Here is a 72089-nt window from a genome sequence, read left to right on the forward strand (position 1 = left end):
AACCAGAGAGTAGAGAAAAGAACAAGTAGAAATTCTATTATTAAGCAAAATTATGAAGAAAGTTCCTTAAGTTTCTTTTTAATTAAAAAACTGGAAAACTTTGAAAATTATTCTTTCAATCTCTTTAAAGTCCCATTTAAAAATAGTTTACATATTATACTAATATATCCATCAGATAATTGCCTCTATATTTCAAAAAGGAGCCCTACGTATATATCATACTAACAAAATTACTGTAAACTACAGTCTGGTTTCCATTAAATTCCCTGAGTTTCCACTAAATTCCCTGAGTTTTCACTTTTTCTTTCCTCCATAGTCTATTGCCAAGTTGTTTATATTTATATCCTCCAAAGTCTATGGCTGAAATAGAAAATAGTCTTTTTTTTTTCAGGTTTGGTCTTGCAAGCATCTTTTACCTAGATTATTGTTATAGTTTCCTAAAAGACTTCCCCAACTTCAGTCTACATGCTTCTATCAACCTCTTTTAAGCCTCTCCATAATTTGATCTCTACTTGATACCCCCCTCCTTTTTTTTTTTTTTCTGGTGGTGAAACTGAGGCGCAGGGAAATTTAAGGAGTTGAGCAGAGTCATGCTATATTTAGGCTTTCCACATGGCGCTACTGTAAAGAACCTCCCTGCAGTGCAGATGTAAGAGACACAGGTTCGATCCCTGGGTCAAGAAGATCTCCTGAAGGAGGAAATGGCAATCCACTCCTGTATCCTTGCCTGGAGAATCCCATGGACAGCGGAGCCTGGTCGGCTACAGTTTATAGGGTTTCAAAGAGTCGGACACTAATGAGCAACTTAGTATATGTGACTTTGTGACTTCAAAGTCCAAGATCTTATCACTAAACCATGCTACTTTTCCCCAAACAAGACCTATAATTTCCCAGACTTTCCTAGAATGAAATTTCCCTACCAGATATGCCTATTAAATTCTTTTTATCCTCCTACTTCCCTTTTTTTTTCAAGGCCAGTGTATATCCTATCTCTACCAAGAAACTGTCCTGAAATTTCAATCTGATTTCACTGCTTCCTACTTACTGCAATCATAACACTTTATTCTGTTTTTGAAATAGCACTCATTGTTGTCTGCTTTATATGTTAGGGTTATTTATATCTGTCTGTCTCTCCAACAAGATTTTAGATTTTTGAGTGGCAGGGACCATGTTCTTATCTTTCTCATTTAATCGTCCTTCCCTTTCATCCTAAAATAGTCAATGTCTCCCATGGTGCCTTGTATCTAGTAGAAATTAAATCAATATTGAATAAATTGCATTAAATCTTCATTTTAAAAATGTAAGAAAGTAGGTTCCTGTATTTTTGAAAGAATTGTAAGGGTTTTTTTTTTTTTCTAATAGCATTTTTAATGAAAAATGCCTGTGATTAACTAAGTATTCTTGTATAGAAAAAATTTTCTCAACAAGAAGTTATTCTATATAGGTAAGGAAAAGTTTATGCTACATTAACTCATTTTTCATCATGTAATTATTGACTGAATGTCCAGTATATAGGACAAGAGAGCAGGCAGACATTCAGTTCAGTTCAGTTCAGTTGCTCAGTCTTGTCCGACTCTTTGTGACCCCATGAATCGCAGCACGCTAGGCCTCCCTGTCCATCACCAACTCCCGGAGTTTACCCAAACTCATGTCATTGAGTCGGTGATGCCATCCAGCCATCTCATCCTCTGTCATCCCCTTCTCCTCCTGCCCCCAATCCCTCCCAGCATCAGGGTCTTTTCCAATGAGTCAACTCTTCGCATGAGGTGGCCAAAGTATTGGAGTTTCAGCTTCAGCATCAGTCCTTCCAATAAACACCCAGGACTGATCTCCTTTAGGATGGACTGGTTGGATCTCCTTGAAGTCCAAGGGACTCTCAAGAGTCTTCTCCAACACCACAGTTCAAAAGCATCAATTCTTCAGCGCTCAGCTTTCTTCACAGTCCAACTCTCACATCCATACATGACCACAGGAAAAACCATAGCCTTGACTAGACGGACCTTTGTTGGCAAAGTAATGTCTTTACTTTTGAATATGCTATCTAGGTTGGTCATAACTTTCCTTCCAAGGAGTAAGTGTCTTTTAATTTCATGGCTGCAGTCACCAACTGCAGTGATTTTGGAGTGGTGCTTAATATAAAAAGTAGTAAAGTGAAAGTGCTAGTCGCTCAGTCGTGTCCAACTCTTTGTGACCCAGTGAACTGTGGCCCACCAGGCTCCTCTATCCATGGAATTCTCCAGGCAAGAATACTGGAGTGGGTAGCCATTCCCTTCTCCAGGGAATCTTTCCGATTCAGGTTATCAAACTTGAGTCTCCTGCATTGCAGGTGGATTCTTTACCGTCTGAGTCACCAGGGAAGCCCCCAAATCTTTATCTTAAAAACTGTAACCAAAAATGAATAAACTCTAACAACAACAAACAGCAATAAGATTCCATGAAAAACATAAGAGTGTTTAAGAAGATACACACCCATCTGAATTAGAAATGCTTGCATTTCCAGTCATGGCCAAGTAAGCTCCTCTGTGGCCCACCATTCTACTGATGGCAACTCCAGACTCTGGAAGAAGCAAAATTATTTCTTGAAGACATTGGAGAGTGAAAGAAAGCAGTCAGACACTGGAAAGTTCAGATACCCAGAAGAAGCGGACTCAAAAGGATGAGTTTATCATTGTTTTCCAGTTAGCCTGAGAGAAGGTCATAGCTAGCTTTATGCTTAAAGGCTAGAAATAGATTGGAAATATAATCTTACTAGGAAAAGAGTTTGGATCAATCACAGCTGCTAAAAAGTAAAAAGGTGTCTCGAAAAGAAGAGAGAGAGGGTAAGCCCTCTTTATTCTATTTATAAACTATGCCTTAATCTTTGGACAGGGCTTCACTGGTGGCTCAGTGGCAAAGAACTTGCCTGCCAATGCAGGAGACACGGGATGGATCCCTGGATTGGGAAGATCCCTCAGAGAAGAAAATGGCAACCCACGCCAGTATTCTTGCCTGGGAAATCCCATGGACAGAGGAGCCTGGTGGCTGCAGTCCATGGGTTGCAAAAAAGAGTCAGACGTGACTTAGCAACTAAGCAGCAACAACAACAACAAGACTCTTTGGATGATCCTTGAACTATGCAAGTTAAGGACAGAGTCCTAGCAGCCCAGCTAACACTAAAATAACTGAATTTAGATTTTAACTGCCACCTGTCACAGGGAGACAGAGCTTGTGCTTTGAGCTTAGCCAGTTAACTGCCTGCTTGGAAACAAAGCAAAAGCAGCAACAACAAGAACAAAACAATGTTCTTTAGAGAAACATAAGAGAATCTAGTGTTTCTACAATGTGTCCTTCACAGTTTCCAGGATGAAATCCAAAATTTTTCATTGTCTATAGATACGGGAAAATATGAAACATTAAAAAAAAAAAGAAAGTCAATGGAGACTAACCTGGAATGCCCCCAATGTTGGAATTGAAAAATAAAAAATTTTAAATAGTTATGCTAAGACTTGAAAGGAGAATACTATACTATAATGAGTGAGGAGACTAGGAAATCTCAGTCAAGATATATAAATTACATAAAAAGAACTGAATAGAAATGATGGAACTGAGAAATAAAATACATATAATGAAAAATTTACTATGTAGCTTAATAACAGTATAAGTATGACAAAAAAAAAAGAGATTCAGAGAACTTGAAGATACATCATTATAAGTCATACAATCTGAAGAACAGAGGAAAACATTTGTAATAAATGATCAGAGCCTCAGGGTGTTGTAGATCAATATCAGAACGTCAAATATTTGAGAAATGGAATGACAGAGGGGAATATAAAAAGTGTTTGAAGAAATAATGGCTGAAAATTATCCAAATTTGTTTAAAGACATAAATTTTCTAGTTCAAGAAGTTCAGTGAGCACTTAGCAAAACATATAAAATCTAAAATGTGCATCTAGAAACATTATAATCCAACTGCTGAAAACCAAAGGTAAAGAGGCAATCTTAGAAGCATGTGAGGAAATTTCTGTGCTTCAAAAGACACTTAAGAAAATAAAGACACAACCACAGACCTCATTAGTCATTAGGGAAATTAAAATTAATATCACAAAGAGATAACACTAGACATTTATTTGAGTGGCTAAAATTCTTTTTTGTGTCTCTGGCAAGAATTTGGAGCAACTGAAGCTTTCACCCATGGCTGATGAGAATAAACAGTGGTACAACCACTTTGGAAAACAGTTGGTGCTACTTATATAGTTAAACACAAATTCCATATAACCCAGCAATCCCGCTCCTAAGCATTGACTCAAGGGGAATGGAAACTTTATTCACACAAAACCTACATCAGTGCTTTCAGTATTCTTTGCTCATAATTCAGAATTGGTAAAGATGAAAACCATTTTAAATATCCTTCATCTGGTGAATGGATAAATAAACTGTGTTTTAGCTACGTAACTGAATACTACCCAGCAATAAAAACGAACAAACTGCTGATGGATTCAACATGAATGATCCTCAAATGCATTACATTACATGAGAAAGGCCAGACTCAAAAGACTACACACAACTAGATTTTACTTGTATAACTTAATTCTGGGAAGGGCAAAACCATGAGGACAGAAAGCATCTCAGTGGTGTCCAGGAGCTGTGGGTGGAGGAAATAACTTACTTCAGAGAGGCATGAGGGAACTTGAGTCGATGGCAAAATTTCATGTATCGGTTGCAGTAGTGGTTACATGAGTATATGCATTTGTCAGATTTCATAGAATGTACACTATCAGGGGTAATAGAAATAGAAATCTTTTTTCCTTTCTTTTTTTATTTTTTTAAATTATGACAGTATGATAACACATTTACAGGAGACTTGGAAAATACAGAACAAAATTACATATACTGGTAGCTCCACTGTATATTGCAATTATTTTTAAGTAGATAAAGTATGGTTTTTAGTTGCAGTTTCAATATCAAACTCTCAAAAATTAATAGAATGAATAGACAAAAAGAGGAAGGATATACTAGGCCGGAAAAGTACTATGATCCAATTCTACGTAATTAAGATTTATACAATTTTCACACAACAGTCGGACACAAATTCAAGTTCCCATAGACATAAACCAGGAGACAGTGGAACACATCCAGGAACATAAACAAGATGCAAAAACATCACGGTCTAAAGATATTGAAACCATACAGCATCTGTTCTCTCCTCACTATAGAGTTATGTTTAAAATCAATATCAAAAGATATTTGAAAATAACCCACATATTTTCAAGTGCAATGGGACATTTACCAAGAGAGATCTTTGACAAAGCCATTGAAAGCCTCAGTAAAGTTAAAAGACTGAAAAAACTCAGAGGGTGATTGCAGAGAAGAAAGCATTCAAATGAATAATAAAAGAAATTAATATCAAAATGAGAAATTAATATCAAAGATACTTTAAAAACCTACAGTAAGGAGTAAATTTGATTGTACTTAAACTCTACCTCAATGAACTTGACTTAGAAAAAGAATGATATTTTCAGGTAAAAGAAAATTAAGAAAATCCATTGCTAGCAAATGTACGCTAACAAAACATGGTAAGGGAAATTCTTCAGAATGAAAGTAAATAAAAGCAGATATAAATTCACATCCATAAGATGGAGTGAAGAGCATCAGAAATACTAAATGTGTAGGTAGATGTAAAAAACAAATTCCACCTCTTTATTCCTTTAAAATACATTTATGGTTTAAAGCAAACACTGGATTGTGGGATTCACAATGTGTGTAGCTCTAGCATCTGTGACAATATCAAGGTTGTGTCCAGAACAGCAGATGTACCTGTACAGCTCCAAGGTTTCTACATTTTTCATGAACTGTTAAAATACGAAATTTAAGTCATCTGTGAATAGTTAAGGATGAATACTGTAACCCCTAGAGTGACCACCAAAATATAAGATGAAGAGGTAAAAATAAAAAGCCAATATATAAGTTTAAATGAAATTCTAGAAAGGACCTAGGAAATGCACTTGGAAAGAGGGAAGACACTGCTCTGGGGATGGTCAGGCTCAGAGCTGGGAAGCAGGATGGCAGAGTCTGTGTGACTCAGTTACTGATTTGGTTGGATGGGCTGAGAACATAACCATGGAGTAAAATGTGCTTTCCTTTCTTTTCGATTCGAGTATAGTTGATTTATAGTGTTCTGTCAGTTTCAGGTATACAGCACAGTGATTCAGAGATTACATCTATCTCCATCTGTTTCGGGACCCGGGTTTGATCCCTGGATTGGGAAGATCCCCTGGAGAAGGAAATGGCAACCCACTCTGGTATTCTTGCCTGGAGAATCCCATGGACAGAGGAGCCTGGTGGGCTACAGTCCACGGGGTCACAAAGAGTCGGACACGACTGAGCGACTTCTCTCTCTCTCTCTTTCTCTATCTCTTTCAATGTATTCTTTTTTCTGATTTTCTTCCCTTACAGGTTATTACAAAATATTTTTTTAATGTGTTTATTTTTGGCTGTGCTGGGCCTTCATTGCTCTGCACCTGCTTTCTCTAGCTGCAGGGAGCAGGGGTTACTCTTCATTGCAGTGCTCGGGCTTCTCATTGTGGTGGCTTCTTTTGTTGCAGGGCACGGGCTCTAGGCACACAAGCTTCAGGAACTGCAGCACTTGGGGTCAGTAGTTGCGGTGTGCAGGCTGTAGAGTGCTGGCTCAGTGGTTGTGGCACATGGGCTTTAGTTGCTCTGTGGCATGTGGAGTCTTCTTGGTCCAGGGATTGAACCCGTGTCCCCTGCATTGGCAGGCGGATTTCTATCCACCGTGCCACCAGAGAAGTCCACCAAATATTCCGAGTAGAGTTCTCTGTGCTATACGGTAGGTCCTTGTTGAAAATGAGCTTTTCTTAACTGGAATTAAATAAGTAAATTTACCCACAGTTTAATGGTAGAAAGCAATTCAAAAAAATGTCCAGGTTAAAACCTAACAAGGGTAAAGTTGTATGAGACAGATCACTCAGGATGGCCTCAATTTAGCAAATACATGGTTTCAAGTGTCTGTTTCCAAATAGTTACAAGAAATTCAGAAAAGCCATTTTACTAGAGACAGACAATATCCTAAATGCCAATGCAGTTCCCAGGCCATAGAAAATAATGCCACATGGCAATAAAAACCAAACAAAATAAATTATAATACTGAATAAGAAATGACTCTTGCTTACTCTGCATGATGGAAGCTCTGGAAAGCTTTCTGAAAGGCTCTGTTCGACACATTCAAGGTGAGATGCTAGTTCCGTAATTAGTTACTTCACTTTAAACTTTCAGCTTTCTTTTTTCTCACCAGCACATCATCACTTTGTGCTTGGCAGTCAGGATGAGTGTGGTGGGTCGTGCTGTTTTATGCATCACAAAAAATATGATGGAGAATAAGACACCAATATGGCTGGGTTAAAACTGGAAAAGAAGTTTCCAAATGAGGTACCTGTGTCTATGAGTAAGAGATTAACTGGAATTTCCATCTTGTGAACAGAGCATCCTTTTCCATTCTCTGCACCAGAGGATATGTGTTGGCCAGCCTCCAAGCAGGCCACCTACATGACCACTGCTTACCTGGAACAGTTTTGCTATTTCTTGGAATAAATTGAGGATGTGGTACTGAAGATGGAAGGGAGGTGAGAAGTGGCATACAACAAGTATGTTTGCTTGAGCAGGTTATTTCAAAGTCAGATTTGACTAAGGGAGTTCCTTAATGAAAGGGATCCTCGAAGACTGTGTTGAATTCATAAAACTGAATGCAGAATACGAATGGGTAGAAAGGAGGGAGCAGTTAAAGAGCAAAAGCATAAAAGTGAGAATGAAAGGGAATAAATGAATGAGGAAAATATTACCCTTGACGATCAGATTTCTTTATCCTCATTACCATTACTTTTATCCAGATGCTTATCATTTATCCCACGATGGTCTTCTAGCTAGACATCTTTCATGTTGGCTCACCTACTTCCAAATCCATATTTCTTATTCACAAGACTATAATATTAATCTCATTGGAGTACCTGCTTCTTCTAATTATTCCCTTGATCAGAATCCATTGTATCGAGGTAGAAATTGTGTGTTTGCCTTAAGGAAGTGCCCTAAGACGCTGACCCAAGTTGGTTTCTTATGTCTGACCTAAACCACAGCATTCTTGCCACTCTACATTGGTTCCTAAACACCTTCCCTGTTTCTCTTCATCTCATGCCTTGACATCTCCACTTCCATCATTCATCTGTCTTCTCCACAAACACTTACTGGATATCGGGTGCCAGGACAAGTGCTTTGCCTTCAAAGGAGCGCACAGTCCACCAAGGTTGGACTCAGCTATGACCACTGGTTGCATTTCAGTGTGATGAAGCCCTAGCTGTGCTGTGCATCAGCTATTATAAAGGCACAGAGAAGAAAGCCATGAACTGTGTGTCAGAAAAGATTTAACTGAGGAGATAATATTTTGATCTAGATTCTGAGCTCAACAACTATAAAGAGACAAGCATTCCAGGAAAAAGAGATAGCACATGCCAAATTCCATTCTGGGGGTCTTCCCTATGGTCCTATGGTTCAAACTCTGTGCTTCCACTCCAGGGGTCCCGGGTTTGATCCCTGGCCAAGGAACTAGGATCCCACACATTGTACAGAGCAGTCAAAAAAATTCTTCTTTGGGACTTGTGTAATTTCTACTTGTATCATGGACCTCATAATTTTAGTAATTATGGTACAAAATGTGTCATTTAAAACTACATTACATTTCTTGCACTAAAGACTTCTTGACAGGACAGTTTACATACTTCATTTGTATTCTCTTCAAGCCTTAGCAAAATGCTAAGCATTAGGTCCAAAGTAAGGACCACAAAGATGCTGACAGCTTAATCTGGCAAATACGTCAACATTTATGTACTTGGTTCTCTCGTGTATGTGTCCCCGTGGAACTTTATGGACACTAAAATTTGGATTTCATGTAGTTTTCACAAGTAATATTATTCTCCGATGATTTTTAAACAGTATTTTCAGAGCAGTTTTAAGTTCACAGCAAAACTGAAGCAAGGTACAGAGATTCTTCTATATGTGAATCGCCCTCCCCCAACGTCATGACAGATACTCCCCACCAGCGTGTTGCATCTGTTACCACTGATGAGCCCACAGTGATACATCATAATCACCGAAGTCCATGCTTTACATTACCGTTTGCTGTTGGTGTGATACACTCTACGAGTTTGGACAAATGCTTATGGTATCATTATGGCATCATATAGAGTGTTTTCTCTGCCCTAAAAATCCTCTGTGCTCTGCCTATTCACTTCCCCTCCCCTCAAACATGCACACACACACTCCCTAGTTTTTACCTGTAAAAACTTTACATGTAAAGGGAGGAAACTGGTGTTTACTGACTATTAACTACATTCCAAGATGAATGTTAAAAGCTTTACATGTGTTTCTTCCTTTAGAGAGATTAAGCAGACAATGGGCTGTTTTGGAAGATGAAAGTGTTAGGAAAAGGGAGAGTAACACATATTTCAATGCAGCAATCAATGAATTGTTGAATAGGATGGGATTTGATAATAGGATGGGATTTGATTACTCACTACATACTGAGAAAGATGTAGAGAGAAGACACATTTTGCTCCTGAAGCCTCTCTTTCCATGAGTTCCCCCCCACACTGGGTAGTGATGATGTCTACACTTTATTGACTGCACTGTGTTGGGATTTACCAGGAACTTCACTGTAAAAGGGGCAGTGTATGACAGTGGAAAGAGCAGAAACTTCAGAGTCCAGTGAAACTTTCTGATATTAGTTTTGCATGTTATTATTGTGCCTCTTGAGAAACCTGTATGCAGGTCAGGAAGCAACAGTTAGAACTGGACATGGAACAACCGACTGGTTCCAAATAGGAAAAGGAGTACGTCAAGGCTCTATATTGTCACCCTACTTACTTAACTTATATGCAGAGTACATCATGAGAAACGGTGGACTGGAAGAAACACAAGCTGGAATCAAGATTGCTGGGAGAAATATTAAAACCTCAGATATGCAGATGACACCACCCTTATGGCAGAAAGCAAAGAAGAACTAAAGAGCCTCTTGATGAAAGTGGAAAAGGAGAGTGAAAAAGTTGACTTAAAGCTCAACATTTAGAAAACTAAGATCATGGCATCTAGTCCCATCACTTCATGGCAAATAGATGGGGAAACAGTGGAAACAGTGGCTGACTTTATTTTTTGGGGCTCCAAAATCACTGCAGATGGTGACTGCAGCCATGAAATTAAAAGACACTTACTCCTTGGAAGGAAAGTTATGACCAACCTAGACAGCATATTAAAAAGCAGAGACGTTATTTGTCAACAAAAGTCCATCTAGTCATGGTACGTAGTGAGTGATTAAATCCCATATCCAGTATGGGATCAAATCCCAAATCCAGTAGTCATGTATGGATGTGAGAGTTGGACTATAAAGAAAGCTGAGTGCTGAAGAATTGATGCTTTTGAACTGTGGTGTTGGAGAAGACTCCTGAGAGTCCCTTGGACTGCAAAGAGAACCAACTAGTCCATTCTAAAGCAGATCAGTCCTGGGTGTTCATTGGAAGGACTGATGCTGAAGCTGAAACTCCAATACTTTGGCCACCTGATGCGAAGAGCTGACTCATTTGAAAAGACCGTGATGCTGGGAAAGATTGAGGGCAGGTGGAGAAGGGGACGACAGAGGATGGGATGGTTGGATGGCATCACCGACTCAATGGACATGGGTTTGGGTAGACTCCAGGAGTTGGTAATGGACAGGGAAGCCTGGCGTGCTGTAATTCATGGGGTTGCAAAGGGTCGGACTTTCTAAGCAACTGAAATGAACTGAACTGAACTGATTGTGACCTTTGACTATATTTGTGACATTAGATCAGTTTCTTAAACTCTTGGAGAAGGAAATGGCAGCCCACTCCAGTATCCTTGCCTGAAAAATCTCATGGACAGAGGAGCCTGGTGGGCTGCAGTCTCTGGGGTCGCACAGAGTCAGACAGGACTGAAGTGACTTAGCAGTTAGCAAACTCTTGAAGCCTTAATTTCTTTTGTCTGTCAAATGGATACAATAATAACCACCTCTTGGGTTTATATGACATTAGTTACATAATAGCAAGCACCTCTCCTATCTTCCTATGTACAACCCAGTTGGACCAGAAAAATCTAAAAGTAAGGCAGGATGAATAAAGAAACAGTACTTTTCTTTGGCAACATCCTATATTACAGAAATTTCCTTTCCTCAAATGTCAACTGTTGCTAATGTCATAGTGTTAGTTGTTTGATATATTCTTGGAAGATTAACATTACCTAGAGATGCTTCAATTTGCAAGTTTAAAAAATCCAGACAGAGAAATTGTCATGCAATATCGAAGTTCAGAACTCCCTTGATTCTATTTTTTTGCATAAGTCATTAGCCTAATTTTTCTTCAATGCAGAAAGTAAGGCATTTTATACAAATGGAAAGAACTGTTCTCTTTCTCAGTTTCAGCAAGAAGTACATTTATCATGTGTTCAACAAAGTTGCATTTACTTTTTCCAACTGAGACATATTTAAGGGACTTCAATATATTTGGGGAAATTTTCATCAGAGATTTAGCAGCGACCAAAAAAAGACCTCCACAATTAATCTTTTATAACATGAGTGTGACTTGTAATCTCTACGCTTAGGATAAGTAAGTAAGTGTTAGTTGCTCAGTTGTGCCCGACTCTTTGCGACCCCATGGACTGCAGCCCACCAGGCCCTTCTGTCCATGAGATTTTTCAGGCAAGGATACTGGAGTGGGTTGCCATTTCCTTCTCCAAATATTACTAAATATAAGGAAAAACAATTCATAAACTATAATATTTCTTAGCAAAGAAAAACTGCTTTATGATTTTTAAGATGTTTGAAAATTTAAATGAAACTTACATGTTTGAAATTAGTGCCAGATGTAACACAATTCAAGCACAATTGTCTAGCTGAATCACATTTAATATGATTTAGTAAAAGGAATTCAATAATTCTGTATTTCATAGAAATCTCACAAAAACAAGTATTTCATTCACAAAATGCATGATTTGGCAGGTTTCCAAAGCAGGAATTTGCTGGAGGGAAGGTAAATTTATTGATTAAAATAAATCAAATGACTGACATCTCCTTTAGAAAACTGGCAAAATAATAATATTCAGAGACTGAAAGTCTTACCACCAAAACCAGAAGAAAAGTCTGACCTATTTACGTGTATTATAGAAATCCAATTATGTCACAAGAGTAAGTTAATCAGATATTTGAGCATTCTCAAATTAACACTGAGAACATTTTAAACTATGTATTTTGGGAGTAGGACTTTCCAAAAATCTTTGGTATGAAATCTGGTGGTTGTAAGTCTTTGGAGTACTTATATTCCCCATTTATCCATTGCAGATTTATATGCAGTAAATAATGAGTATTCTATGATAGAATTTATATAGAAACAATCTAGACAGTTCTTAAATAGGCCGACAATACTTCCTTCCTATCCTTTGTCTCAGTTCTTCCCTCTCAGCATTTGTTATGGACTGAAAATTTAAACACTAAAATTCTAAACCCAGGGTGGCTGTATTTGGAGATGGGGTGGTTAAAGAACTGATTAAGGTCAAATGCGGTCATAAGGGTAGGGCCCTGATCCAATAGGATTAGTGTCTTCTTAAGAAGAAACACCAGAGAGCTTTTTCTCTCCCTTTTCCTCTCCTTACATAGCGCACAGAGATTTTATGAGCACTTAGCAAGATGACTGCTGCCTCCAAGCCAAGAGAAGAGGTCTCAGAATGAAATCTACTTTGCTAGCCCCTTGATCTTAGATGGTCCAACGTCCAGAACTATGAGATATAAATTTTTGTTGTGTAAGCTGTATAGGCTTCCCTGGTGTTCAGTTGTAAAGAATCCACCTGCCGATGCAGGAGATGAGGGTTCCATCTCTGGGTCAGGAAGATCCCCTGGAGAAGGAAATGGCAATCCACTCCAGTATTCTTGCCTGGAACATCCCATGGACAGAGGAGTCTGGCAGGCTACAATCCATGGGGTCACAAAAGAGTCAGACAGTGACTAAATAACAACAACAAAATTACTTAATCTGTGATATTTTATTATGGCAACCCCAGCAGACTAAGATAGCAGTTAGGAAGCTTAATGTAACAGCCACAACAGAATTTTCCGACACACTCTCTCTTTAACTGCTTAACTTGTTTACGTATCTGGACGCAGGGAAAACATTATTGAGAGGCTGGACACACTTGCCCCAGAGAGTTTCATACAGATGCTTAAATCATTCAGCCCTGCTTCTGTTTTAGAATCAGAGAATGTGAATGTAAGAAAGGGTCTTTGTGACCCAAGCTTGTCAATTCAGATTTTGCTATCATTCTGGGGGCATAGAAAACTACTTCATACACCTAGCACATCTTCTGGAAAACAAAGGGGGTTAGGTAGTGTATACTTAAGTATTAAACACCTGTTTATACTAAATTATGACATGTTATTGAGTGCCATATGCAATTTTTACACATTTTTGGAATGCTTCAAAGGCATTATTGATAAGGTTAGTGACAATAACAACAAATAGCTGAAAGACTGGAAATGAATGGGGGCCAGGTAATGCCTTAAGGGGTTTATACGTATTTTGTTACATGATCGTTACAACACTAGAAAACAGAAATTTTTTTTTATTATTACAGAACATTATTTCAGAGTATGAAAGCATTTCTAAAATAGTCCCACTCCCATCATGGTCATATCCTGTTTTATTTTCCTCATAGTTTTTTTGGTTATTTCTTTCCCCCTTGCTTATTTTTTATGTTCCTCCCAACCCCCTTCGCAGAGCCTAAGTCAGTGGCTGCCAGGGAAAAGGAACTCAATGAGCTTTTGGCCAAGGCCACACAGCCAGTCTGTAGCAGCTGCCACCATCAGCAGCAGCTGCCACCATCAGCAGATGCTAAGCGCCACGAGAGTAGGGGTAGAGACCATTTTGCTCTCAACAGAGGCTGGCACGGTTCCTGCTCAAAAAAATATGTACGGGGAGGGGGTGGGAAAGTAAGGAAGCGAGCTGGGGGGCGGGGGGGTGGGGGGAGTTTGAATGAATGGAAACGTTCCCAGAAGGGTCTAAGAGCTTCTGCAGCGAGTCCCGGTCTTTGGGGAATGAACTCAGTGCCAGGCACTTTCCTCACCACAGAGCACTAGAGTACGGCAGGGGATGGAAAAAGAAAAAAGTCTTTAAGACGTCTAGAAGAAAGGAGAAAATGGCGAGAGAAAAGCAGAGGGAAAAAAAGAAGTAGAAAGAAACGAATCGCCCTTTTTCGTTTATTTAAAAGGCGAGCCAAGCGCGACCGGTTACCATGGCGACCCCAGACCAGAACGGCCCCAGCCCATTGGTCGAGATGTCGGAGCCAATGAGAAGGCGCGATGTTGGCAGGCCTTAAGATGGCTGCCGGGCGGCACCGTCCGGACTGGTGAGTACGGCTGATTGCTAGGCTGGTTCTTGTGCTTCAGGGAGACGGACCCAGGGAAGACAGGGTGCCTGGAACAAGGGAGCAAGCGCGGGAGGCCTCACAGCCTCTCGGCCGAGCCGTAAAACCTTTGGTCAGGCCTGCAAAGCCTTTGACCGGGCTCGTGGGAGCGTCGGCTGAACCGGCCTCCGCCTTGCTCTGACGCGGCGTCGCGGCGGAGTCCCCGTCCTGTTGGTGGGAGAGGAGTTCTCCGTCCCACCCCGGCCGGAGTGAGACGGGATTAGGCTTTCGACCCGGGAAATGGGCTCTTGTTTACAGTTGCCGTACCCGGAAACGAGCTGCAGTTGATGGGAGAGTCAGCAAGGTAAACATCCTACATCAGAATCTGTGGCGCTTAGTTCTGTGCCGGGATGGGATTCTTCCCATTTGGGCATCGGAGTGTGGCCCAGCTGCAGGAGAGCCTGCAGAGTTCCGGGTGGTTCAGCCCTGCAGCGAAAGGTGTACGTTTCTAGAGCCACCCCTCTTGCATTCTTGCACCCTGTAAATATTCTTACGGAGACATCCAATTTTAAAATGGGCCTCGAAATATTATTGGCTACCTGTAAATCTTTCTTGCAGGGTCTTGAATCTCGGGGAGTGTTTTCTAGCCCTAGGCTGAACAAGACACTCACTTTGACATATGCATACGGGCAAAATCCTGCTAAATAGTTTATCTGGTTAATCGGATTGGTAACTTAAATCCGAAGTCAGGCCTGAGATTCAGTTGTACTCTCTGTACCTTTTTGAGAAAACGGAGCACATTTATTTCATAAACGTAAACAGGGCATTAATGATGATAACATGCTTAGAAGTATTTCAGTTAAGTAATTAACGTCCAGTCACAAAAACTGATTATTGTGTAAGTTATTTAACAGGATCTTCAGATTGGTAGGTGGTGGTTCACGATTTCTGTAAGATTTAAGTTCAGATCAGACAAGATTTTCAGTTTTCCGTGATTATTTTTATTTATTTATTTTTTTGTCTTCCTTCTTTTTTTTTTAATTTAATTTTATTTTTAAACTTTACAATATTGTATTAGTTTTGCCAAATATTGAATACAAAATTTGGGAAATAAGGCAACTTCATTCAGTAAAAATGGAATTGAGAGTCTAGAATATGAGCATCAGGGGACATTTACCTATAAAGTGCTTAGATTGAGTTTTGATTATAAGCAGTTACCTGGACTTTAGAGAATGTGGTATTATTACCCAGGCCTGTATTCAATTTGGTATAACATTTTTATATAGCTTTCTTCCCTTAAAAAGTGAGAAAAAAATTTCTTCTTGATCAAATTTTAACATTATTACAGGCTGGGGACATTCTTCAGACCCACTCTCAAATCTCTGTCACCAAGAATATAACATTACTAAACGATGCACTCTGTAGAGTTTTGAGTTACAGAGTTCTATTTTTCTAAGATTAGTGGATCACCAACCATTGGATGAGTCTGTTACCGCATCTGTAAAAGGGGTTTGGATAATAATTCCTAGTGGTAGGGTCATTGTGAGGGTTAAGGTAGAACAGTGCCTGTCACGTTGATTGTATGCCACTTAGAGCGAAGACATGGTTTGTTTTTCCTCTTGGTTCTGTTTCTCCGGTCACAGTGGAGTTTCTTTCTCTTTCTCCAGAGCGTCTTTTAGGTGTTTTCTCTGAAGTGCAGGGTCTTACTGAAAACTAGCAAGCGTGGCTGTGGTGGCTGAGTTAGGAGAGAAACCTTATCTTCTGGGGTGTTGGGGTTTAATTAGTATTGTTCTGACTGAGAGGGAATGGAGTGTTATATCAAAGAATGAGGTGATTCTGGGCATTTGGGCACACATAATATTGAGATCCATAAAAAGGCATATTAGAGCCTCAAGACGTCTCAGAGATTTGATCAAACCGTTCATGTTTTAGGTTAAGGGTGAAGACCCAGACAGATGCAGTGGCTTTACTACAGTTATGTTGTTCAGGACTAGAAACCCATCTTCTGACTTCTGAAACTGTTTTTTTTCCTCTGCCTTACCACTGGCTCCCAATCCTTTCACAACCTAGAATCCCATTTATTGTAATTTGATGTCTCCATGGATGCTGTATTTTGAAATATTGCTTCTATTAAACTATACCCATTAATTTGTGTTTTTTCCTTTTTAGTAAAACTCAGGCCTTTAGCTACCAATCAGATGAATGAAAATGTGGTGAAGAATAATGTTTCATTGAATTTAAGTTTCCTAACCTAAAAGTGCATGATATTGTTTGAGGGAAAATGAAATATGTTGAGCTTTTTGAGTATTGAAATTAGCTTAGAAATCTCCATTACTGTCTTCATAAAACTTTGAAACGCTTAGCTGAGGAACTGCTGAGCTGTGCCATGTTCTTCTAGATACAATGATATCTGCCCAGGTGTGCTAAGTAGTAGCTGTGCTTAGTTTCCAAGGGCAAAAGAAAGCCTAGCCATTCAGGCTAGGATGTGATATAAATATTTTTGTTCATCATAAATCATGTCAACCCTGGACTGCATAGCACACACTGAATTTTTCTTTGTAGAATAACTGTGGATTAGGAAGAATCTTCACTCCAGCAGTACAGAGTATGTGAAATGGAGAAGCTGATATTCAAAATCACAGAGAATAGGGGGATTCACAACACATGGACTGTTATATAGACTTGACTATAATCTACACTAAAAAACTTGTTTCTTGGTCTCTGGTATGTGATGTTTCTTGAGAATGGCTGAGTAATGCCCACATTTGAAGGGTTACCTGCTTTAAAATGAAAGAATGCACCCTGAAAGGTATAAGATGAGAGATGCTTCAAAGAACTAGAGAATCAGAATCCAGAGCAACCCAAACAGAAGTAACAGGAGGCCTAATGGGACTAACCGGTACTGTAGTACAACTGGAAATGTAGAAATAACATGCATATGCTTTGACTAGAAAGACACTGATTTTGAACCTAAGCCCAAAACAAGTCACAAAGCAGCCACTCCGTATTGGCTGATTTGCAGTTAGAGCTGCTGCTCAGGTGGGCAGCTTCACTTTGCAGGCTGCTTGGTTAACTATCTGTGTTTGTCAGCGGCCACCAATTTGTCCTGCTGTTTGTGTATGTGTATATGTTACGGTCATAGGAGAATGGCACATCACTTTAAAGATAATTAGGGATTAAGTTCAGAAACACATCTTACTTGATCTTCGCCGCCTTTTATGGATTTGGACATAGAGTCCACTTTTAAAAAATTATTTTAGTTTTTCCCCCACCATGGGCACACACAGGAAGTTATCATACTAGCCAATAGCCTGCTGAGGACAGTTCTTAATGCCACATCAGCAAGAACTTATTAAACATAGATGAAGTTGAGGAAGTCCAAAAGTCATCAGAAATTATTAAGGGCTGATGAAGAAAGGCATGCCCTCTCCACAGCTACTAGCCCTGCTTCCCAAGGTGAAGCCCCTTGGGGTGCCCAGAGCATAGACTCACCGTGTGAAGACACTGCAGCAGTGGCCCAGTGGAAGAACTGTGCCCATCTGAGCTGCCACAGCTGAAGTCTGGGCTGAGTGGTACTTGGCTGCTGATGGACAGAAGCTTGCCATTTGTATAAGAATGTTGGTTCCATGAGGTTAGGCATTTTTGCCCATCCTGTATACTGCTGTTTCTATGTCTTTCTAGTGCCTGGCACACACTGGACATGCAGAAGATGCTGTGGACAGGGAGGAGAAACAGTGGCTCCAAAATAGTGCTAAGAAAGCTAACTCTGAAACTTGTTACCATCCTAAAGTCCTGAAATGGATAGTGAGTCTGAAGGTGTATTATATGCCAGTGGCAAAGTCATGGTAGAGCGGATTATTACAGCCTTCCTCCTGCTTCGCGGGACAGTAGAAATGTTTTTATTAATAGCTCCACACCTGTTTTCTATATTGGCATGTTATACGTCATATCTTTTGTGCTAACTGTATCTCAGTACTACCTCTACTTCCAACTTTTAAAATCCTCAGTCCAGATTAGGGATGGATTCAGGTTTCCCCAGTGGCTCAGTGGTAAAGAATCTGCCTACAGTGAAGGAGAGGTAGGTTCCATCCCTGGGTGGAGAAGATTCCCCTGGAGGAGGAAATGGCAACCCACTCCAGAAAAGTCTGAACTTCAGGCAGTCCAACTGCCTGACAAGTCACATGGACAGAGGAGCCTGGTGGGCTACAGTCCGTGGGGTTGCAGAGTTGGACATGACTGAGCAACTAAGCGTGCAGACACATAGCCGGTTTTATAGGGCTTGGAATTTATGTAATTTGAGTCCTCGTCTTTAAAAAAAGGAATACAGATTCAAAATACAAAATCAGGTATAGTGCTTTGGAAGATCTTATGCAAAAGATGAGCCTTAAAGCTTAGGTTCTGTTATCTGCCTGGTAATTTGCTTCTGATTTTATTGCTCCATTCAGAAAACCAGACATCAGCATTTTTAATTGAAAGTTCATGTCAGACTGTGGAAATCAGGGAGTTAAATGACTTGTATCAATTACTAAATGAATGCACCTCAAACATTAGAAATTTCAAAACTGCCTTATATAGATGCTGCCACTCATAATAGAAATGATAAAAATGCAGTACATGGCGACAGAAATAAGTGATAATGGCAAAAAGAACCAGTCATTGATCAAGTCCCCAGAACCTCCTGAACACCATGTAGAGTGTTTCAGTAGCTTACCTCATTTCATTCTGAGAATAACCCTGTGTGCTGGGTAATTAGCCCCGTATTACAGATGAAAAAACAGGGTCAGAGGTGTTAAAAATGACTTCTTCAAAATTACAGTTAGAGTAGTTAGATGTTAGAAATCTTCTTCTGAAAAAGCCATGACAGTGTTTTGGTGAGGATGTTTTTCAGAGAGCCAGCAGCTAATGAGACTGGACCCAAACTGTGAAAAGTGAGAGCTGATTCTTTGGACTTGGGAGGAGGTCCTTAAAAGTTATCAGGAATCCATTGTTCAGAGTATGCAAAATGCCATGATACTTTGTCTCGGAGACAGTGCTGGTGGTTTTCTTATACTCGATTAACACAATAGAGGGCAGAAAGCGAAAAAGATTTCCACCCTTCCGTTTTATTCCTTCAGTTGACGGTAAATCCTGAGCAGAACAACCAACTTCTCTATTCTAGGCATCTTTTAAATGAACTAGTTTTGGCTTATTATGTATGCTAAACTAGACTGTGCCATGGAGATTAAGAGTGAAATGTACTCAATTATAATTTTAGAAAATGATTACAACTTGAATTTTTAAAAATTATTTTTATTAGACTTAACAATAGTTAATGATTCTACCAATGGGCTATATAACTAATGATAAAAGTAACTCTGAACTTGTTTTCCAAATACAGTATATTTACTTTAAAAAGCTATACATTTTTGTTAATTTGTAAAGATTATACTCTATTTAGTATTACTTTAACAAACAGTGTAAAAGGTAAAACTGGGGACATCCTTTTTACCACCATACTCTTCTCAAACTGCTTGCACAGCTCAAACATTTTCCTTTGTGTAATTGTTTTCCTCCTCCATAGATAGTCCTCTGAAGTTTTATATGTTCAAACACAGATGAGAAATCCAATTTTATTTTCTTTTCTAATTGTTAACAGCTTGAAATGTAGTGTTACAATTCTTAAATTACGTGCAGTGTATATTGTTAGGCTTTTAACATTCTTGAACTATGAATGCTTTTACTGAATTTCCTCTTTTTTTTGGACAAAATTATTCATGTATTACAGGATCAAGATTTTGTTGTCATTAAGTCATTCAGCTGTAGGCGTGTCTTATAACAGACTTACTTAAGCTACCTTACACTTCTAAAAATTTATATAAGCAAAATATTTAAATTATTTTGATATGGAGAGTATATTCTGCTTTATACCAATTTTTTTAAAAGTGTAAATGGACTTTTCCCCAACCATTGATATAATTATTAGATTCCTGGTATATCTTTTAATGGTCTTAAAATTCATTCCATGTCTACTTTATATATCTTAATTCATTTTTTTTCCCTCGAGCAGAAAAGATGTGGAGTGGGCTGTTACCTCCTGGCCTAAATGAAAGTGATGTTGAATTGAATTCTGACGATGATACCACATTAGAGAGCTCTGAACTTAACTTACAAGAGGGTAAAGAAGATGGGACCTTTGAAAAGACAGAGATGGTAGATATTCCTACAGATGGACCAAACACTGAAGCAGAGGCAAATATAAATGCATATGAAGAGTGTCCCTCTGGAATTCCCTTAAATATGTGGAATGTAGGTTTTCTCTCATGTGTTCTTATTGAGGTCTGTGCCTGTGTGTCTCTGCCAGGGTCAGAATGTATGTGTTCTTGGTGGGTAACGGGTAGGGAAGATTGATTCTGAATGGTTTTATTACTCTCTGGGTCTGTGGCCAACTCATTGGTCACTCAGGTACTTGCGTTCATCTTTGTTTTGTTTTTCATAAAAAGAGGAAGAAAAAAAAAACATTTAGTAGGATTAACTTACTTAACACAGTACACAAGGAGTTTCAGTCTTAATCTCTTTGTTACAAAGTCTATGAGTCATTGACTTTTACCCCTAAATTATCAGATTGACGTGTTTGGAAATAAATGAAGATCATTCAGGTTGTAAAAGTCTCAGACAATAGAGTACCTTAAGAAGAACTAAACTACTTTCATTATATTTGTATTTTTATAGATGTTAAGAATATAGTTTTTATTGACATGTTATTTTTCAGATGTATACTTTGCCTCAAAACATATTTGCTCTTTTTTTCTTTTTTTTGCTTTTATGTAGAAATTTCAAGAATTGCATAAAAAGCATTCTGAACAGAAAACTTCAGCTTCTAGATCCGAAAAGAAAAAAAGAAAACGCTCCAGAAAAGGTGTTTTAATTCAGGTTAATTGTCAATAGTGTTAAATTGTGACCAGTTGGAGTTAACAATTTTTAATAACCATCATTTGAAATAACCAAATGCTTAGGTATTGACACTTTGTGAATTCTTTTCAGGTAAATTGAAGAATGACGAAGAATCTCATAGGTAGGTGGAATTTAAAATATCTGTCTGTCCTAGTATTGCAGAACTTGTACACATAGTTGAATTACCTCTGAAACCTAAGAAGTAGTTGATGTAATATAATTGTGGTAACGAATTAAAAATGGTAAATGTAATAATGAGTACATTTTGTATGAAACATAAGTTATTGTCTATCTTTTTACAGTGAACAGTCTTCAAGTGAAACCCAGTGGAAGGAGCTTACCCAGTATTTTGGAGTCAATGAGAGGTTTGACCCCCCTGTTAAAAGGAAAAAAGTTGAAAAGGTAAGATCTTTGTTAGTGCATCTTCTGTTCACCAGTAGGAACTGTTTGTAATTAATTAGTCTTGCCTAAGGTATTTCTCCTCGTTAATTCATTCAGTGAAGAAGTTAATGTGTGCAGGATGCTAGATAAACAAGTAAATATATAGTTACAAATCATATGGAGGCCGCACATTAGCTGAGTGGTCTGGGAAGGCCTGTCTCATTAAGACTGAAGGACAGCAAGGAACCATCTATGTAAGGCCCACTAGTGTAGAGGTGATAACCTGAGTAAAGATCCTGCTGGGGAGGAAGAGCCATCATGGGACATGTGAGTAGCAGTGAGAAGGTCAGCCTGGATGGAGTCAGTGAGGAGGAAGGTGGGTAAATGGCCCAAGATAAGACTGCAGAAGCAGGCAGGCAGGGCCCAAACTGTGCAGTACCTTTTCATCACAATGCAGTTGAGAACCATTCAAGGGATTCATGTGCAGGGAGTGGTGATCACAGTTACGTTTGAAAAGATTGCATTTTACATCGAAGATGGACTTTGGAGCAGCAAAAGCAGATGAGAACAGTTAAGAGACTCAGCCAGACATGAGATGATGGGAGCTTGAGTGAGAATGGTGCTGCTGAAGGTAGACGAGAGGATGGATCTGAGGTGCACTGTAGAAGTAGAATGGACAGTATTTACCTCTGGATTGCTTGTGGGGTGGTGGGGAGATTGGAATTAGGAGGACGGGAGAGAACCATGCAGGGTTTTACTTAAGCAGTGGTGTGAATAGTCACATTGATTACAACGACGAGAAAGCTTTGGAGGGGAGAAGATTTAGAGCGAGGCCTATCCAAAGTTCATTTCGGGGCATGGGTGGTATCAGTAAGAGAATAGAGTAGACCATTGGTAAAATGAGGCAGGAGCTTGGAGGAGAGTCTGAGTCTCGAGACGTATGCTTGGCAGTTGCCAGTCTATAGATGGTGTTAATATTTGACAGAGGCTAGAATGAATGAGTCAGAGAAGGCAGTGGCACCCCACTCCAGTACTCTTGCCTGGAAAATCCCATGGATGGAGGAGCCTGGTAGGCTGCAGTCCATGGGGTCGCTAGAGTTGGACACGACTGAGTGACTTCACTTTCACTTTTCACTTTCATGCATTGGAGAAGGAAATGGCAACCCACTCCAGTGTTCTTGCCTGGAGAATCCCAGGGATGGCGGAGCCTGGTGGGCTGCCATCTATGGGGTCACACAGAGTTGGACACGACTGAAGCGACTTAGCAGCAGCAGCAGCAGCAGCAGCAGAATGAATGAGTAACTTACACATTTATCTAGGAGAATGTTGACAGACTTCAGGAGCGGAAATTGAGCTCTGAGCTGGAATGGAGGTACAGAGGCCTCTTGGTTAAAGCCCAAGGATATTGTGTCTTGCATATACGGACAGGATCACTGCCGTAGACTATTGTTATGTACGTAGAGATCGTTACTGTTTTCTGGTTCATCAGTATTTCTTGGGAAAAACTGCTTGATTTTTAAACCCATCATTGGGGTTTAAAATTGGGTGCCTCACTGAGGGCACATGCATTAAAGAACTGACATAACAGAGTTTTTACATGTGAACCGTTGATTCGAATTTTGCCAAGAATTCTTGTCACTTAGTCTGTGGAACACTGGGGAATTGGTACCAGGATCACCTTGTACTGCAACTAGTTAGAGATGTTGAGCCAATCTCCTTTTCCCAAATGTTCAAGCAGGTACAGAAATGCTGAATTTCTTACTGAAATCACTGGTTAGAGCTGAAGCTAAAACCCAGACTTTAAAACCCATTCTCAGTTCTCCAGCTTCACCATCCAAGAGGCTGATAAGCATTTTAACGTGATTGCTGTGCTCTTGACCACTGTGACTCTGGTGGGCTGGGAGGAGGGATTTTGTGGGGAGGATGCTCTTGACTGCAGCAAACCTGTTCCAAAGCATGAGGTAGGAGGCTCATGCTGACAGCAGTGGTCCCCAGGCCATCTCTGGCCCACCTGCTTTAGAGTCCTAACTGCTGACTAGATTGTTATTTTGAGGGAAAAAATGGTTAATTCAAAAAAATTTTTTTTTATATTTTACGGGCACGCTGTATGCACGCAGGCTCTTAGTTCCCTAACCAGGGATCAGACCTGGGCCCCTGCAGTGAAAGTGCCGAGTCCTAATCTCTGGATCACCAGAGAATTCCCAGAAATGGTGAAATACTGGTTCTCATCGGAAATATCTTTTAAAGCTGTGCTTGTGAATTAGGTGGTCTTTGATCTTCAGTTGTTTATAATATTTGTTATGTTTTCTCATAACTATATGGTAAGTCACTCAGTCATGTCTGATTCTTTGCAACTCCATGGACTGTAGCCTGCTAGGCTCCTCTGTCCATGGGATTTTCCAGGCAAGAAAGGGTTGTCATTCCCTTCTCCAGGGGATCTTCCTGACCTAGGGATTGAACCTGGGTCTCCTGCATTGCAGGCAGATTCTTTACCGTCTGAGCCACCAGGGAATCCTGTATTTACTTTAGAATATCTAAATTGTTTCTTAGTGAAGTTAAAGCTATAAAATTCAGTCTTTTAGCCTTTTCAAAACGTAGAAATCATGAGAGTATTTTTTACAGCCTATCTGTATTAGAGTATTATTTCCCTATGTGTATGAAATTGTACCTTCTTGATAATTGGCAAGATATGGCTAAGTTATCCTTTTTCTAAAGTTTGGAATTTGTGAAGAGTAACTTTAATAAAGGATACTAGGACTCCTTGTGCAAAGACTTTTGTACAGCTCAATTTTAAGAGCTAGTGTTCTGTTTCACATTGTATATTAGATGTATTCTAGAAAAAAAAGATAAGTCAAGCTCCATTTTAAAAAGAAATTTCTGTTTAAGGGAAGACTGCTATAAATCCTTTTATGTATGCTCACTGATCTGTTTTAGAAGTTTGGATTTTCTTTTTTTTTTTTATTATTTTTTAAATTTTATTTTATTTTTAAACTTTACAAATTGTATTAGTTTTGCCAAATATCGAAATGAATCCGCCACAGGTATACATGTGTTCCCCATCCTGAACCCTCCTCCCTCCTCCCTCCCCATACCATCCCTCTGGGTCGTCCCAGTGCACTAGCCCCAAGCATCCAGTATCGTGCATCGAACCTGGACTGGCAACTCGTTTCATACATGATATTATACATGTTTCAATGCCATTCTCCCAAATCTTCCCACCCTCTCCCTCTCCCACAGAGTCCATAAGACTGTTCTGTACATCAGTGTCTCTTTTGCTGTCTCGTACACAGGGTTATTGTTAGCATCTTTCTAAATTCCATATATATGCGATTTTCTTAACAGCAGTGTTCTTCTGTATGAGTGACATCTGACTAAGAAAGTCATGGCATCTCCTGAACAAGGAAACCGATGCTGGCCAGGCTAGTATCGCCCAGGATGTTGCCAGCACTTATTATTCTATTAGTAAGTGTAAGCATAAGAGGAAAGGAAGGATTCGGTGAAGCCAGATGATTTCATATTCTCTTGGTAGTTCAGCTTAATTGCATGCCAGCAGGTTCACCCTTGTTCTTTGGGGTCACTGTTTTCCATGCCCCCTTGGGCTATCATGCCAGAGTCTCTACTGTGAAGCCAACAGAGTAAATAGATAGTAAAAGATGTCCACATTGGAGCCACCAAGATAAAGGCTAAGAATAAATGTCAGTCCACCAGAAAATAGCCACTGCCGGAGAAATCTAGAGAGGATCATGAAAATCCGTGATGCAGTTTGTACAAAACCAGCATGGATTTCTGCTCTATTATTTTACTTCTCAACCCTTTTAGTCTCCTTTTCACTCAGTCACTCAACTCTCAAGAATGGTAAAACAAGACGAACTTTTTAAGTCTATTGTGTGATCCATCTTTTTTATTCTTTTCTTCCCCCCTCTTTTTTTTGGAACACTGCCAGATTATTGAAACTTGCTCAACCAAGGATGTGCATTTATAACACTGCTGTCACCTGCTTCCCTGACAATGCAGAGAGGCCTGTATTTTAAAATATAATCTCCCTAATATATAGAGCTGTTTTAAATTGTTCTTGTATTAAATACAGCTATAATTGTGTTTCTGGCAGCAGTTCTGGGTCTTAAAAAACTTCTATAATCGTAACATAGTTAATGTTGAATCTATTTGGGAATTTCTTTAGAATAAATTTTACTCATTAATTTCATTATAAATGCCTTAAGTATTCTTCAGTTGCATCAATTTGATTAGTCAGCAGTCATATTTAGGAGTAGTTTTATGTCTACTTAATGGGTACTTTTTGGCAAGAAAAACCAAAGGTACATTTAATAATTTATAGAGTAACTGCACAAGGTCTTTGATAATTTTTGTTTATGAGAGGAAGCTGCTGTTGTACTGTGTGGCTATTTTCAAACTTGTTTTTTTAGAAGAATACTTTTTCTTACTAGGCTCTCACATGGAGATCAGGTACACAGATCACAGGCTGGCTGCCTGGAGTGGGAGGGAGTCGGGTGGCTGGTGATGGGAATGTAGAGGTACCCGATGTTCCCCTGGTATCAGGTACCGAGTTTTCTCTCTTGGTCTTTATGTGATCCCTGTTGGTGGGTTAATACCCACCAGCTATTATTCTCTTAATACAGATGAAGCAACTGAAGCCCAGCATGATTTGTCTAAGAAAACAGAGCAGGTTGAAAAGGAAAATGGTCCCAAATCTAGATACTTCTGAAGTAATAGTCCAACTTAGTTTTACTTTGTTGTTTATTTGCTAAGTTGTGTCCATCTTTTTTTTTTTTTTTGCGACCCCATGGACTGTAACCCACCAGGCTTCTTTGTCCATGGGATTTTCCAGGCAAGAAGACTGGTGTACGGGTTGCCATTTCCTTCTCCTGGGGGTCTTTCTGACTTGATTCAAGTCGTTTAAGTGGGTGTGATTTATATGTAAAAGTAACAACACTTAATTCTTTTTTTCCTTCCTCGTTTATGGAGAGATTACCTAATTTTTTCCCTAGATATTTAGATCTGATCATAGAACAGCAGACTTGAGTGAACAGTTCATTTGTATTGTTTAAAAGTTGAATGTATTATCTGATTGAATATTCAGTAGCAAAATGTCTGTAGAAATGCATTATGTTACAGTTTGACCTAAACAGTTTTAATCGGTATATTAAAAGAGATTTTACTACACACACACATATGATTAATCCTTAATGTTAAGCCTAGTACTCATAAGTTTCTTAGATACTTACAGTACTACTGCCTTGACATCTGCAACAAAACTGTTAGTTAGCGGTCACTTATTCCCTCATGGGAACCTGTCAGATACTGGCCTTAGATAATTTTCCACCTGTGACCAAATTGCCATCAGTAAGTTTGTACTGAGATATATCTTAAGCTAAATTCTGAATCCTGCCAGAGGTATCTTAGGAGCACACTGAGGCCTTATCATCAGTCCTGTCGCCATCAGTTCTGAATATTCATTGGAAGGACTGATGTTTCAACTGAATTTGAAATTCCTATACTTTGGCCACCTGATGCGAAGAGCTGATTGATTTGAAAAGACCCCGATGCTGGGAAAGATTGAAGGCGGGAGGAGAAGGGGACGACAGAGGATGAGATGGTTGGATGGCATCACCGACTCAGTGGACACGAGTTTGAGTAAACTCCGTGAGTTGGTGATGGACAGGGAGGCCTGGCGTGCTGCAGTCCATGGGGTCGCAAAGAGTCGGACATAACTGAGTGACTAAACTGACTGACGGATGGACTGAGGCCTTGCAGAGGATCAGCAGTGCTTCTGTGCCTCCTGCCACTCCTGTGGTCTGAAAGATGCCCTAGATATTTCCGGTAAAGGTTACTCTGGGGTCCAACTTATGACCTGTAGAAAGCATTACTACTCAAATCTTAGTTCGTGAGATGACTGACTGACTCAAAGTTGAAATCTTGGGTCTTACACTGTGTCTGAGCCCTTGACTAATTGTAACGAAGTCTGTAGTTACATAGACCTTCTCTTTGTTTTAATGGTATCCTGATAGATATAATGTGAATACCTTATTTATTGAGTGACTACTATGTTCTAAAACTTTGCTAGGTATTCTTTGCCTTTACTGTAACTCTGCAAAGAATGTGGTAGTATTCTCATTTTACAGGTGAGAGAACTGCAGCCTGTAGAGGTTTGGAAACAAAACTCAGGGTTTCTTGGCCAGTAGGTAGAGGAGCTGGAATTTGAATCCAGGTTTGACCTCAGCAACTGTGTTCTTTGTAAACTGTTGTTAGCTTTTGGTCTTAAGGTGATAGAAATGTTTAACCTCAGGGTTATTATTATTATTATTTAAGCATTTTAAAAATATTTGAATGTTACTATCTTCTTATAGAAGCAGAGTCTGGGTGTGTGTATGGAAGCAGAAATTTTTCAAAGCCAAAAGGAGCTATTATATTTTACTTAAATAAATTGCTTAAAAAGAAAAAAGAAAGGAGAAAAGGGGGAGAAGAAAGCAAAGTCGTATCTAGTGAAACTTTTATTGATATTAAAAAAAAAACTTCTAAAAGAGCTAAAAACAAAGTTGAACATGTAAGGGGAATTCTAGAATTTTATTTCTAGGGGAGAATTTTAGTCGTCCATGCCGATTCTCTGATTTTCTCTAAGGAAACTGAAGCTTATGGGTTAAGTACCTCCTTTGCCTGGTGCTGTGATCACCTTCTCTGACTTCTGGCCCAGTGCTCTTCCCACTATATTAGAGGCTGGTTGGAATGGCTCGGGGAATGGGAGTTCGTCGATAGTAGAGAGATTTGTAATTTTAGCTCATTTATTTTTCAGTGAAAATTATACCAATCAGCTCAGCAGTTCATATGTTTCCAGAAAAGGGGAATGTTCTTGTTTTCCATTTTGGGGACTTTCACTGTAAGCTGTGTCTCCATGGTAACCAAAGGGAGTTAAGTTGATGGATTTCTAGGCCTCACCCCCAGAGTTTTCTGATTCAAATTTGAATTTTTAACAAGTTCTCAAATAGTGCCGATGCTGCTGGTTCAGACTCGAACTTTGAGAACTTAAGGCTTAGAGTCTAGTTTGAAAAGTTATTCATGAGTTGCAGGCCCGAAGGGAGGAGGGGAGACTCAGGAAGGGGCTGAAGGACTATGAGAATAAATATGATGGTGCTAGAGTATGGGGTCCAAATGAAGCCCCGACAGGTTCACTTTCTCTGAGGACTTGAGGTAAGTGGAAAGGCAGAATCCTGTGTTTGGAGAGAATTCTAGATTGTGAAGCTCTTATGTGGCCTAGAGCAAGAGTATTCAAAGGTTTCGGGAGATAATGAACTGTGCCTGAGTGTAACCCAGTATACGCCTTCTTTCTTTGAAAAAGTCTGATTGTCCTCATCATCCCTTACCCACCCTCTTCTAATAAAAAATCACCTAGGCAAACCTATACATAGTCATGTAGTTGATTTGCATTCTGGCACAAGCTCAGTTCACAGACTGGCATCATTTGCAGACTTGACCTGGAACATAGACCACACTTGTAGAGTCCCTGGCCTTGAGTGTAGGTTTGGGGTGGGGGTAGGGGCTGTTATTTAGTGGCCCCTGAAGATGAAGGATGTTGGAAGAGTGAGTTCAAGGATGTTGTTTGGATCATCAAGAGAGGAATTCTGCAGCAATACAAAAAAGAGAAATTTCTGGAGACTGGTGGATGATCACAAGACCAGGGTGGAAAAAGGACAGTCGAGCAGCATGGCCTGGGCTCAGAGCCTCTGAGAGCCTACTGAATGACACTCTGAAGCTCCAGTCCAGAGCGAGGGAAAAACCACATCGTCCCCCAGGCCTGGGTGGGGTGAAGGATTGTGAGAAGGAACAGTCTTCACTTAACACAGATGTCATCAGTGATAGCCTCCTGGGTCTTTGCTTCTGTAATCTTTTTAGGCACATTGTGCGTGGGCATTCTTAAAGTCTTGTTTCAACAAAGGCTCCATGGGAGTGAAGTTTCTCTTAAAATCAAGCAGTACTCTGATGGAAGAGACATTGCTTGGACTTCTTTTATTAGGTTAAGTAGGGAGAAGTCTATTAACCAAAAATGAGGAAGATACACTAGATAAGCCATTGGGATAAACTTTTCTTCTAAGAAACATATATTAGACTATCTCTTTAAAAAATTTGTATTTTCTTTGGTAATTATTTCTACAAACTAAAACTCAGTTATTTAAGTCTAACAAGTATCTTTTCATAGGATAGGATATATCCTACCTAGTCTGTTGGTAATCCCATGAACATTTTAATTATAACTTCATGAAGTAGCTTCAGCTAATAAATAGCATTTCCATAGGAAAGTAAAATATAACTTTCCTCCTGTGTTTAATATCCAACTTAGTACCCATAGAGACTAGGTGGGGCTGGTGAATGAAAGTATGGGCAGTAGAGAAAGGCAGAGGAAAAGGGTGGTTTAGAATATGGGCTCTGGGCAAATCTATTAATAGATTCATGTGATGGCTTAACACTTAACAGACTTTGACTTGGATAAATTGATGAGTCCAAGCTTCTGTTTCTTTGTGTTCAAAACAGGATAACAGTTTTATTTCATCAAATTGTTACATGGATTAAATGAGCTTTCTTATAGTGAGAAAGGATGTGCTATATAATAAGTATGCCATAATTTCTAACTTACTATTATTAACATATTGTTATCAAGGGAAAGTATAGTCGTTAGAATCACAGAAATGTGGATTTGCATCTCCTCCTTCTTAATTCAATTAATCTGACCCTGGCTAAGTCATTTAATATTGCTGATTCACTTTCTTATCAGTAAATAGGAGTGGTAGCAACTACCGTATGAGGTCGTTGTGAGAACGCAGTAGTCTAAGTACATAATGTGTTTGGTGTGGTCCTGTGACATAGTCTTTGCTAGCAAGGGTTTGCCTTTCTTTCCTGCCTCTAAGTTTGAGATTTCTTTTCTTTCTAGTCGGGACTTGAAAAGAGGATAGACCAAGCTGTGGAAGAGTGGAACATTGAGAAGGCCGAGGAACTCAGCAACCAGCTAGCTACTCGTGAGGTGAGTCGGCCCCACCATGATGCTCTGCTGTGCTTTCACATCTTCTGAAATGAGTGTACGTTCTTTGCATGATCACGAGTAAGTGCAGTGTTCAAATATTTGATCTAAGATTTTCTTTTCTGTCCATTTTCTTCCCTCTTAATCTCCTACTTATTTTGAAATACTGGGTTTTATTTTTGTCTTTAATGTTAATAAATTATTCTTATATAAATCTTAATGCTGGAAATAACCCACGGTTGATCTTCAGCCTCTAGATTTGATCTAGTTCAGAGCTCTGTCTGCCAGTTGTGCTGAAAAGGCTAGCTTTCTTTTTCCATTTTCATCTTTAACTCAGTTTAACTCTCCCTGAGGGCGGCTGCGTGTTCTGGGGTCACATCTCTCTGCGTGTTCCTAACCCTTTCTCCCCAGAATGCTTTCTTACTGCATATTCTAAATAGTTCCCTCAGCTCTAAAGAAGTCTCAGCCTTTTTTTTAACCTAAAGTCTGTAGTATAAAGCTAATAGGTATATTGAATATTCTTTTCCCAAGTACCAAGGCATCCAGAAGATTCTCACTTGCACCCTCTGGGAGAAAGTTGCAAAATTTGTAAAACAATTTCTGTTTGCCCTTCACTCAGATACCTGAAATGTTAACAGTCAACATTTGCTTGATCATTCTTTTCTGATTTATGTGTGCCTTATTTAGATTTGCCAAATATGTCAGTGATTGCCTTTATAATAAAAGAAAATTTTTCTTTTTTCCTGTCTTGGACGCTGAGTTTTGTTGTTGTCTTTTTAGTCTTCTTTAATCTGGAATGTTTCCTCCGTCTGTCTGTGTTCCTCAGGACCGCAGTAGTTTTGAAGAGTAGCTGATGGTTTTGTAGAATGTCTGTCAAGTTTGCTTTGTCTGGCGCTTCCTCATGATTAGATTCATGTCGTGCATGTATTGGTGGGAAAATCACAGAAGTATCCTCAGTGCAGGATATCAGAAAGCATGTGGCATCTATTTGTCTACTTTATTGATGATGTTCCTTTGATTATTTGCTTAAGGTGGTGTCTCCAGGTTTATTCTAACATTATTCTTCCCTGTGTAAATTAATAAGTATCTCGCAGAGAGGTGAGAGATGATTTGAGACTCTGTGAATACTCTTTATCTCACTATTCTTTACCTACTAATTTTAGCAGTCATTGCTGATTGTTTTCCAGCTTGAGACAATTACTATTATAATTAAGATCTTGAAAACATTTGAGTGTACTTCTCATCTTTACCTGGCAACTCAGATCTAAAATTTGTCTTCAGTGAGATACTGGATTCTAGAATCTCTTATGTATCTATGTTAAGTCTCCCAGTAACCTGGACAGTTGGCATATAGTTTCCCTCCGTGATGGGTATATTTTCCCTAAGGTATGCTGGGAGGGCTGGGGTCGTGGGCCCTCGTGTCCACCAGGGTTGCTTGTTCAGTCCCTGCTTGTCTGTCTCATCAGTGGTCACCTGTGAGCAGGAGGCCGCGTGTCAGAGAGAGCAGAGGTAGAGCCTCTGAGGCCTCAGACCTGTGTGTTTCCTTTGAGGGTATTGAATTTCTGTTTCTGTGTTTTTATTTGTCATACTGCTATTTTTGAAATGGGAATTGCATACTACTGACTAGGTATTTTCCATTTTAATAATAGTAATAAATAATTATAATAATATATAATATATAATATAATAGTAACAATAATATTTATATAAATAATAATACCCATTTAGGTTATTCTTTCCTGTCACGCTTTATGACAAATGAGATTGCTTTAAAAATATACCCCATTTTCAGCATTTGTAAAGATAGTAAGTATTTTCTCAGGAGTTCTTTTTACTTCCATACCAGCATAACGCTTTGTTCTAGTGAAAGAAAATTTATCTAGTGTGGGGTTAACGACTTCTGGTTAAAAGGAAAAAGAGTTACCGGGGCCCTCCTCTTTTCCTTGTATAAGTGGAAAGACATCTGGAAAGTGTTTACTGGCCACAGACACTGGAGAGATACTGATTACATGTTAATTAAACACCCATGGAAGAATAACTAAAGTAATCGAGACGTAATTCTTGAATAAATAGTTTAGTTTGAGGTTTAAGTTTTTCGTGTTTATCTCCTTTGTGCCAATCACTGTGGATATGAAAGATGAGATTTTGAGAAGTAAGTAATCGTAAGTTTGGGGCAGAAACCCTTTATGAATTAAAGGTGTATATGCATGGTGGGTGTCCTTTTGGAAATCAGGTGTACTGGTTTTTAATCAGTACCGTTTTCTTTTTTCAAGAAGCAGTGAGTGGGATGTGCTGATAAAGCCTTTGCTCAGAGGCACAGATCTCAAGAGTTCTTAAAGCCTTTTCCAACTGTAATAAGTGAAACTAATTTTTGATGTTTAACATTTGTAAGCCTGTGAAACCAACAGGGCCGTATCAGTATTGGGAAGAGTGAAGCCAAAAGTAGAAGCCATGTCTGAGAATGGGCCTTGAAAACGGTTCCTCAAAACAGAACAGAACAAAACAAAATAAACTGGTATGTCAAAATAAAGCCGTCAGTGCACTAGCATGACACAGCAAGCACGTGTTTTTCCAGAATCACATACCCTTAGGTTAATGATGACATTAAAGATGGGTGTAATCTGGCGTGGGGGATGGCTTAAGTTCACATGTTGGAAACCGAGATTGTGCTGTCAAATTTGGCTTTGCCATGTAGTAAAGTGGTTGCTTTGGGAAAGTCCATCCTATCGATTAAATCCTTCTTTGTTGTTAACAATCTTGGAGGAGAGATAAAAGTGGAAAAATACACTTGGGTTTGTGTCATACTGATGAAAATGTTCTAATTTGAAAAAAAAAAGCTCTTAAAAAATGACTATTTATGTATGTATACATACACATGCACACTCACACACACGTTTGAGCACATTTATAGCTTCTTAACCTCAGGCCTGAACTGGAAGAACATTCCATTTATTGATAGTGATCCTCAAAAATGCCATCCTTTGGTTCTTATCTTTTCTGACACACTTTGTTACAGTCCAGATCATACCAATTTGTAGAAACAAGTATTTAAAATTAAGTGCTAAGCCTAGATTTAATAAAGTAAGCGGCATTTCAGTTGAATCTCACATTTTGAAAACAGACTTTGTCTCTAGGCATCTTCATGTTAGGCTGCTGTACATAAAAACCAACTTGGTTTGGCAGCAGACAGTGAATTTCTACCATTGAATGAGTCACACCTACATTAACTAGAAAATATATTGCTTTCAATTATAGCTGTGCCATGTTAGGGCAAAAATGAGTGGGGAGGAGAGGCTGCCAGTGAATTTTGTTTGAGCTTTGTATATAGCTCATGCCCCTGAAGGTTACCTTTTCTGTAAGTGATTCAAATAGGATGATCTTTGACAGCACCAACTAAACTTAATTCCTTGAAAACATCAGTACATACTTTATGTTGTAATGTTACAACTATTTTATGTAACTTATAGTAATTAAAAAAAATAATTTGCAAGGTATTAATATTCATATCTGAAATATTTTGGTTATAATCTGCTGTCTTTGCTAAGGTCAATAACCTTCAGTTGGAGTAATGATATAAAATGTTTCATATCTTAAAGCTTTTTGCACCAACTTATAACTTCAGCCTTTTGTACTATTAAACACAGTATTTATTTAGAATCTAACCAAGGTGTCACAAGTACAAATGATAAAAAACAGTGTCTCACTTTGATAGTGTTCTTCTTATAGGTAATGATAAATATTTCATTGGCAGTATGAATTAAACTGAAAATCTAATTTTAGCTTTATTAAATTTCTTAAATAGGCTACTTAGATTTTTGGATTCCAAAACATAGGTGAAGTTAATAGTGTTGAAATAGTAATAGTTTGTTAATATTTAAATAGGGCAAGGTAGGAATGGTCTTTTTAAAAAACCAATGTTTGAATTGATTGAGTTGTATTCTTTCCTAGCTAAATACATTAAATACTCTCTAAATTTGGGGCAGATTAGTAATTTGTTGGTGAAGTTCTATTTTTAGAGCCATTTCCTAGAAAAATCTTAAGGCGTTCTTGTTGGAGAGGGGTATATATACACATTTGAGGCATTAGTTTTTGTATTTTATGTTAATGTGTAGGAAGAACTATTTCTCAGAAATATTTCCTATGCTACAGCACTTGTTCTGGCACTCAGAATTTTTCCATTACAATTCATTGTTGGGCTGTAGTTTCCTTGAGAGGATTCTGGCTGTAATTCACCCTTTGATTTTGATTATTAATTTCATGTCGATGTACACACTGCATTGTCTTGATGGAATAAGAGCTTCAGTTCACCCCCCTCCCCCCAACATAACCTCCCCTGATAGAACAGTTTTGACAGATGTAGCTATCAAAGTACCTGGAGCATTTGCATATCCAGAGTTCAGAACTGACACATTTGTTTCAATTTTTGAGATAGAGATGCTGCCAAACCTGGTTAAGTTTGAAGTTGCTTCTCATCAGTGCTGTTTCCAGAGCTCTGATATTTTAGGAAAGTTGTTTGCTTGCATCACATAAAAAAAAAAAAAAAAAAAGAGCTGAGTTGATGGATATTATAGTGAAGAAGGTCTTGTGGTTCTAAACTCTTGATTCTCTAATCCAGAGGGCAAAATTATTTTCTTCCTGTTTTTGTGACTACTTTTAGAACTCTCTTAACAACCCTGATTCCAGAGGTAAGGCTATTGTTCAGATATGAAGCTGAACATATATTCCAATTAGCTGTTATCAGAATTTATCACTAGAACCTGTGACTCTAAGAAGGCCAGCAGGTGCTTTCTGTTTTCTTAATTATTATGATTTCTAGCCACTGAAGATAGGGTAAACAAAGTACAAATACATTAAGTAGTACCTGTTGGTACATAGTAAGAATTTAGAATTGAATATCTCCATTTAACATCTTGTTTTTACAGAAAGGAGATTTCCTGTGTTGTGAATTCCAGGAGTGTATATGAAGAATACATTGTTTCAGAGTCATCTAATGCCTGTGAACTGTCTGGCAAAATTTATTTTATGTCCCTCTTTGAAATTTTACTCCCCTACCTCCCACCCCTTACTTTTACTTTCTTTTGGTCTTTCCATTAGACAGGAGAGTGTAGGACCATTTTCTTTGCAGTATATTTCACTGATTAGCACTGGGAGGGAATCTGGGACACTGGGGCAAAGAAGTCCTCACTGAACAGGCTCTTGCTGGTCGGCGGTGATCAGCCACCTGGGGAGGCTGCCTGCCATGGAGGGAGGGGTGTGTGCCTCCGTTAAGGATCATGTAGAAATGACTCACTTTCATTAACTTTGGTCATTTCTCAGTGGTTTTTTAATTTAAACGTTCCTCTTTGTGTCATTTTGTAGTCTGTGCATAGTCCGGGGGGCTTTTCAATGGTGATTTTAATTCTTTGAAGCCTTGTTCTCCTTAGTTCTTAAAAGTAATTCAGTTATTTCATATAGATGAACAGGTAGCACAATGTATGGAAAATAAGCTCTGCCTGTCCAGGTGAGGGAAGGCCTAGTTGAATTCCTTTACGTGAAGCTGAAAGATACGTTCTTTCCTATAAAAAATGGTGTACATCCTTGAAGTTGGAGCATTTTAATATGAGAAAAATAAAAATGGTACTGAGTGATGGGGTTTCCTCTCAGGCTTTTAGGTGTGCTTTTTAGATCTCATTGCACTGAGGACGTTTTCTTTTAACCTCTGGGGAATGATTGGGTGATCACCTAGAGTGGTGTTCCTTATGCTCTCTTTTAATTATGTTTATGGTGCTTTTAACAAACCTTAAAAAAAGATTTCAGATGTTACAAGTCTAATTAAAGAGACAGACAAAGCACAGTTTATACTGTAGATTTTTTCTGCAGTTCAATTAATCAGCATGTTTTCTCTTTTAATTAAAACCATTTTAGTAAATTAAAGCCCACAGCAAAACACATATATAATTTGTTTGTAATTAGCTCTTAATTGGTGGTAGTTGAAGCTTAGCACCCTTGGTTTCTTTCTTCATGATTGCCATTTTATTAGCAGCCAGTCATTAATTAATCTTTTTCTAATTAGCTTATAAAACTGTTGATGGCACATTATTGTAAATGTGATTTTAAGTTCAAAGCTTGTTAATAAGCTTTCTTACTTAGAAGAACAGAGATAAAGAAATTGCTGAAAACAGTACTACAGTTCTTTAAAAAAAAGAAAAACTGTCTTTCTGATGGGGACTGTGTAAAGCATCTAACAGCTTATGGTTAATTTTTTTCCCTTATGAATGGAATAAGTTGCTTGATTATAAATGTCTCTATCCAGGAGTAATTTCAACAGTATAACGTCTTTTCTCCCCCCTTTGGAATACTGTAATCTACATATAATTTGAAGCCTTAATAGTCATCATTAAACCAGGTGTTACATAAACTATTTCACTATGAAATCAGAGTTGAGGAAAGGTGAATCATACATATTTATACATGTAAATATTACAATATATGTAATATGTCTATACAAATATATCTTCTATTTTAAAAACAGGGTTTGTTGGGTTATGCCTTGAAGTAAAAACCATTTGGCTTTAACTGATTTGTAGTTAAATAGGTGTTAAATAACAGGTGTTTGTGCAGTTGTGTACACAACATAGATATATGTAGTACACAAACATGGAAACCTGTGCATGCACGTTTTAAGGTGACAGTGAAATTAGGCTGTTCTTTCTAACAGAGGGAAGAAGACTTGATTTAAAGTCAGTATTTAAATGACTGGATATGCCATAGCTTATTTGCTGTCCTCAGAGCTTCGGCATTTCAGGTATGTCCGTGGAAATGTACCAGTCCCACTGAAGACATCCTGAATTCACTGCAGCACCTGCCATGTTAACCTGTGGTTTGAATAAAACACATTAGCCACGTCATATTGTTTATTGAAATATATTACCGATTTCATAAAACTTAACTTCATGGTATTCTGAGCTGTTCATCAGTAATTTTGCAAAGTTTTGAAAGTTATTAAAAAGAAAAAAATAAAGCATCATTGGTCCTTGGAAGTGCTTTTTCTTCTTTGCTGTTTGAACTTTGCATGTTATTTCAACTTTGGCTATTTCTCTGCTTGTTTTTAAGAAGGCATTTTATGATGCCATGCAAGAGACACTAGAAAGGGATAGCTGACAAGGAAAAAATTAAAAATTGGATAAAAAGTAAATGAATAATGTCATATTACCAAAAAGATGAGAGGCTAATTTGTGCCGACTTTTTGCTAATTTTGTTCAAGCCTCAAAATGAGGAGCTGTCAGCGTTCTGTGTAGCACTGATGACAGTGCCAATGATCCATGAAATAAGCTGCCGCTGGCTTTGTTCTGATAAGAATGAACAAATCTGCACAATGTTCGGCTCCCAGAATCTCATTTTCATACTTGCATGCAGGCGAAAAGAAATAAGCTGTTTGCAGGCTTGATTAATCAGACATTGGAGGGGTTTTTGTCTCTTTGATCTCTTTCGTCTCCTAGGTAACTTGCTTGACATTAATGTTGAGCTTGAGTAAAGACAATCAGGAATTGTCGACCAAACTGATATAAAAATTAAAGACCTTAACACTTTAAGTACTCCAGTAATGGTTCCGCTTTACTTCAGAAAACATCTGTTTTCATTTAATTAAAGAACAAAAGAGAATGGCATAAATATTTTTCATAGAGACCTATTATTCCAAAGTTAAAGTATGATAATTGGTATTTTTAAATAAGTGCCTTGAAAGTGTGCAAAAGGGAGGGAAACTTCATAAATCTGTTACAAGCTAGTAATTTGAAGATGAGTAAAATATTTTATGAAATGGATAAGAAGTTTACAGTGATGCTAGATGAAGCTGTTTGAATCAGATTCTTTAAATGATTATCAGCAAACTTTAGCAGGGCAAGGTTTAGCGAGAAAAACTAACTTTATTTTGCAAGTGTTGTCTTTTAAAAATCTTGACTATGTTACACGATGTGCCATTATATCTGTTTTACAACCCAATATGATTTACACATGCTCAACCTGTAAAATTGAAAGGAATTAAAAAAGTGTCGCCGTGCATTTGCTTGAGGTTATGCAGACGCTTTTACAAATCTTCCAAGTGGCTGTAGAGATGAACGCCTCAAGGGTCCAGCCGGGGCCCTGCTTTCCCAACCAGCTAAAGCCCTTATCTGAAATCCAAGCAAAGTACCATTAATCTTTCTGAAAGACCTTTTATGGCTTTTAATATATCCCAAATTAGAACATTTTACACCCTTGGTTCCTGAAATATGGTGATAAAAAGCCTTTAGAGCTTAATTTTCCTTACCGCTTGCTCTGACCAATTTGCAGTTCTTTGTGATAATGTTTAGACACCTTAATTAAAATGCAGCAAAATATTGGATGTTCTATATGGAAAATGCTGATACTTTGACGACACACAGAAGAAATTCTGTATATATTTTTATTCTTGAAAAAAATTTCTTCCCACTTGGTGTTGCTCTAGTTATCTGATGACCCGAAGCCGTTTTTTAATATAAAAACCATTGACCAGGCTTTTGTGATGTTTACATTGGGCCCGAAGATGCTTTTTTTCTTTTTAGAGAAGCGAAAGGGGGATACTTGGGGACCTATTCTGTTTGTTTGTAATATTGAAACATAGCGTGGTATTCTTTTTCTTCTGGAGCTTGGCTTAGTCTTCTTGCCTGGGAAAACATGTTTCTTCTCAACTGTCTTTTCTATAGAAGATCTTATGATCCTTTCAGATTTCCAAATATTTCCGTTCTTTTTCTTTTCTCCTTGGGAGTAAGTAAAACACATTTATCTTAAGCATGCAAAGGCCCCAGCCTTGATAGGACTTTTCATCATCCTTACAAGCTAAAAGATCCTTTCAGTTAAATACATAGACCAGGCTTGTTTAATGTTTATCAGTTAAAGAACATTTCATTGAACCTAACCCCAGGCAAAATACAGTTAGAAAACAGACTTTCCTACAAACAAGTCTGTTGGAAAGTATTGCCTACGTACCTATCGCTTACGCTGTTCAGTCTGCAAATCGATGGAGCCCTCCCATGTAAATACATGTTTCTTACGCTGCCATGAAGTATTTGTAAGAAGTTTATTCCGCGTCTTACGTGGTGCGTGTGCTCTCAGTCTTATCTGCGATGCTGATTGTGCTGGGTTTGGCCTTCATGTTGCTAGAAATTCTCCCTTCTAAGAGTTTGTGACTATGCTGAAAGGAGTTCCACGTGAATCAAATGACCACAGTCAGGGTCCAGACATACTGAGATGGTCTTTGGTTTGTCTACTCCAAATCCAGAAAACCCATGTTGGGAAATTTCAGTAAGTTAAAAATATAAGCTGCACCATAATTTACAACAGTTTCAAGAAATAATTTTGTCTCACGGTTAATGGTACATAGCAGCTGTATACTTCAGGTCATTTTGTTTCATACTCAAAAGTATAGGCTCACTTTAAATAGAAGATAAACTAGCTGAGGTGGGGTGATCTCAGCAAAGCTATTGTATATGAGATTTGTATTTGCTGTCTAATAAATAGGAATATAATTAGACAAATACGGAATTCCGTGTTTTACCTTTTGGAGGTGGGAGACAGAGAAGGAGACTATTCTGCGCGAATGTGGGGAGACCCAGCGTACCTCTTAAACTGAAGGCGAGCTGTGTGTCCTGATAGTAGGCAGCTCCTTAGGTGCGCTTCCTACTCCCCTCGCGTCCCCCAGCACCCCTTCGCCAGGTGGAATTGTACTCTGACCAGAGGGCTGTGAGCAGAGATGCTGTGTGCGCTTCTGGACTAAAGCACCGAAGAGCCAGTATGAGCCCCTCCAGCCAGCTCTTCTCCGCCACTGAGACTTGAAAGCCGTATGTTGAGATGCTGGCAGCACCAGATGGAGAGCCTGGCCAGTCCACAGCTGACGTGAAGTGAAACAGAAATAAAAGTTCAACCAGTGAGATTTGGAGATTTGTCAGATACTGCAGTTTTGACTAGCCTAACCCAACAGGCACTAACTTGATTTTTTTTACATTTATGACAAACGGATGGCTTTTAGTCGATAGGAAATCCATCTTCATGATGAATGATGCCACAGCATTCTTCTGAGCTTTGTTTTCTCCTTCGATGAGGAAGCTACAGCCCTTTGATTCTTAGCCTTTTCTTAGTTGACTTAAATAAACTGTTCTGTGGTGAAGAACTGAAAGTGAAAAGAGAGCCAAGAGAACAGGGCAGGGATTGAAGCCATCAGATGTAACTGACAGCCCCTTCTCCCTAGCTCCCTCCACCCCAGCCCTCTTGTTCAAAGCCGTGTCTGCAGCACCCGCAGCAGTGCCTGGCAAAATAATGCATTGGTGCCCTCATGATATTGGTTGCATGAATGTCCTCCTTGTGAGAAAAGATGGTGACGACGGTGGTGGTGCTAGTGTTGGCTTAGGTATCAGGAAGACTCTGACTTGGTCTCTTGTCCCAGGTGGGCTCCCAGCCACAAGTCCTCCTTCCTTCAGTGGCTTTCCTTTGGGTTTCGACCACCTCAGCATACTGGCTTGACTGTCACATTGTTTCCATCTGCTTACCTTCTTTATGTGTATTCTCTCCTGGACTGAAAAATCAGATCTATTTTTGTTCTCGTTTGTAAACCCTGGACAGTGCTTGATGACTGCTTATTTCTTTCATCCTAAAAAGAAGCTGTCCTCCAAGGTGAGCTGAAAGGAGTGGCAGGCAAGCCAAACCTCACTTTCCTAGGTCAGCTTCTCTGCTTACACGTGAGCCCCTAACTGCCGGCCGTGCCTCACTGTCGGCAAGCAGGTCCCCAAACCTTGGGCTGTGATACTGTGGCCGGAGAGTGGCTTCTGGGCCCTTTCCTCTCGTACACAAGTCTGCCGGCTGCTGAAACGCAGTAGGCTGCGGTCAGAGAGAGAAAAGGAAAGAAACACCAGGAAGAGGTTTTTGTAGCCTTTGTTGTTTTAACAGATACTTTTGAGCCTTCCATGTAGGCGGGCATTTTTAAAATTGGAGCCCACTAAAAACAGAAGAGCCCCATGCCTGTCCTGGAGACACTCACTGAGGAACAGCTCTGCGGCCAGAGGGCCATGGAGAGTCCACTGTCGGAACTGTAGGCTGTGGCGTAGAAGCTGAAGGGCTGGAGAAACACAAAAACGAAGATGGTGTTGGGTTGAGTTAGAGGAGTTTTGGGGGGCGGGGCCGCGAGGACGCTTTGTTCTGCTGGGACCTTTAGGACTGGGGCGGATGAGTGGAAGGAGGGTGAAGGGGGCTGCTGGCAGGGAACGCTGTGGTCCTGGGGCCCCGCCTTTTTGCCTCCTGGCACCCCTTATATTCTTTTTTCTGTCAGTGAGTGCAAAGCGATTGCCCATCACACAAAGTGTGTTTATCAAGTAGTAATTAGCTTTCCCGTGTTTTATTAATCACATCTATGACTGCCAATCCGAGCTTCTGATCAGTGTGAGATAACGGATGCGCCCATACCGAGTTGCTATAATTCTAGCCCAAAGCAAAGACACTGGATGTCTCTGTCAGCCTCCGCCGCCTTATCAGGGTAAATTCCTGTCTGTCCTACTGAAATGCTGAAAGCGCTTCAAGATCTTCATCCACAGGCCTGGTGGGCCCTCGAGGGGCCTTGGTGTGGGAAGGAGCTCCATCCGGGAGACTTGCATAGCTAGGGTAAAGGGCTGGCTGAGGGAGCAGAGGAGAAAAGGGACTGCATCTTTGCATTTGTGGTGGTACTTTGGCGGTTTCAGAGGCCCAAGCATTAAGAATTTCCATTCTTTGCACGTGTAAAGTAAGGTTGACTTGGCTTTCTTACCCACAAATTCTCGAGTATCTGTATCATTGTAATTCTTGTATCAGCTAGAATATTTATTTTCACTTTTTCTTGTTTGTAATTCTTAGCTTGGTGTAAAAATTGCCAAAGCTATTGCCTGCCACAACTTCGTGAAAGCCAAAAAGGAGGCTGAAAATTCACAGGTTGCACGAAAAAAGAAGAAACTTGCCTGGGGGTGAGTTTTAAGAATTTTTTTAAAATTAGTGATTCTACCAACTTCATAGCAATTACAGAAATCCTGTGATACATTTTGTGAATCCAGTTTGTGCATAATGTTATTCATTTTATTCTTTGGATCTTTGCTGCATGTTTATCAGATTATAAATATAGAGGCATGTTTTCATCCTATTTGATATTTATTTTGTAATTGATGGAGTGTGCGAAAACTTTTTTAAGTTTATTTTACTTTGGCACTTAGTAAACATGTTACTTCAGTAAAGTATTTAGAAATGAATCGAGATTTTCATGTTCTTCATTTTAGATTTGAAGCAAAGAAGAGGTGGGAAACCAAAAGCAACATGGGATATATGTGACTTGCCAGAGTTCTTCAAGACCTTTGAGGCTTCACTCGAGTCTTCAGTTGCTCAATTTACTAAAAAAGATTTTGTCAGAAAATTGATGGAAGTAGAAAAAATAAGCATAAAATTTGGGAGTTGATTATCAAATCGTTTTTCAGTCTTTTTCTAAAGAGTCCATCCCACTGAAGTGAGTGAAGTGGACCATCCCATTATTTGTGCAAGTAATCCAAGCATATATACAGGGGGAAAGAAAAGGATAGGATTTATTTATTTATTTATGTAGACCTCCAGTATAGAATCAGTTTTACTTTTCCTCCATTTGCTGGAGCATAGCCAGTGAGCTCCGTGTACTTCCTTATCTGCACGCAGTGTAACTGCACTCACTCTGGAGCTGTTTTTAAGATGGGCATTTGTTTATAATGGATTAGTCATAAGTGCAAGAAAGATCCTGTGTTTACAAATGCCTTTATCTTAATGTTACAAAAGTAATTATCGGTTCTTTATTGTAGGCAGTAGAGTTGATATTTCATAGTAACATAATACAGGTAATTGTTAATCTTTGTGTACCTTCAGGTTAAATAACACCATTTTAAAAAAGGACAGAATCTAACAGTATTTGGAGAATGATTTAAATTCAGGTTCTCTGCCTGGAGATGTCTTCCTAAATATCTCTCTCAGCCGTGTCACTCTTTAAATTATGAGATGGTTCTTGGAGAAATTGATGTAATGGTTCTAGACAGTGATAACTCCAGACATTGAGACCTTGAACCTTCACTCCTCTCCCCCATTGCTCCGGGAACCACTGAATGCTTGCATACGGATAAAGAAGACTGGCGCCCTGCTAAGTGACTTTCACTGCAGGTGTGTTTCAGAGTCCCAACTAGAAAGGGCTTTGAGAAATTGTCTCAAGTTGGTGGACAAGCCCACAGCTGGATGCTGTGATTTTTTTTTTTTTTTTTTTGCAAGCCTGGGTTATTTTGGCAGCTCCCTCTTGGTGCTCAGTCGAGGTAAAGAACTGCTTATTGTGGTTTCCATCTTGTCCCTTCCTGCTACTTCATCAGAAGTTTTCTAACCATCCAATACAAACTTTCTCTCTGTTGGTAGTATAAATTCAGGAACATAGAAGATGAATCATGGTGATGGTATTATTTTGTTAATTTTAGACTTACAAATAGTAACCAAATTTTAGTAATTTATGGTGACATATTTAATGTTTTTTTCCTGTTCTGGAATAACTGAGCAACTTGTTGCTATTTGAAAGAACAAAAATCATATCTTGCTTCCGTTTAGATGGTGAAAACTAGTATAGCAGATAAAGTGAGATTTTAGGAAATTGTGTCCCTACTTATGGACTTCATTGTGAAAAGATATTCAGACCAAACATTGGAAAATCTTATATTTTAAGACAATATTCCCTGTTGAGTTTTATAGATATAATCATACAGCCTTTACCTGTAACATCTTACTTTAGGCTCTTGGTAGGTGAATACAAACTTAGAATATAGGAGATTTTCCTCTAAAAAAAAGACTCATCACGGGGGAAATATTCATTGGTTTTGTCTGAAACATGAAAAACCTTTCTCTTTGAAAAGCAAGCAGGTAGTGTAACATTCTCACGTACGGGGCTCCAAGACAGTCGTCCCCCTGCATTGTCTGCTCGCCTTTTCCCGCTGACCTACTTCCTTAGCACGTTTCCTGACCCCCTCTGGGCATAGTTCCCCTCTCTTCTCATGGTGAGGCCTGGCCAGAGTGGTCACCTTTAGGGTCTGGTTTGGGAGCCCCTGACCCAAAGTCCAGCTGTCTGAACCCTTCTTCCACCTGCCCTGGGGCCAGCAGTTGCTCATTCCTTCCACTCAGGAGTCCCACGGATGAGGACATTGTCCCTGAGTGGATGGCATTATGGTGGAATCAGGTCTCAGGGGATTCATTGGATAAGAGGAGCCATGTTGCAGAAGTCCCTTTCCCTTCGAGTCCTGGCTTGTGAAAGAGTCCAAGATCTCTTCGAGTCCTGGCTTGTGAAAGAGTCCAAGCTCATCCAGCAGAAGAGGAGTGGGAGGGGAAGAGGATTTGAAGAAGAGGAAGGCACTGGTTTTCTTGGGTTAGCCCTGCTGGCATATCATTTGGGACCACTTTATTTTTAATCTGCTTTAATTTGAATTTTCCTCATTAAAGCATTAAAATGGAGACATTATTCTTAGAAAACCCAGATTGCCCCAGAAGTATAGTCATTTGTCCTCTCCGTTTGGTGACAGTGAAATAAGGATTCTCTTTGGATCAGTAATAATTTCAGTTCCTGAAGCTTTAACATGTGCATTTACTACCATCAGAATGCCTGAATTAGATTAGTAATGTAAATGTCAGTTATTGTTAACTGAGATTAATATGTTTCAGGCCATGGGTATGCCATTAATGTAACTATGATTTACTGTTTGAGTACTTCAGGCTAAAACACCTTACTAAAGAACAATAATTTTGGGCTTTGCAGCCCTGGTTCTGAGAAGTAAAGTTGATAGTGCATTCCTCTTTGGAAGCCCTCAGGATGTTTCTGATTTTCCGCAGAACATTCTCATTTCTTTCACCAAAAGGAGAGTTTGAATATATAATCTCAGGTTTGCTATAATTAGTTCTGATGACAGACCTAAATACCTTGGCCCAAACTGTAAATCAGTAGTTAAACAGGTTTCTGCAACTGATCATAAATCTCAAACTCCGTATTTTAAATGTGCCAGTTTTTTTTAGAGAGACAGCTAAGGAAGGAGCAGGCCAAGGACAGGAATAAAATCTTACCTGAACTTTGGTTAACAGCTTAAAACTTCATCTTTAAAACGTACCGAGTTCCCTGATGCCTTTTGTCTAAAATGTTATCTTGTAAATATTGTAATAACTTAGCTTATTCTTCACTCTGATAAGACAAGTTTGAACTTCGTTCTTTTTTATATAATTTTATTTATTTATTTGGCAAGCAGGAGCTGCCCCGGCTGCTGTACTCGGGCTTCTCGTTGCGGTGGCTTCTCTTGTTGCAGAGCAGGGGCTCTGGAGCACAGGCTCGGTAGTTGTGACTCACGGGCTTAGGTGCTCTGAGGCACGTGGGATCTTCCTAGCCCAGGATCGGACCTGCGTCTGTTGCATTGGCAGACGGATTCTTTACCACTGAGCCACCAGGGGAGCCCCTGAACTTAAGATGAATATTAATTTTCAGATGTTCAAATTTTCATTTGTTGGGTAAATATGTCACATTTTTAGAAGGGTATGTCCTGCTAAACTATCAAAAACTATCGGGTTGATCCTTAAAAAAATTGCAGACAGTTGGCATCTTACTTCAGAGATCAGCTTTGAGGAAACAAGGTAATAACCTTAACATCAGGCCCCATTTTGGAAAATTAGTGAAACCTGGTTAACTTCAGGACCAACTGAAATAATTCAAGTTTTTCCATGTTGGCAGAAGTTGCTTTATTTTTAGTATCTGGCAGAGCAGCAAATGCTCTGCATGTCAATTTAATGTTTTTTGAAGCCAACTGTTTATTCATTGGCTTAAAATTTACACTCTACTAAAGTCTTTGCCTTGACTTCCATGAAACAAATAGTAATATTTGGACAAAATATGTGCACGAAAATCTTTTTCCAAGACCAAGTGTAGATTAGTGTTTGTGGCATCAGTGCCTTCTATCATGGTAATAGATCAAAAAAACAAAACAAAAAACTTTGAAAAGGCTAAGTCAAAACCAGGACAGTGCAGTTCAAGGAATTAATTTTTATTATGAAATAATCAGAGCATCTTTCTAGATTTTCAGGTTTTTAAACTGCTAAGAAATGGAATCTCTATAGAGTAAATTTCAGTGAACTGTCAAAAGATTATTTTATTGATCTACGTATTTATTCTTGACCTTGATAACATTCTGAGACAGTGAGACCTGTTTTTCCATTTTTGAGGGTGGGGTGCTCTGTAGATTTTGGCAAAATGAGTGGAGCTGCATTCTTTAGTCTTTATTATTTTATCCTCCCTCCATATTACTCACTGTAAAAGACACATGCGTGCATTCATGCACTCATTCAGTGTTGTAGCTGTAATCAGCACAAAGACTGACTGGGGAAAGGATTCCCAACTCCAGTTAAGAACATGGAAGCGTGTAGCAGATCAAGATGCTGTGGAGAAACTCAGGAGTCAAACCATCTGTGCCCTTGGGTCTCAGTGAAGTATATTGTTTCTTCATCTCCTCTGATCGGTGAGCGTTCTAGGGATGTGTGTTCATTTTGCTAGAATTTCTTCAGACACAGCAGTACTATCAGAGATCTTCCAGCCACTCTAGCCTTTGTGACCTTGATCCCTGAAACACAACCACAGGCCTTTGTTGGGACTATCCATTAAATGCCATGCAGTATGCTGGGTGTTTAGATGTGCTTTTCAAATCAATAATTAGCTGAGAGATAATCATCTTTTTATTAGTATTAGTAATTCCTTTTTACATTCAAGTAAGAAAGCATAAGACTTTTCTGAGTAGGATGGAATTTAGAAAAAAATGAAGTACATACCTTTTATGTCCAGACCAGGTTTCTTAAGGAAACAGAATAAAAGGGACTGAAGGGAAGGAAAGGTACAGTGTCCAAGAAAAGCCCTGGCTCCTGGCTGCTCCTGCCCCAGGGTCCTTCCTGTGTCCTCTCTGGCATCATTCTAGAAGGCCCAGCCCACACCCCCGCCCAGGGCCCATGGGCCGCCTCTTGCTGAATTGCTGCAGGGGGCCTGCTCTGTGACAGGTATGGAATGAGGTAATCTTTTCCCACCTCTAATTTCTGAAAGGTGTGTCTGTCCAGTTATTACTTGTTCATTGAACTGAAAGGTTCAGAAACCAACAGCTCTGGTACAAGCTGTAATTATTGATGTCTGTTTCATATTCATCTGTAAGTTCTGGCATTTGATCAAGAAGTTAATATATCACTTCATTTTCAGGCTGAATATGCCTCAGCTATAAACATTATATTTTTTGATGGATAGTATACAATTACAACTGCCCAGAATAAAAAGTGTTTTCATTTGTAATGTGAGTGATACTAGAAGTAATTATGGATGTCACAAGGAGTAGTGAAACAATGAAGCCTTGCGTTGCTTCAAGTTCCTCCCCACTTAATATCTGAGAGACACTCACTGAACACCTACCCTGTTAGACACTAAGCTAACTCATGCCGATGCAAAAGTGAATGCGCACAGTCTGCTGGGAAATGTTTAGGAAGCATGTTTTGGACAACTTGATTTTCAGGTAGGCTGTTAATACAAAGGGACTTCCCAGGTGGTTCAAGTGGTAGAGTCCGCCTGCCACTGCAGGACACATAGGCAGGAAACGTGGGTTCAATCCCTGGGTGGGGAAGATCCCCTGGAGGAGGAAATGGCTACCCACTCCAGTATTCTTGCCTGGAAAACCCAAGAAATAACCTGGAAGAAAAGTGAAAGTGAAAGTCACTCGGTTGTGTCTGACTCTTTGCGGCCCCATGGACTATACAGTCCATGGAATTCTCCAGGCCAGAATACTGGAGTGGGTAGCCTTTCCCTTCTCCAGGGGATCTTCCCAGTCCAGGGATTGAACCCAGGTCTGCATTGCAGGCGGATTCTTTACCAGCTGAGCCACAAGGGAAGCCCAAGAAATAACCTACATGTAATAAATAACCTAGATGTAAATTTTTTAATTACATGGGCACACGTTCTTTTCTCTGCAGGATGTGAAGTCTCCTCGCTGGTTAGCTTGGCTAAAGTCATTCACTAGCTTAGCACTCACCTCACAGGGACTGACACCCTGACTTTCACCATATTTTGTAGCCTCACACAGACGTGAGGCCCACTGAGGTGAAACGGGAATGAATGCAGCTGTTTTGTACAATGCTCCATAATTTAAAGCTTAGGTTTTCTTAGGCTGTATCAACATGTCCTTCATTCTACAATGGCTATGTCACAGTGCCTGCCCAGGGTAGGGAAATGTTAACTACTGCAATAAATATGCCCCTGAACTATAATGACTCGAACAGTAGAAGTCTATTTCCTGCTCATGGGACAGGGGACATCCCCATCAGTGGGGGGCTCTCCTCACAGTCATTCAGAGATCCAGGTTGACAGCAGCTCTCTGACTTTCTTTTCCTAATAAATCTGGGGGTCACCATCCCAGCCAACAGGAAGGGAAGAAGCCACAGAGGAACACTTGAGGAGGTTATGGGCCTGGCCTAGAAGGGGAATGGGTTACTTCTGCTCGCTTTGTACCAGCTAGAATCTCATTGCTTCACCTAACTGCATCAGAGGCTGGAAAATGTAGACTGTTTCCCTGGAAGGAGGGGAAATACAATTAGTAAACAGCTAGCCACATCCATGACCATCACATATGACCTTGATGTGTGGTATCCAGGTGATGCTAAGACATGTTGAATACCACAAACTACTACTTGTGACTTGATGTGAGCATTGTACTTGGATATTTTGACAGAGCTGATCAGAAAGCCTCTCATGTTCGTCAAGTAATGTGCATGGTAGATAGAGGTCTCAAGTATCTCCTACGATGTATGGGAAATGCTGAAGTAGAGTCACATTTCAGCAAGGCTCAAATGAGAATGTAGTTGCCACCTGGGAAGTCCGTCAAGGTCATAGGAAAGGCAATGCTTCAGTCAAGTCAGATCAGTTGCTCAGTCGTGTCCGACTCTTTGCGACCCCATGGACTGCAGCATGCCAGGCTTCCCTTCCATCACCAACTCTCAGAGCTTGCTCAAACTCATGTCCATCAAGTCGGTGATGCCATCCAACCATCTCATCCTCTATCATCCCCTTCTGCATTCAATCTTTCCCAGCATCAGGGTCTTTTCCAGTGAGTCAGTTCTTCGCATCAGGTGGCCAAAGTTTTGGAGTTTCAGCTTCAGCGTCAGTCCTTCCAATGAATATTCAGGACTGATTTCCTTTAGGCTCAACTGGTAGGATCTCCTTGCAGTCCAAGGGACTCTCAACAGTCTTCTCATAGGAGGGTGTTTGGACTTAGGTCTCTAGGGAGTGAGGATGCATCAGCATATATTAAACAAGAGATGTACATGTTGGCATACGAGAGATGGTGGTTTAGGAGTCAGGCCTGAAGCTAGGACAGCTAGGGTATTTCAGTATCCTGGGGAGGAACTGATGAGACCCTAAACCAAGGCTGTGGGAATTGTGGGGAGAGCGTGAATGCTGGAAGTTTTTGCGGGGAAGACTTGACATTTGTTGACTGCACAGGGCCGTGGTAGGGTTGGGTGCCCGTGGATGGTGATGTGGGTTGAGTGAAGCAGGTAGCAGAGAGCAGGTAATATAGGTAGAGTTTAGTAATTTAGTTGTGTGAAATCAGACATTTAATAATAACCCTGATGCTGGGGGAAGATTGAAGGCAGGAGGAGAAGCGGGTAACAGAGGATGAGATGGTTGGATGGCATCACTGACAATGCACATGCGTTTGAGCAAACTCCAGGAGATGGTGAAGGGCAGGGAAGCCTGGCGTGCTGCAGTCCATGGGGTCGCAAAGAGTTGGGCGTGACTTAGAAACTACATATTCAGGAATGTAGATGATAACTTAGACACACTGTGTCCAGCCAAACACCATGGAATTTCCTTCTGGAAGGTCAGAAGAGAAGGCTGTTGAAGAAAACAGGTAGAGGCTTATTTAAAAGATGGGATGTCAACAGCAACACAACACTGCTGAGCCACTGAGCAAGGTAAGAGTGGCATCAGAAAGCCTGGTGATCTGGGTCAAATCCAAGATTTAAATCTGGATCCCAATAGGTGGTGCCTCAGATCAGGTTTCCTAGAAGTAATGTCCCAGATGTCTTTTGAAAGCAATTTATAAATGTTTTATAAATTTATAAATGTGTGCATTTCTGGAAACACCTATAAGAGAGAGAGTGAAGCCCATGAGGAAGTGAAAGAGCTGGTCAAGCCATGGCTCTGTGAACCACTCACCTCAAAGGAGCTGGCTCCTCACACCCTCAGCCCCGTCAGCCGGGGCTGTGGGTCTGTCCTGGTGCACCACTGCCCTGGGCAAGGGGGCCTCCCTTGGTGGAGACACTTCTGTCAAAGAGGGGCAGCCTGGCACTGCTGGGGGATGGATAAACCCCGCCAGCCAACACACACACACACACACACACACACACACACACACACACAGAGTAAAGTGAGGTGGATGTGTGTGTGGACACAGGTCAGACAGTCCTGACACACACACACACACACACACACACACACACACACAGAGTAAAGTGAGGTGGATGTGTGTGTGGACACAGGTCAGACAGTCCTGATCATGGCGGCAGGCTCAGCTCTACCCAGGGGAAGTTATTTGAACCAACAGCGTGGGCTGGTGGCTTGAAGTCAGAAGGGTTTAAAGAATCTGCCCCTTATCTGATAGGGCTTTCTTGATAGCTCAGTTGGTAAAGAATCCTCCTGCAATGCAGGAGACCCTGGTTCAATTCCTGGGTCAGAAAGATTTGCTGGAGAAGGGATAGGCTACCCACTCCAGTATTCTGGCCTAGAAAATTCCATGGACTGTATGGTCTATGGGGTCACAAAGAGTTGAACATGACTGAGCGACTTTCCCTTTCACTTGTCTGATATCTTGATTACATGAGAAACAGAGATGCTTGGTAGTGGTGGGTAGAAGCCTGCTGGATTCGAATTCAGAAGTGATTATTGACTCCAGTAATAAATGAAACCCCTTAATAACGGTCCCTGAGATGTATGAAAATAGAGCTGCTTAAAGGTTTTAAAAACGCATGACCAGGGACTTCCCTGGTGGTCTAGTGGTTAATACTCTGTGCTGCCAGTGCAGGGGGTACTGGTCAGGGAACTAAGATCCCACATGCCTTGTGGCACAGCAAAAAGATTAAAAAAAACTCATTAGCACTTGCAAGCACACCCATGAGCAACTGTGAGTACAGCAGGTGCTGTACAAGGGTTTGGACACTGGATAAAGGATAGAAATTGAAACCATCTACTACTAGAAGACATTTGCTTAAATAGGTATATATCTTATAGTTGCAGATGATTTCAATTTCTATCCTTTTTCCAGCTTCCCAGGTGGTGCTTGTTGTAAAGAACCTGCCTGCCAATGCAGAAGACATAAGAGACACGTTTGATCCCTGGGTCAGGAAGATTCTCTGGAGGAGGGCATGGCAACCCCCTCTAGTCTTGTCTGGAGAATCCCCATGGACAGAGGAGTCTGGCAGGCTGCAGTCCATAGGATGGCAGAGTTGGACACAACTGAAGTGACTTAAAATATGCACTTAAATAGGTAGATAAATGTATGTACGTATTTTGATATGTACATATAGTTACAGACAGGAGGAACTCCCAAAGTAAGTTCAGTGGAACCTTGGGCCATTAGGAAAAACAGGTTTCTGTGGTCAAATGCATTTGGGAACCATTGCATGTTATTGCCACTGTGACCTTGACAGCTGTGACTTTATCAGCACCTCAAGGCCTCTGAGAAGTCAGTAACCCTCTGCTGGTGTTTATCACAATGCTTCTCAAATTTGTTGAACAAATTGATCTTTTTTTTTTTCCCCCACCCACCACTTATTAACAATCCACATGTTTACTCACAACACTCTGGGAAACACAAACCTAACTGTACAACATCTAGAATAGTAACATTTTAGAGTATATAACACTTCTCTTGCTCTGGGGGAAACCTTTCTGGGAAGGGCCTCTGTGCTTTCTCCCTTTAGATTTTCGCTGAACCACACCCCCGCCCCATCCTCTACTCCCGAGTTTTCCTTGGTATTTCTTTCCAGAGCATGGAAATCATATCCTTTGTACCCTTATAGTGTGTAGATCTCTGAGTCCAACCCAGACCTACTGAATCTCAGCATGTTGCTTGGAACTGTTTTTGTTTGATTTTAAAGGTCTCTGTGGTTTCTAATGCAGCTAGACTGGCACAGAATTACAGGCCAATATTTTATGTGGATGGAAGGATGGTGGATGGATGGATGGTTGGGTGAGTGATTGTATACATACCTGGTCCTTCCAGTCAAACCATTTGGAGTCTTGATGTCCTTATTAAATAATCGTGGCTGATTGAGAATATAAGCCTTGGGACTATTGTTACTGTTCTACTGAAAAAAACTTTTAAACATGTTGAGAATCATTACAGTTTGTCCCCTACATACAAATGAATTTCATTCCTAGAGCTGAAGGATCATCAGCAGTAGGAGATGGAGGGCAAGCTGCAATTTTACTCACGCCTGATGTTGATGAAATGCGTGTTTGCATCTTACAAAGTTCTCAACTTGATGGTTCATTTGTAGGGGACTTTCTGTCTTGTATATGTTCCTGCCTTAAAGAGACACCTTAATTTTACATGCATCATATAAGTCTAGCAGGTTGAAAAGTTAAAACGTTTTTCATTATACTTTCATTATATTCTTGGAAGCATCTCTCTAAAGAAGTGAATACATGTTATATATTTTTTATAGAGGAGGAAACTGAGATGCTGGGAGATTTAGGAGAGAACTCTAAAGCAAGCAGACCCTCTCTATAGCATACAAGAGCCAGGGTTAGGGCCCTGGCCAGGCCTTTGCTCTTTCTCCCTCTTCCAGTGATTCTTAAAGTATGATCCATGAACTACCAGCAAGCGGAAGAATCACTTGTTAGAAATGTAAACTTCCCCGTGTAGGAAGCTGGGATGGAAGAGACGAAACAAGCCAATGAAACTTGCACATCTTATCACAAGATGGAGCTTCCCTTGTGACTCAGCTGGTAAAGGATTTTCCTGCAATGGGGGAGACCTGAGTTCGATCCCTGGCTTGGGAAGATCCTCTGGAGAAGGAAAAGGCTACCTACTCCAGTATTCTGGCCTGGAGAATTCCATGGACTACAGTCCATGGGTTTGCAAAGAGTTGAACACAACTGAGCGACTTTTACTTTCACTTTTCTTTCACTTATCACAAACCATAGGGAGAGAGGGATACCTCAGTATAAAAATACTGAGTCTAATTCCATTAATATAAATGCTCATATCCCCAAACAGGCTGGCTGTACTCATAAGCCACTTTCATTAAAGGAAAAAAGAAAAAAAAAAAGGCCAGAAAAAGAAAGGTTCCGTGTCAAAGAACTCAATTGGAATCCTCGCTTGGTCCTCGCTTCCTTGCCAGCAGTGCTCAAAAAGAAAAGAGAAGAAAATCCGAAGTCCGTGTGCATAAAAGTTCCATTCCCCATGGCGGAGGGTTTAATTAAAATCTTCAGATGTTTCTCTGCAGCTTGGAAGGCATTTTTTATGAAATTCATATATTACTAGAAGTGGCTCCAACAATTCTCGAGGTCAAAAGCTTTGTAAATGACATCAGTGGATCAGGATCTCACCGCGCCGTTCAGGATCTCACCGCCCTCTTCGGGATCTCTGTCCTGGTTTCTTTGCCTCCAGTCTTGTGGCGGGAAGGACTGACTGCTCCAGGAGGCAGTGGGGTGTTTTCCAAACGTGCAAATGACAGAATCCAGAAGAAATGGACTTCCCCGTGTGTTCTTCCCTGATTCTTTTAGTAAATATGTGTTGAGGGCTCGTCACATGCCAGGTCCAAGTGGAAGCACTGAGGATACAGCAGTGAGCAAAACAGACAAATCCTGAAAATCATGGAGCTTGTATTCTAGTGGGGAACACAGACCATAAACAAACTAGACAGCATCCCGGTGGTTCCCGGGGGTGAGCTCCTGGGCCGGCAGCCCCTGGCAGATGGAGAAATGCATGTTCTCAAGTTCTAGGACACACATTGATGTGACAAACCCTCCAGGTGACGCTGATGTACACTCAAGTTTGAGTACTCACGTGGTGAGAAGCTATGGAGAAAAGGAGAGGATCCAGAGTGGGTGTGGCTGATACCAGCAAGTGTTAAAACAGTGAAGCCATTATCCCCGGACTCTGGAGGAGCCCAGATTCCAATATCAGCACTCCCACTATGAACTATGTCACCCCAAACACATCATCCTCTCTGTGTCTTGGGTCTCCTCCTGAAAAATGGAGATACGAATAGTACCTATCTTATAGGACTGTGAGGATTAAATAAAATGATGAATATGAAAGTGCTCAGGGGACTTCTCTGGTGGTCCTGTGGCTAAGACTCTGTACTCCCAATGTAGGAGTTCCGGGTTTAATCCCTGGTCAGGGAACTAGATCCCACATGCCGCAACTGAGTTTGCATGTCGCAAACTGAATAAGGTCCTGCCTGGTGCAACTAAGACCTGGTACAACCAAATAAATAAATAGTTTAAAGATCCTGACACATAGCAAATCATATCCTCATAGGGAGATAGTTCTCTGGGGGTTTCTTGCATTACTGCCGTTTTGCAAGCATGGTGCTAACTACCCTTTGTTGCAAACTATTTTTGTGAGAGTGTTTGTATATAAACAGGATTCCCTGATGGCTCAGCAGGTAAAGAATCTGCCTGCAATGTACAAAACATGGGTTCGATTCCTGGGTCAGGAAGATTCCCTGGAAAAGGACATGGCAACCCACTCCAGTATCCTTGCCTGGGAAATCTCATGGACAGAGGAGCCTAGTGGGCTACAGTCCACAAAGTTGTAAAGTGTCCTACATACCTGAGCACGCACACACATGTATGCACATTGTGTGTAAGCAGCCTTAGAAGATTGAGATTGAGATAGTGTCTCTCTCTGGGGCAAAGAGCAGCCATGCTTACTGTTCAGTATAATAAAGAATGTCCTCCTTTGGAGCTAAGGCAGCCAAGCTTACTCTCTTTATAAAGATCCAGTTCTCTAAGGAACTTCTTTAATGAAAGCCATGCAGGGACAAGTGTCATCACACCCTCTTAGTATCACACTATTGGAATCAGTGCAAAAAGTGCTGAGACAGTGGCTATTGCTTGTGAGTACAATAAGTCCCCTACATAAGAACCTTCAAGTTGTGGACTTTCAAAGATGTGAATGTGCAGTTTACTAGTGAAGATCTGATAAAATTGAAGGCCTAGAGGAAGGACGAAGAGAGATAAGAAGAAGAAGAAGTAACTGAAGGACCAAAGAGATTCCCTTTGCCTTTGCAAGAAATGGCAAAGGGATTTTCCTGACTTGAGGAGGCACTGTTAGATTTTTGAGACACAGGGTCCAAACGTAGAACTGTACATGAAGGTTGCAACAGCCGTACAGAATGCAATCCAGTGCTGCTGTGTCTTCTATGATGGGAAGAAAAGAGCTACTACTCAGACATACTGGATTTTCTTTTTTTAAAAAAACAGGATAGATAGAATTGAATCCAGCAAGAAACCAGAACGTATGCCATCAACATCAGTTGCAAGTGAGATTGCAGCTTGCCCTCTGTCTCCTATTGCCATTGATCCTTCAGTTCTACCACCTCCCACCTTTTATCCCTCCTCCAGTCAGTAACTCTTCTTGCCCATTCACTCACTGCCAGCTCCTGGATGCCAGTGGTTGTACTGTACTACTGTACTTTTCAAGGTGCTGTGCTATAAGATTAAAAATGTTTACTTTTTTTGTTTTTATATATTATTTGTGAGAAAGTATTATAAACCTACTACAGTACAGTACTATATAGCTGATTGTGTTAGTTGGGTACCTAAGCTAACTTTTTTGGACTTATGGACAACTTGGACTTATGAACACACTCTCAGATCTGAACTCATTCATATGCAGGGGATTTACTGTAATAAATTGTCCTTGGTCTCTGACCCAGGAGTCTAGTATCCTCTAGCAACATCCATGAAACAGTAGCAAGCTGACTTGCTGGCTTTAAATAGGGTGGGATCTCAGCCCTTTCGGAGCTCTTGATGGTACTGTATGAATGTTTGTCTGAAGATGTTATTCCCCTATGTGCCAAATTTCATAATAAACAAAAATACACCTGGCGACTCCAGCCTTCAGAGAGTTTCCTAATGACCCAAAGAGGTTAAATATCTATGTAAAGATGACTTGAAAGACAGTAAAGCAGGTTTGAATCTAGGTTCTGGACTCTTACTCACTATGGGAATTCTCTAAGCCTCAATATCTTATTTGTCAAGCAGTGTTAGTAATGATGCTTATTGTGTGAACTTGTGGACGTTAAGATAATGCATGTAGAAAGTTTAGCCCAAGGCCTGGTGTGCAGTAAACACTCAGTTATCATTAGCTGGCATTACTATATGTTGTGTATACAAGATGATCAGAGCATTTTCTACCCTCTCCCTGGATCTTTAGGGAAATCATACCCCAATACTGTACCACATTCCAGGCAGAAGCTGCCTTTCTACTATCCAAACACCTACTCAGTGTATTCCTGGATTCTGTCCAAAAAAATTCTCCAAATTCAGCTCCTATAGATGGGGTAGAGGACTGACTTTAGAGGCAGAAAGCTCTCATTTCATATATAATTTGAGGTTTAATAGGATAATATAATAATTTGAAGTTTATATGGTTCAGTTCAATTCAGTCACTCAGTCGTGTCCGACTCTTTGCAACTCCATGGACTGTAATACGCCGGGCTTCCCTGTCTATCACCAACTCCTAGAGCTTGCTCAAACTCATGTCCATAGAGTCAGTGATACCATCCAACCATCTCATCCTCTGTCATCCCCTTCTCCTCCTGCCTTTAATCTTTCCCAGCATCAGGGTCTTTTCCAGTGAGTCAGGTCTTTGCATCAGGTGGCCAAAGTATTGCAGCTGCAGCTTCAGCATCAGTCCTTCCAATGAATATTCAGGACTGGTTTCCTTTAGGATGGACTGGTTGGATCTCCTTGCAGTCCAAGGGACTCTCAAGAGTCTTCTCCAACACCACAGTTCAAAAGCATCAATTCTTTGGCGCTCAGCTTTCTTTATGGTCCAACTCTCACATCCATACATGACCACTGGAAAAACCATAGCTTTACTACAGACCTTTGTTGGCAAAGTAATGTCTCTGCTTTTTAACATGCTGTCTTGGTTGATCATAGCTTTTCTTCCCAGGAGCAAGAATCTTGTAATATCATGGCTGCTGTCCCCATCTGCAGTGATTTTGAAGCCCAAGAAAATAAAGTCTGTCACTGTTTCCATTGCTTCCCCATCTATTTGCCATGAAGTGATGGGACTGGATGCCATAATCTTCATTTTTTGAATGCTGAGTTTTAAGCCAGCTTTTTTACTCTCCTCTTTCACTTTCATCCAGAGGCTCTTTAGTTCCTCTTCACTTTCTGCCATAAGGGTGGTGTCATCTGCATATCTGAGGTTATTGATATTTCTCCCAGCAATCTTGATTCTAGCTTGTGCTTCATCCAGCCTGGCATTTCTCATGATGTACTCTGCATATAAGTTAAATATTCAGGGTGACAATATACAGCCTTGACTTACCCCTTTCCCAATTATATGGTTGGTTGGTTGTAAAGATTTGATTACTGTACATAAACTCCAGCACATGCTTTATATTCAGTCAGTGTTATTCAGTCCCCTTGGCTGCAGCAGTGTGTTTAGTGGACCATTCCTTTTCATGACTGCGTCCCAAAGACTTTTTATAGTGGCTGGCACATAGCAGGTGTTCAATAAAAAAAAAGAAAAAAGACTGACTGAACAAACCCAAGTATCTACTATATAATTAATAAATTCTGAAAAAAAGTTTTTTGGCCATGCCATGTGGCATGTGGGATCTTAGTTCCCTGACCAGGGATTGAACCCACACCCCTTTCACTGGAAATACAAAGTCTTAACCACTGGGCAGCCAGGGAAGTCCCTAATTCCTATTTTCTCTTCCTTTGGAGACGTTTCTGCTCTAAAATGTCCTCAGTACATTTTTCTGAAATCAAAAATTCTTGACAAAGCTCCTCATTTCCTCAACTTCCTCTCTGCCACTGGCTTTTAAACTTCTACAGGCCACAGAAAGACCCTCTCTGTGAAAAAACACACATGTGAACATATACACAGAATTCTGGCATGAACCCAGTGGTTCTTGGTTCTCCTAAACCCAACCAATTTAGAAGACCCCATTTAAACACTTCTGTTCCACAGGACACAGTCCACCAAGATAAGAAGGCCAAGAAAGCCCATCCCCTCTGTCCCAAATCAACAAGATATTAAGGACAACCTGTATAACACAGTGGCTATTTCCACCTTCTGGTCAAGTCTGCCCCCTTCATGGATCACAGCTTTGTCGTGGTGAAGGGGTTTGCATAACTTGAATGATGCTATGAGCCGTGCTATGTAGGGCCACCCAAGATGACCCAAGATGGATGTGTCATAGTGAAGAGGAAGACTGAAGATAAAAGGAGAAGGGGTGGCAGAGAATGAGTTTGTTAGATAGCATCACTGACTCCATGGACATGAATTTGAGCAAACTCCAGGAGCGGGATGGGGAGGCCTGGGCATGCTGCAGTCCATGGGGAGGTGCAGGGGATGGGATGGGTGGTCACAAAGAGTCGGACATGACTTAGCAACTGAACAACAGCAAAAGCCAAGTCTACATAAAACCTACTTCCCATCTACTTGTGATTTAGGGGAGCAAAGCTGAAGGAATTCAGATATTTTAGGTTCCTTAAAATAGGCTTGTGATCTTTGAAAAAGCTCATGGAAATGTTATTTGTAAAAATAGGTTCATTCAGTCTCACTGATCATGCTTATCATCCTGAGAAGTCTTAATGTACTTTCTATATTTCCCCTCTCCTTCCATTCTCTAGCTGTGGGAACACCCAATGGTCAAAGAATTATCAGCCTTCTCTGGGCCCTAGAAAACTGGGCAGTCAAGACGTTTCTGGAAGCCGAAAGGAGAATTGAACAGGAGAAGACTTTCTAAAATACATCACATCAAGTGCCATGTTTAACCTCAAAAAACACTTCACCAGGGTTGGTAATTGATTGACAGGGAAACTCAAAGGGAGAAGTGGGGAATGGATGAAAATATGTAAACTGCCCAAAGGAAGAACCTGAAGAGTTCAGGCATAGATTTTCTGAGAAGATGAAAGTATAGGCTTTCACGTATTCACAAATTAGGCAGTGAATTTTCTCCATTTGGAAGCTTATAAAAAGAGAATGATCTGCTGCCCAAGACAAAGAAGAAAATGATTTGGGCCCAGAGGGAATTGTCGCTCATACCTGCACTGTCCAGGGGGCTGGAGGAGGATTAGAGCCGCCATTTTGGCTTCTCTAGAGTGAAGCAGCAAAACAATGTCTAGTGGTTGCTAGGCAACCATTAGCTCATCACTCTGCCCTTTCCCATTAAACATTATCTGCCTTCCTAGATTGTTTTAATTTATATTTTTAAACAGGGAAGGTAAGGCAACAGAGAATTATCAGTGTGACCTAACACTAAAAATGCATTTGAGGTAAAGGTTTTTGCAAAGGTTAGATCACTCTTGGGTGAGATGTTAAAATTAGTGACCGTTGACTAAAACCTCTTCCCTCAAACGTTTCATCACTTGACCTCATGTTTCCCAGTGCCAAAAATAACACTGGAGACAGAAGATAATCTCTGAAGGTTGTAAAACTTAAGGTCACGGGTTTTTACCTTGATTCAGTTTGATTCATTCTCTCCGTGCTCTGCTATGACCTACCCCAACCTAGAGCTTGTTGTAAAGCAAGTTTATCAGCAAAGAATGGCTGTTCAAGGTGGTGAAATGGAGTTCTGGCTCTGCTCAGCTTTGCAGGCAACTGAAATCATGTTATTCACAGTATCTGAGCAGAGAGATAGGGAAAGACCACCTGTTTATGTAAGGAACAATTTCTGGAACATAAAAATGAAAAGTACCGGAAAGACAATATGAGTCTTTGTTCGGGAACTCATGTGCATTTCAAGTTTTAGAGATACATTTGTGACTTTTACAAAAGAGGATGAGGAGATACTCAGCAAAAAGGGTACAGAACCAGAACTAGGAGATTTACTGTTAGCCTGCCATGGACCATGCACATAGGGTCTTTTTTTGAATTTCAGCGGGTTCACTGTTTAGCTCAGGGGACCTGTCTGGGAAGGGATTCGGGGGAAAAAGGTGAATTCCACAGACCGGGGCTCAAACACTTAAAGCTGCATTTATAAAGTTAGCTCTCTCACTTCCATACATATCCAAGATAAAGGAGATGAGAGTGGGTATAAGGTCTGGGAGAGTGAAACATGCAGCTAAATAGATTTCAAGCCTGGTTCTCCTGCTCATAAGTTGTGTGACCTTGGGCAGCTTTCCTGTATTGTTTATCTGTAAGTGAGGGTAATAATACCTACTTCATCAGGGCTGTTATGAAAACTAAACAATATAATGCTTCTCTCTACAGTAGAGAAGCACTGGGTCACGTTGCCCCTTTCAGATGTCTGTTATTCTTCCAGACTGTATTTAGTGTTCTAAATGCAACTTCATCTGGACTGGAAGCATATATATACCATATGATTCCAACTATATGACATTATGGAAAAGGCCAAGATTTGGAGACAATAAAAATAATCAGGGTTTACCAGGGCTGGGGCTGAGGGACAAGAAAAGAGATGAAAATGTGGAGCACAGAAGATCTGCAGGGCAGTGAGCGCACTCTGTATGATATAATGACGGATCTGTGTCATACATTTGAATGAACACCGAGAGTGAACCCTAAGGTAAGCAGTAGGCTTTGGGTGATTATGATGTGACAGTCTAGGTTCATCCTGGTAACAAATGTATCACTCTGAGAAGTAATACTGATTATGGAGAAGGCTATGCACGTGTGGGGGCAGGGCATATGGGACAGCTCTGAATCTTCCTCTCAATTTTGTTAGAAACCTAAAGTCAAAGAAGTCAAGTCTCTCAGTCGTGTTCGACTCTTCGCGACCCCATGGACTGCAGCCTACGAGGCTTCTCCGCCCATGGGATTTTCCAGGCAAGAGTACTGGAGTGGGGTGCCATTGCCTTCTCCATGAGAAGGTCCAGGGCTCACCTATTTTGTAGAGCCACAGAAGCTAATGAGTTAATTTGTCTTTGGACTGAAATGAAACTGCTCTATAAAAAATTGTCTTTACATTAAAAAAGAAAAGAAGAGAATGTAGGCTTCCCTCTTGCCATCACTTTCCTCTGCAAGCTTACAGTCCAGTGCAGGAGAAAAAAGTTATCAGACTCACTCAAATAGATTAAGAGTAAACTGGGGTAAGGGCTTCCCTGGTGGCTCAGTGGTAAAGAACCCGTCTGCCAGTGCAGGAGACTTGGGAGGCACAGGTTCAGTCCCTGGGTGGGGAAGATCCCCTGGAGAAGGGAATGGCAACCCACTCAAGTACTCTTGCCTGGGGAATCCCATGGACAGAGGAGCTTGGTGGGCTACAGTCCATAGGGTCACAAGAGTCAGACAGGGCTTAGCAGCTAAAAGAACAAACAACAAAAACTGGGGTAAATGGTGTAAAGGAACCCTTGATTCTAGACAAGGCCACAGTGAATGGACATGACTGGATCAAGATCCAGGAGGACCTGCGGGACATCCTTGAGGACAGGGGAGTGGGATTCAGCTCTGAAAAGGTGAGTCCATGGAAGCGAGGGGACACACAAGGGGACGGTCTACATGAGGCCTCCTGGGGCAGGGAAGTGGCACACATGGAGGCTTGAGGCTGTTGGGGTAACTAAGAGAAATCCAGGAGTGGATAGGTCAGGGGCAAAGCTGCAGGTCAGGTATAGTAGAAGTCCGGCCTGACCACACAGCGTGTTGATGACCCAACTGGGCTGTGATTTCAATGACCGTGTTTTAGGTCTTTCCTTCCAAATGAGTCGAATTCTCTGAAGACTCTACCTTTCTTTACTTAGAGGTTGAAGGCTTGCCTACAAAGACTCCGGGACCCATGACTAAATGGGTGGGCATCTCAACTTCCAGCATGTGTACCTTCCCTGATGCCCCTGGTTTGGTGTGTTTTCCCTCTTCCTACCATGTCCAATGGGCTTCCCAGATGGCACAGTGGTAAAGAATCTGCCTGCCAACGCGGGAGACACAGGAGATGTGATCCTTGGATTGGGAGGATCCCCTGGAGGAGGGAATGAGAACCCACTCCAGTATTCTTGCCTGGAAAATCCCATGGACAGAGGAGCCTAGTGGGCTACAGTCCAGGGGATCACAAAGAGTCATGTATGACTTGCCCAGTAAAAAACCACACCACCATCACCATGTCTAATATCTCTCAGTCCAAAGACATTCTGTTTGTCTTCTCCACAGAGAGGGTGGGGAAGGATATCAGTTTAAAAGGCACATTCTTGTAAACAGATTTTCCATCTGTGCCCCTTATTTGTCCAACCACCCTTCACCCCCATGTCCAGAGGCAACTGGAGTTATTATAATGTCTTATACCCTGTGTGTGCTGAGTGGGTCTTGGCTTTCCCCGTTGGCCCCTTAAGGATCTGATCATCTCAGGTTTACTTTATTCTTTTCAGCTTCTATTAACTGGGTTGCTAATGACTCTTTTTCTATTTACTGTCCTTGTAGATACATCCTTTGAAAAATGATTTTACTACTATCTGGTGAAAGGAATAAAAATTGATATGTTCCATCCACCATTCTTGTCCAGAATTCTTAGTTTTTTAAAATCAACTCCATGAAATGTGATATATGTACAATAAGCCTCATCCATTTAAAATGTGCAATTCAAAGATTTCCCTAGGGGTCCAGTGGCCAAGGCTCCATGCTCCCAATGCAGGGGTCCTGGGTTTGATCCCTGGTCATGGAACTAGACCCCACATGCCACAACTAAAGATCTTGAAAGCCACAATTAAGACCTGGCACAGCCAAGTCAATAAATACATTTTAAAAAAAATTAAATGTGCAATTCACTAGTTTTAACAGAAGTATATATCTAGAAACTTCTACCATAATTAAGATACAAAACATTCCCATCACCCCCAAATAGTCCTGGTGCCCCATTCGCAGTCCAAACCTCCCTCCAGAGTCTCACATGGAGACAGTGTTTTTATCACTATAGATTAGTTTGTATTTTCTATAACTTGATACAAATGGAATCATGCAATATTTTCTCTTTTGTTGGTCTGGTTTTTTTTTCACTCAGCATAATGCTTTTGAGATTCATTCCTGTTGATGCATACACAGGGGTTTACTCTTTTGTATTACTAAGTAGTCTTCCATTGTGTGGGTATACCACCAGTTTATCCTCCTGCTAAAGGGCATTGTTTCTAGTTTGGGGTTATCATGACTAAAACTTCTGTGAAGATTTGTGCACAAATCTTTGCATGGAAACTCTCATTTTTTTTTTTTTTTTTAGAATATTTATTTACTTGGCTGTGCCAGGTCTTAGTTGCAGCATGTGGATCTTTGATCTCCATTGTGGCATGCAGGGTCTTTAGCTGTGGATTGTGAACTTCATAGCTGGGGCACATGGGATCTAGTTTCCTGACCAGGGATTGAACCTGGGCCCCCTGCATGGGAAGCTCAGATAGCCACTGGACCATCAGAGAAGCCCCTCATTCATTCTTAATTTAGCTATTTCAATAGCCAGTTACTGGGTCTTGCTGTCCTCAACCTTTCCCAGGCCAGTGTAGCCTGAACATTGCTTCCAGAACATTCTTCCCAATGCACAGCTCTGATTTCATATCTTTAAAGATGTCTCATAGTCTATAAGTAAAAGTCAATATTTTTTATTGCCAAGAGCATTCACATATCTTTTCACATCTCTCATAATCCACCTCTCCTCTGACCACATCAAACCCACTCTCCAGAAGCCCCCTTCACACTCGTGGATCTCTGGACCTTCCCCTTCCCTACTCTTCCAGGAGAGCCTCCCCCATCACTGTTCATGAGTTGTTCAGGAATTACAGCTATTACAGGAATGGAAAAAGGGCTATCGCCTCCATGAAATTCAAGTTGGCCATCGATCTCGGCTTCCATTCTCCACCCCTTGTATACCCCTCATGGACTGACTGTGCTTTGCACAGAGGTGGCTTTCTACCTGCTGAGTAAACATGTGGGTAAATTTTAGCTCTGAGTGTAGGACATAGTTAACAGGATGCAATGTATCTTGCATCACTGGGAGATGAAACAAAACATACAGATTATCCAGGTAACCTAAAATAGTTAGTGTTGAAAATAAACACTTTATGGAAGTATGTCTAAAATGAGTGATAAATGTCTCTTCCTTCTTAACCGGATTTAACTGAACATAACTGAGACTGGGTAATGGATCAGAGTAATCACTATAATGATCGTTTGTAGGTCTGTATGGTGATGGATGTCCATGGGGCAGATGTATACAGCACTTTCACACCTTCACTAAATATCCCCATACAGCTGCACTTGTATTTCCTTTCTCCATTAGGTTGTCATTTCTGACCACACAGTGTCTAGTTGCTGCCTTCTGTTACTCATAATTACCACTGAGATAGCCTGCAGTATAAAGAAATGGGGTCTGTTCAGCTGCATAGACATCAATCCTTAAAGACTGTGATCATGTGGTTGTGATAATACCATCCCAGGCACAGTATAGAGAATGGCTTAATGGCTAGAGCTGTTTGTTAGTTGACATAGGTTATGTCTTCAACAAAGGAAAGGGGGCCCAGAAAGCAGTGAACTGATGGAGGTGACATACTCGTTAGCTGCAGAACTGAGACCAAAACCTAAGCTCTCAAACTCTTGTCCCAGGACTCACTCTTTCTGTACAATTTATTTACAGAAAGTAGAGATACACAATTCTACTCTAATTTATATCTACATTTTGGGCGGCTGAGTTTCAGGAAGCATCATCATCAGATAGGTATAATTTGGCCGTGTAAATATTCAGCAATGTGGATCTCCCCACTTTCTGTTCTCTGGGGAAACTATTTTTATTCTGCACAAAAAGTTCTCCTCATTGCCACAATGAAGCCCATTAGGGAGCTGCTCATTGTACCAGTTGGGGAGCATGTATTTGCAATTAAAAGCAATGAAGTTTCTAGGAAGTCACAGTCAAAAAATTGTGCTCAGATGTGTAAGAGTGGATCCATATGCAGAAAGAAGGGTCTAATGGGCTTGGTTGGACTGGCTTGGAAATTAACACTGCAAGGTTTTCCCTTGCAAGACTCCAAGGGAAAGAATCAGTAGGTTGGAACCAGGCTGGCTCTATGAGAGGCTGTGATAATAACTGATTTGAGAATTCCTTGGAGGATGGGATGAAGCCCTGGACAAGGAGAGAGACTGATAAAGATTGACTGGGCTGCTCTTCAGTGAGGTCTTCCGCCTTCATACCCTTCCTCCTCTCAGACCATCTCTTTTCAGTCTTTTCTGTTGAATCCTTAAAGGCAGATCCCCAAGTCAAGAGATCTCTTGTTTATCTTTGAACCCCCGTGGGTGATCATATTATTGGGCCCAATTCCTTACCTCTCTCTGTATTCATCTTTTCTTAGTGACTTTGTAGTTCTCCCACCAGCTCCATGAGCAGAATGGCAGAGTATCATTTCATGCTCCTTGAATCTGGGCTTAGCCATGTGACCTGTATTGGTTAGTGATATATGGGTGAAAGGACAATTTGCCAGCTCTGATCCTGAGCTTGTATTTCCTGATGCAGAGCTTGTTGTTTGGTTCCTTTACCATCACTATAAGAAAAATATACCTACGTTAGGCAGGAGATCAACAGACCATGAGAAACATGGAATGTGGCTGCCCCAACCCACCAACAGACCTGCAATGAGAGTTACCAAGATGTCTGAAGCAGTCATCAGCTGATCCCAGACTAGATCAGCTAAATCCAAGAAGACCCGTAGATGTGAGCAATTATAAATCATTGATACTTTAAGTCACTGAGAGTTGGATGGTTTGTTACACTGCAGAACTGACACCAACCTCCAACAAGCTGAAAGAAAGGTCTATCAGAAAGCAAAAGAGCTGCTAAATGAAGGGTCAGGACAAGTCCACCTACTGTGTTAGAAACAAACAGCTAACATAGATAGAGCCCTGCTTTATTCCTGGATAAGAAAGGAGGAGGAGGAGCATGAGGAAGAGAAAAAAAGAAAAGGGGAGTGAGAAGAAGGAAGAAAGACAAGAAGGAAGGGAGGAAGAGAATTTGGGGCAATTGATTGAGAAAAAGAGAGATGAGCCTACAGCTTAAAAAAAGGAAGGGAACTTTGCCTGAAGATGCAGAAGAAGATCATTCTTTTGACTTACCAAAGGAAGCAAAACTTTTAGATAGCTTCTGCTTGGTACTTGTAATAAAATTGGAGAAAATATGGACTTTTGAAAATAAGCTAAATGTAAGATAAGACAACAGTATTAACAATACACACTCTTTGGATCACTTACTCTGGTTCACTTGCCAGCTGCCACACTGTGAGGATGCTTGAGTATTCCTATAGGGAGGTCCGTGGGGGAGAAGCTTAGACCTCCTACAAACAGCCAGTATCAATTTGCCAGCTTTGTGCATGAGCCATCTTGGAAGTGGGTCCTCCAGCCTTCAGATGATGGCTGTTGGAAGAGAGTGCAAGGCGGAAGGTGCAATGAAATTTGCAGCCTACCCTCAGAAGCCACACTCCATCATTTCTTCAATGTCCTAGTGGCTGCATAGTCAGCTCTATTCACTGTGAAAATGACTATACAAGAATCATGAATGCCAGGAGACAAGAATCTTTGGGGGCCATCTTGGAGGCTGACTACTACACTCTGTGTATGAGATACTTGCTTAGTGGAAGAATTTTTCCAGTAAACAATAGTTGCTAACACTTATTCTGTCTTGCTATGTTATAGACCCTGTTGAACATGCTTTACACGTGTTTAACCTTCCCAACAACCCTACGGGGTAGGTATTATTATCCTCATTTTACAGACCGGGAAACTGAGGCATTAAGAGTTGGAGTAATTTACCCAGTGTCATTCACTTAGTATGGACTGGCTTCAGAAGCCACACTTTTGTAAGCAATGCATTATCCTGCCCCTTAAGCATACAAAATTTTATCACTACAGCTTGTTTGCAATTATTTTGTAGGAGTGGAAGAGGAAATACCAAGAATAGGAGGGACCTAAGAGAGGTGAGGGTGTCTTACTTGCTACCATACTAAGAATAGCAATTCCAGAATCCAGAAGCATCTGCCCTACCAGAATGATCAGAGAGCCTCTCTGCACAATGTCCAGGTGACAGTTGGCTCCCTGTTTCCTGTCACTGCCTGCTGCCATCCTCAGGATGCCAGCTGCTACGGGGTGTATGCCACAGCCAAGATGCCCAAGCATTTTCACACCTCCCTAGACAAGAACACAATTAACTTTCCTTTTAAATAAACTTCCCAAGCCAGTCTATTACTAGTTATCTGCTCTTTGCTGCCATGGGGTGCAGATGAGTGGGGAGTACCTCACTTACGTGTTTGATGAACATTGAGCAGTAAATTATAAACAAAAACTCAACCTGCTCAGAATAGCCCACTCCTGTACACTTGACCCCAGGAGGTTATGAACTTGCACCAGAAGAAAGTAACTGGATTTCCTGGGGCTGCCTCTGAGGCTCCCAAAGCAGAACAGGACTGGGGTAGACCAGTTGTATATTGAGACACAGTTGAGGCTCTGTACGAAGCCACCTGCAAAGTTAGGCCACCTCCTCCTGGGCTCTCAGTCAGGTTTTTGTGTCTCAGAAGATACTGCAGTGCCAGGCTTGGACAGGAAAACCCACAGGGTTTCTCACAAAGAAATAGAAAGTGTGGCTCAGAGCAGGGTGCAGGCATGAGGGAATAGCCTGCAGAGCACAGTGAGTGGGCACACTGCCATTTTTGCTGCTCTAACTTCATATTCCTTCTTTCTTTCTTTTCTTTCTTTTTGGCTCAGAAGATGACTTAACATGTGGCTCACAGCTGACTCTTGTGGGGATCTCGGATAAATGATGAGAAGAAAAATAACACCTGGGTACCTTTATACTGTTCCTTCTGTGCAGATTGAGGATGGAGCCAGATGGCCTCTCTGCTCCACTCCCTTTATTTATGAAAGGCTTCACTTGCTTTTCAACAGGACAAGAGGGGGGGGGGACACTGGAGTTTCGTGTTCAGGGACAGGAAAGAGTGTGTATGAGCAAGCAGCCCTGGTAAGCCATTGAATAGGGACATGGTCACTGGGGCCCATGTCAATGGGGCCCTTTCTCTTCCAAAAGCCCTTAGCTTGTGGTCCAATCAAGGACTGCTGGAGGTCATAAGAAGAAGAGCATAATAATAAGCACTTGTATAGTGCTTCCCTTGTAGCTCAGCTGGTAAAGAATCTGCCTGCAATGCGGGAGACCTGGGTTCGATTCCTGGGTTGGGAAGATGCCCTGGAGAAGGTAAAGGCTACCCACTCCAGTATTCTGGCCTGGAGAATTCCATGGACTGTGTAGTCCTTGGGGTCGCAAAGAGTTGAACATGACTGAGCGACTTTCATTTCTACTTCATAGTGCTTATTGGGACTTCCCTGGTAGCTCAGGTGGTAAAGAATCCACCTGCAGTGTGGGATACCTGGGTTTGATCCCTGGATTGGGAAGATCCCCTGGAGGAGGGCGTGGCAACCCACTCCAGTATTCTTGCCTGGAGACTCCACATGGACAGAGCCTGGCAGGCTACAGGCCTAGGGTAGGAAAGAGTCAGGCACGACTGAGCGACTAAGCACAGCACGTGGTACTGTCACGGAGCCAGGCTGTCTTCAAAGTGCAGTGTGTGGCAGTCTCTTGCAGTAGTAGATGGATTCTTATTTCAGTTTCACAGATAAGAGAAATGAGGCACAGAAAGATTAAGTTATCTGCTCAGGTTTGCTACTGCTGCTAAGTTGCTTCAGTCGTGTCCGACTCTGTGCGACCCCATAGACGGCAGCCCACCAGGCTCCACCGTCCCTGGGATTCTCCAGGCAAGAACACTGGAGTGGGTTGCCATTGCCTTCTCCACATGTTTATCCACATGTAAATGGTAGAGGCAGGAACTCAGACTCAGGCAGTCCAGAGCCCATGTTCGTAACCACCATTCTCTATTGCTTTAAAGCAGGAGGATCCCTGAAGCCAGGTTTCCCTAACATCGCGCTCTCCTAAATGACTCATTAGTTTGCAACATCTGTGTCCCGCTTCTAATGTCACTTACCTAACATTCTGAATTAAACACTATGTTTAATTAAACGGTAAAGAATCTGCTTGCGAGGCAGGAGACCAGGGTTCGATCCCTGGGTTGGGAAATTCCTCTGGAGTAGGGAACGGCAATCCACTCCAGTATTCTTGCCTGGAAAATTCCACGGACAGAGAGGCCTGGCAGGCTACAGTTCATGGGGTTGCAAAGAGTCGGACACAACCGAGCGACTAATACACACAACACACATTTTAAAAGGAATCTTTTAAAATGATGAAGATAATTTTCATACTAAAGATGAAAAAAATCAGCATCGTTTGCCATAAGTAGAAAGGAAATGTGAACATAAATTCAGTGAACACAGTGTTACTGAAGTTTAGCTGGGTACTGCTGCCGCCCTGAGTTGAACGATGGAGAGAAGAGGGAGGGGTCGTGCTCACAGAGCTTGCCTCCGTGGATGCTGTGTTCTCTCAATGAGCCACGTGGCTTGTTCCCTCCACTCTGAGAAAGCTGGTCTAAGACATCTCTCTTCTTCTTCTTCTTTTTTTTTTAATCTCTGTAAAAACAATAAAATAAAATTTACACTTTATTATTTTATTTATTTCTTTTTGTTTGGTTTGTTTTTCATCTTTTGGCCATGCCACATGGCATGTGGGATCCTAGTTCCCTGACTAGGGATCGAACCCATGCCCCCTGCGTTGGCAGCACAGAGTCTTAATGACTGGAAAAGAAAGTGTTAGTCACTCACTCATGTATGACTCTTTGCGATCCTATGGACTGTAGCCCTCCAGACTCCTCTGTCTATGGAATTCTCCAGCCTAGAATACTGGAGTGGGTAGCCATTCTCTTCTCCAGGGGATCTTCCCAACCCAGGGATCGAACCCACATCTCCAGCATTTCAGGAGGATTCTTTACTATCTGAGCCACCAGCGAAGCCCCTTAGCTGCTGGATCACCAGGGAAGTCCAGGACATCTCTCTTTTTATCGCTGAGGAAACAAGTTCAGAGAGGGGGACTGTTGTGCCCGTGAGCACATTGGTGGCTGGGCCTGGACCAGCACTTGAGACTTCCAACTCCCCAGCACAGCGGCCCCTGCACACCCATTTCTAGAAACATTTTCACGCAGGCTGCACCTACCAGGTTCATTCTTGAGTGAATTCTGACCATTTACATCTTCGCTGGAGGCATACCCTCTAAGCTGGTCCTCCAGTTCACGCGTTTCTGGAGTAATTCCAAGCTTCCGCTCTCCCAGCTGTCACTGTCTGTCCTGGAGAGAGCCCCAGGCCACGTGTGAGTGTGGACTCACGACCCCTTCACCTAGTGGGGTCCGCCTGTCATTGTGGTATAAGTCACTTAACTTATTTCCATCTGCCAACCCATTTAGAAGTTCGGCTAATAGCACTTTCTCTATGTAAATACTTCAGAGGGCTGTTGTTAGAATCCAAGTGAGGTCATGGATTGGAAGATGCTCTGGTAGAATACACTGCTTTAAATAAGCACGCTCGTACTCACCCCAACACTCACTTATCTGGCATCCATAAGTGACAAGAACCGCGAAGGAAGGGAAAGGTGTGTGAACAGACGAAACAGATATCTCCAAGTTGACTCATGCATTCGTGGGGCATCTACTTATCCTGCAGCACAATGTGCCAGGTGCTAGCAGGGTACGAAAGAACAGAGATAGGGTACCACGTGGCTCTGGTTGAGGAGGTTCACAGTGTAAAAGATACCCATGCACTAAACCAATGAGGTTCTTCACTGTGCGGATCCTTAACGTGGGCACCACCAGTCTTCCATGGTTCCCAATCTAACGGGTTTGCTCATCTGTTTTCCGAAATCACATAGCTTCAGAGCTAGAAGATGAGAAGGAGGCAGGGGCTAATTTCCTGAGCAAGGAAACACTGAGTTGATGTAGAAGAGGGGACGACTTGGAGGAAAGAGGTAGGAAAGCCAAGAAGCAGGAATTTATACAATGAAGTCTGAGGTCTCATAGTGGAGGAGCTCAAAACCTTACCTCAGCCCTGAAGTTTGTTGTTTTGTAGAGTTTAGTTATAAACCACCACATATTCATAGTTAC

The 72089-nt window shown here is 40.9% G+C and overlaps 1 protein-coding gene across 2 annotated transcripts; it reads left to right on the top strand.

Annotated features, from left to right (window-relative positions):
• The first annotated feature begins 14384 nt into the window (after nucleotides 1-14384).
• Nucleotides 14385-49478, top strand: FAM204A (family with sequence similarity 204 member A). Of its 2 annotated transcripts, none has more exons than XM_005902785.3 (8): nucleotides 14385-14445; nucleotides 20489-20727; nucleotides 21250-21337; nucleotides 21463-21493; nucleotides 21675-21774; nucleotides 30692-30781; nucleotides 42653-42759; nucleotides 43066-49478. In XM_005902785.3, the coding sequence occupies exons 2-8, from the start codon at nucleotides 20494-20496 to the stop codon at nucleotides 43115-43117; spliced, it is 702 nt and encodes a 233-aa protein (XP_005902847.1). In that variant the 5' UTR covers nucleotides 14385-14445; nucleotides 20489-20493; the 3' UTR covers nucleotides 43118-49478. The 2 variants fall into 2 exon arrangements, with proteins under 2 accessions (XP_005902847.1, XP_070219344.1); XM_070363243.1 differs by lacking the exon at nucleotides 14385-14445 and adding an exon at nucleotides 14455-14806.
• The last annotated feature ends 22611 nt before the right edge of the window (nucleotides 49479-72089 follow it).

The sequence above is a fragment of the Bos mutus genome, chromosome 26, assembly GCF_027580195.1.
Source record: "Bos mutus isolate GX-2022 chromosome 26, NWIPB_WYAK_1.1, whole genome shotgun sequence".
Lineage (NCBI taxonomy): Eukaryota > Metazoa > Chordata > Mammalia > Artiodactyla > Bovidae > Bos > Bos mutus.

What these genes read in the sequence shown, in the direction of transcription:
- FAM204A (XM_005902785.3), top strand. Translation starts at nt 20,494, where the DNA reads ATGTGGAGTGGGCTGTTACCTCCTGGCCTAAATGAAAGTGATGTTGAA. An exon ending in AAGAAAACGCTCCAGAAAAG is followed by an intron (nt 21,338 to 21,462) that starts GTGTTTTAATTC and finishes AATTCTTTTCAG; the next exon opens with GTAAATTGAAGAATGACGAA. An exon ending in AAGAAGAAACTTGCCTGGGG is followed by an intron (nt 42,760 to 43,065) that starts GTGAGTTTTAAG and finishes TCTTCATTTTAG; the next exon opens with ATTTGAAGCAAAGAAGAGGT.